Raw genomic sequence first — 72,089 nt, 5'->3', positions numbered from 1 at the left:
GAATCACACCCTCTCCCTAGACTCAGCCAGGAAGAAATAGAGCTCCTGCACAGACCAATTTCAAGCACTGAGATCAAAGAAACAATAAAAAATCTTCCAACCAAAAAATGCCTTGGTCCAGATGGCTTCACTCCAGAATTCTTTCAAACCTTCAAGAAAGAGCTTATTCCTGTACTGCAGAAATTATTCCAAAAAATTGAGGAAGGAGGAATCTTCCCCAACACACTCTATGAAGCAAACATCACCCTGATACCAAAACCAGGAAAAGACCCAAACAAAAAGGAGAATTTCAGACTAATCTCACTCATGAACATAGACACAAAAATTCTCAACAACATCCTAGCCAATAGATTACAGCTTACCATTAAAAAAGTCATTCATCATGATCAAGTAGGCTTCATCCCAGGGATGTAAGGCTGGTTTAACATACGCAAGTCTATAAACGTTATCCACCATATTAACAGAGGCAAAAATAAAGATCACATGATCCTCTCAATAGATGCAGAAAAAGCATTCGATAAAATCCAGCATCCTTTTTTAATTAGAACACTGAAGAGTATAGGCATAGGTGGCACATTTCTAAAACTGAATGAAGCTATCTATGACAAACCCACAGCCAATATTTTACTGAATGGAGTAAAACTCAAAGCTTTTCCTCTTATAACTGGAACCAGACAAGGTTGTCCTCTGTCACCTTTACTATTCAACGTAGTGCTGGAAGTTCTAGCCAATACAATTAGGCAAGACAAGAAAATAAAGGGAATCCAAACGGGAGCAGAGGAGGTCAAACTCTCCCTCTTTGCTGACGACATGATCTTATACTTAGAGAACACCAAAGACTCAACCACAAGACTCCTAGAAGTCATCAAAAAATACAGTAATGTTTCAGGATATAAAATCAATGTCCACCAGTCACTAGCCTTTGTGTACACCAATAACAGTCAAGATGAGAAGCTAATTAAGGACACAACTCCCTTCACCATAGTCTCAAAGAAAATGAAATACCTAGGAATATACCTAACGAAGGAGGTGAAGGACTTCTGTAAAGAAAACTATGAAATCCTCAGAAAGGAAACAGCAGAGGATATTAACAAATGGAAGAACATACCATGCTCATGGATGGGAAGAATCAACATTGTTAAAATGTCTATACTTCCCAAAGCAATCTACCTATTCGACGCCATTCCTATCAAAATACCAACATCGTACTTTCATGATTTGGAAAAAATGATTCTGCGTTTTGTATGGAACCGGAAAAAACCCTGTATAGCTAAGGCGGTTCTCTGTAACAAAAATAAAGCTGGGGGCATCAGCATACCAGATTTTAGTCTGTACTACAAAGCCATAGTGCTCAAGACAGCATGGTACTGGCACAAAAACAGAGACATAGACACTTGGAATCGAATTGAAAACCAAGAAATGAAACTAACATTTTACAACCACCTAATCTTTGATAAACCAAACAAGAACATACCTTGGGGGAAAGACTCCCTATTCAATAAATGGTGTTGGGAGAACTGGATGTCTACATGTAAAAGACTGAAACTGGACCACACCTTTCCCCACTCACAAAAATTGATTCAAGATGGATAAAGGACTTAAACTTAAGGCATGAAACAATAAAAGTCCTCCAAGAAAGCATAGTAAAAACACTGGAAGATATTGGCCTGGGGAAAGACTTCATGAAGAAGACTGCCATGGCAATTGCAACAACAATAAAAATAAACAAATGGGACTTCATTAAACTGAAAAGCTTCTGTACAGCTAAGGAGACAATAACCAAAGCAAAGAGACAACCTACACAATGGGAAAGGATATTTGCATATTTTCAATCAGACAAAAGCTTGATAACTAGGATCTATAGAGAACTCAAATTAATCCACATGAAAAAAGCCAACAATCCCTTATATCAATGGGCAAGAGACATAAATAGAACTTTCTCTAAAGATGACAGACGAATGGCTAACAAACACATGAAAAAATGTTCATCATCTCTCTATATTAGAGAAATGCAAATCAAAACAACCCTGAGATATCATCTAACCCCAGTGAGAATGGCCCACATCACAAAATCTCAAAACTGCAGATGCTGGCGTGGATGTGGAAAGAAGGGACCACTTTTACACTGCTGGTGGGACTGCAAACTAGTACAACCTTTCTGGAAGGAAGTATGGAGAAACCTCAAAGCACTCAAGCTAGACCTCCCATTGGATCCTGCAATCCCATTACTGGGCATCTACCCAGAAGGAAAGAAATCCTTTTATCATAAGGACACTTGTACTGGGCTGTTTATTGCAGCTCAATTTACAATCGCCAAAATGTGGAAACAGCCTAAATGCCCACCAACCCAGGAATGGATTAACAAGCTGTGGTATATGTATACCATGGAATACTATTCAGCCATTAAAAAAAAATGGAGACTTTACATCCTTCGTATTAACCTGGATGGACATGGAAGACATTATTCTTAGTAAAGCATCACAAGAATGGAGAAGCATGAATCCTATGTACTCAATTTTGATATGAGGACAATTAATGACAATTATGGTTATGGGGGGGGAAACAGAAAGAGGGAAGGAGGGAGGTGGGTGGGGCCTTGGTGTGTGTCACACTTTATGGGGGCAAGACATGATTGCAAGAGGGACTTTACCTAACAATTGCAATCAGTGTAACCTGGCTTATTGTACCCTCAATGAATCTCCAACAATAAAAAAAAAAAAAGGAAAGAAAAAAAAAAGAATTAAGGAAAGAACCAATTCAAGAGAGGAAACTCTCCTATCATTATAGAAATTCAAAAAAAAGTCTAAAATTTTTAAATTAAGATATGAGAATTATATATGCATTACTTAGAAATATGATTTTACTGAAGAAAGAGCTGAGAAAATTAAAGCAAGTTGCCGCTGGGATGAAGTCCAGAGTGAGAAATTTATTTTTCATTGCAAATATCAGAATACTTTTTTCTTTTTATTTATACAGCTATTATCTTGATAAAATGTTAGTACTCACATTTCTGAGAAGGCCTATTATCAAGGACTATGAGTCACATGAACTTTTAAAGGATATATTTATCCCATCTCGAGTCCTGTTAAAAATAGAATGTCTTAGTATATTGTTTCCGTCACAAAAATCCGAATTCTCAAGACTGCAAATATGGTGAAGAACTTGAGCAATTCTAGATGTATTTTCTCAGATGTTGGTTTAGTAGCAGACTGCGGGCTAGGAATTTTAAACCTGGAGCCATAATAACTTAATGCAAACCACACATTTCTGGCTAACTTCTTTGCCATAAGTTATTTTATAAATTGAAAAGGCTGAACTAAGTCTGCAGTTTAGCCCACATTTCTTTGTATATGACTCAAACCCTTATTAGGATTTCTTAAAACATTTTTTTGTAGCTAAATAGGTGTAAAGAATTGAGGTGCACTCTATAGAAGGAAAGATTGTAATCCTTTTACTGAGAACCTTCATGTTAAAAAAGAGAGAGAGGGGCTTATTATAGAAAAGTCCTCTACCCTAGGGAAAATTATGATTTTAAGGATTATGAACCTGTCAGTCTGTAAGTTATGAGCTAACAGCGGCATCTGAAGTTTTGATTAATATGCTCATTATTCAGTTGACCCCACTTGCTAGCCTTGACAAGTAGGAAGATCTGCAGTGCTAATGTTACTCCAAGTAGAAAAAATGTGAGAATTGCTTCTGTGAAGCTAAGTGATAGTGAAGTCTGTGCAGCAGTGATCTAATAAAACATGTCCTGGTACTTCACGGCTTAAATTCTGTGCCTCCAAAAAAGGCTTCATTCTTTCCCCACTGTTGGAAGAATTTCAAGCCAAGGAGACTGAGCTGTGCCATGTGACTCATATCTATACCAAAGAGGGCATACCGAAAGCCAGAGATTGCAGCAGAAGTGAGAGCTTTAGGTTTCTCTTCTGGTATCTTTTGCTCCATTGCGATGCCTTATCTAAGAAACTTAGAGGAAGATGAACCATTACAGGTGCTAAAAGGGTCCGCAAAGTGTAAATGAGGTTGATGCTATAGACTTGTCTTCAACCTCTGCACTACTGGACGAGGTATGTGCAGAACATTCACTCATTCATTTCCTATTGAGTACTGACTGTGCGCCAGGCACCCCACTGTATGCTGGGAAGACAAACATAACAAGATATGTTTCCTGTGGCACTAAGAGCCCGGAACCCACAAGGCACCCCTTTGATGAGCTCTCTGTCTACTTTCAACCTGCATAAGGCTTTCTGTACAGACACAAAGTAGCAGACCAGAGGAATACCTTCATGACCCTAGCCAACATTCATTGAGCTTGTTCCATATCGCAGGATTGTTCTAAGCACCTAATGTGTTTACTCATTTCTCTCAACAACTCTACGAGGTTGTTACTAACATCTTCCCCATGTTATAGGTAAGGAAATGAAGCACAAAAATAAAAGTACCTGGACCGAAGTTTATACATCCTGGCTCTAGGCCTGGTGGGTCTTGAGGATGCTAGTCGGTTACCTCTTTCACACAACAAAGGCAAACCAAATGGAAAGGTACAGGAGAATAAAGAGGCATTCCTACTGCATGGTCATGGAAGTGAGTCCTCCAAGATAAAGGGAGTAGGTGATGCCAGTGCAGCTACCTGGACAGGGTCTGGGCTAACAACACCATGTTCAGGGTGCACACCCTCCTCTGCCTACAGCAGAACCCTTACTCCAAGAAGTCTCATCCTGATGAATTCCAGACATCTACTAACAAAACTAGGCTGTGATCATGAAGCAGTAAGTATAAGACTTGTTAATATTAGGTTGAACAGAGAAGACATAATGAAAGAGGAAGGGGAAAATAACCAATGGCGTACACTCTTCTGATATCCATTGCGATGCCTTATCTAAGAAACTTACAGGAAGATGAACCATTACAGGTGCTAAAAGGGCCCACAAACTAGAAGAGGTTGATGCTATACACTTGCTGTTGACCTCTACACCACTGGACAACGAGGCATGTGCAGAACAGGAAGATACACTGAGACTGCTGGACGTGGGGAGGGAGGACGAGAAGACGGACATGATTCACAGAAAGGATGACAAGTGCGCATGGGAACCTCTTGGAAGTGAGCTCCTGTCTGTGGGATTTTCTGTCAATGCCACCTGTTCAGGTCTTCAGATAAGAAGGTAGATGAAGGATAAAGAAAATGCAGAAAGCAACCTCCCCACCAGCATATATGGTTATTTATATAAGAGGAAAGCCATTCCACCCAATGAAGAAAAAACAACTTACCATGAAATCAAGAAAAGGAAAGGACTTTTGACATTTCTTTTCCTCCCGCTTCTCATTGCTATGCTCAAGGAACAACCACAAGAAAGAGGAAGGAGGAAGAGGGCCAGAGGACAATGTGTCATTCCTCCCTTGAGTCTATGGAGAGCCTGCTCTGCCGCAAAGCAGGAGGGGTTTGAATTGAGCCTGAGAGTGACATGTTCAATAGGCCAGTTTGGGGGGGGGGGGAGATTAATATGAGGGTGCATATTATTAGGTCCCATTGTTTGCATTTTAATAACTAAACGTGACAGCAATGATAGAATGAAACTGAAATGTTATGAAGGTGTCCTCCAGCACAGTAGGTAAAAGGATTGACAGGTCCCAGGGAGAATTAAAAGTCAAATGTTTGCAGCACAGTTACCCTGAGTGAGGTCCCTCAGGTCCCTCAGTCAACCCAGTTACAAGCTGATTTGCTTTATGAGGTGAAAAAAATCATCATTGAGTACAGAAATAATCTTTTTTTTTTTTTTTATTGTTGGGGATTCATTGAGGGTATAATAAGCCAGGTTACACTGATTGCAATTGTTAGGTAAAGTCCCTCTTGCAATCATGTCTTGCCCCCATAAAGTGTGACACACACCAAGGCCCCACCCACCTCCCTCCTTCCCTCTTTCTGCTTCCCCCCCCATAACCTTAATTGTCATTAATTGTCCTCATATCAAAATTGAGGAGTACAGAAATAATCTTAGGATGTATCTTTAACTACCCCAGTATAAAATCCTTACTGAAATAATTCTAGTGTAAAGCTAACTCCATGGCTAATTATGAGTTCTTAATGAATACACGGTAAAAATATTTTTTTAAATGTCCAGTGTGTACTACACAGAGATGACCAATTAATTTTTCTGCATTCAGATTTCTATATGACAAATGAGATCAGTACTAAATATCATAATTTCAGTGAAAAAGTGATTTACATTTGGGTCTCTGCCTGAATCCTCCTGAACCAAACTTGCCATCCTTAGTATTTCTTTTGGTATATCCCAGTTCATAGTTTTCTCACACTGTGATTAAGAAATAACTTTGAAAGTATAAATTATTATATTACCCAAAGAAAATGTATCTTCGTGTTTCATTTTGCTTTGTAAAGTGATATTTTAAAAGCAATCTTAAGCCAAAAGCACCAAGCTGGAGGAGTCACATTACTTGATTTCAAATTATACTACAAGGCTATAATAACTAAACATCATGGGGCTGGTATAAATGCATGATATAGAATAAAGGAACAGAATCAAGAACCCAGAAATAAAACCACATAGCCACAATCAACTGATTTCTGACAAAGCCGACAAAAATATACACTGGGGATAGGACACCCTAGTTAATAAATGCTGCCGGGAAAATTGGATAGCCACATGAAGTAAAAAGAAGGTGGACTTTTGCCTCTCACCATATACAGAAATTAATCCTAGATGAATCAAAGACCTAAATGTAAGGCATGAAACTATAAAAATTCCAGAAGAAAACTTAGGAAAAACCCTTCTAGGCATAGACCTAGGCAGGAAAATTGTGACTGAGATCCCAAAGGCAAATAAAGCAGCAACAAAAATAAATAAATTTGACTTAATTAAATCAAAAAGCTTCTGCACAGCAAAGGAAATAAATAATCAACAGAGTAAACTGGCAACCTACATGATGGGAGAAAATATTCTCAAACTATGTATCCCACAAAAGACTAGTGTTCAGATTCTACAAAGAACTCAAAACAAAATACCAAGAAAATAAAACAAACAACCCCATCAAAAAGTAGGCAAAAGACATGAACAGCATTGTCTCAAAAGAAGATAGACAACCAACAAACACATGAAAAAATATTCAACATCTGTAATCATCAGGGAAATGCAAATTAAAACCACAGTGAGATACCACCTTTATTCGGTCAGAATGGCAAAAAAACAGGAGATGCTGGTGTGGTTGGGAGAAAAAAGTACATTTATACACTGTTGGTGGGACTGCAAACTAGCACAGCCTCTATAGAAAACAGTATGGAGATTCCTCAAAGAGCTAAAAGTAGACTATTTGATCCTGCAGTCCCACCACTAAGTATTTATACAAAGGAAAAGAGATCATTCTACAAAGGAAAAGAGATCATTCTATCAAAAAGACACCTGTACTCAAATGTTTATTGCAGCATAATTCACAGTCACAAAGATAACGAGATCAACCTAAATTCCCATCAATTCATGAGTGGATAAAGAAAATACAGTGTGTGTTTGTATAGTGTGTGTGTTTTACTATATTTAATATATTTTCTTTATCACACACACACGCACAATGTGGGCACTACTCAGTCATAGAAAGGAATGAAATAATGTCTCTTGCAGCAACTTGGATAGAACTGGAGATCATTATCCTAAGGAAGGGAATTATCTCATGAATGGAAGAACAAACACCACATTCTCACTAGTAAGTCAGAGGTAAACAATGAATACATATGGGCACAAAAAGATACAAAGGATATTGGAAACTAAGAAGGGGGAAGAGTGGAAGGGGTGAGGGATAAAAACGCACGTCTTGGGGATAATGAACACTGTCCTGGTGGCAAGCTTATTGAAAGCCCTGACCTCAGCATTACACAGTGTATCCACATAACAAAGATATTTGAATAGCTGAAGATGTTAACAAATGAAAAAACAAACCATGATCATGGCTGTGAAGAATCAACAGTGTCAAAATGTCTATACTACCCAAAACAATATACAATTTTAATGCACTCCCTATTAAAGCCCCATTATCATACTTTAAAAATCTTGAAAAAATAATACATTGTTTTATATGGAATCGGAAAAAAACTCAAATAGTCAAGACATTACTGAGAAATAAAAACAAAGCAGGAGGAATCGCGCTACCAGACATCAGACTAGACTATAAATTGATAGTGATCAAAACAGCATGGTACTGGCACAAAAACAGAGAAGTAGATGTCTGGAACAGAATAGAGAACCAAGAGATGGATCCAGCTACTTACCGTTATTTGATCTTTAACAAGCCAATTAAAAACATTCAGTGGGGAAAAGATTCCCTATTTAACAAATGGTGCTGGGTGAACTGGCTGGCAACCTGTAGAAGACTAAAGCTGGACCCACACCTTTCACCATTAACTAAGATAGACTCTCACTGGATTAAAGATTTAAACTTAAGACATGAAACTATAAAAATACTAGAAGAAAGTGAAGGGAAAATGCTTGAAGGAATCAGCCTGGGCAAATATTTTATGAGGAGGACCCCCCAGGCAATTGAAGCAGCATCAAAAATATACTACTGGGACCTGATCAAACTAAAAAGCTTCTGCACAGCCAAGAACACAGTAAGTAAAGCAAGCAAACAACCCTCAGAATGGGAAAAGATATTTGCAGGTATGTCTCCAACAAAAGTTGAATAACCAGAATCCACAGAGAACTCAAACGTATTAGCAAGAAAAGAAAAAGTGATCCCATCTCAGGCTGGGCAAGGGACTTGCAGGGAAACTTCTCTGAAAAAGACAGGCACACAGCCTACAGACACATGAAAAAATGCTCATCATCCTTAATCATCAGAGAAATGCAAATCAAAACTACTTTGACATATCATCTAACTCCAGTAAGATTAGCCCACATCACAAAATCCCAAAACCTGAAATATTGGCATGGATGTGGAGAAAAGGGAATACTTCTACACTGCTGGTGGGAATTCAAACTAATATGGTCCTTTTGGAAAGATGTTTAGAGAACACTTAGAGATCTAAAAATAGACTTGCCATTCGATCCTACAATTCCTCTACAGGTATATATCCAGAAGACCAAAAATCACATTATAACAAAGATATTTGTACCAGAATGTTTATTGCAGCCCAATTCATAATTGCTAAGCCATGGAAGAAACCCAAGTGCCCATCAACCCATGAATGGATCAATAAATTGTGATATATATACACCATGGAATATTATGCAGCCTTAAAGAAAGATGGAGACTTTACCTCTTTCATGTTTACATGGATGGAGCAAAGTATCTCAAGAATGGAAGAAAAAGTATCCAATGTACTTAGCCCTACTATGAAACTAATTTATAGCTTTCATATGAAAGCTATAACCCTATTAAAGCACAAGAATATGGGGAAAGGAGCAAGGGAGGGGAGGGAAAGGATGGATGGAGGGCGGGTAATTGGTGGGACCACACCTACTATGCATCTTAGAAGGGTACTGGTGTAACTTACTAAATGCAGAATACAAATGTCTGAACACATTAATTAAGAAAATGCCAGGAAGGCTATGTTAGCCAGTTTGATGAAAATATTTCAAATTATATATAAAACCAGCACATTGTACCCCATGATTGCATTAATGTACAGCTATGATTTAATAAAAAAAAATTGTACCCCCTTAATATTTTGAAATTTAAGGGAATGAATGAATAAAAGAGTGATATTTTGACCAGAAAGTGAAGGTTAACATCAAGCTCAGTATTGACAGGACAAGTCATGGAGATCCCTCCAACAATGGACCTAATTTTCCCTTCATGCTACCAAGGGTATTGGGCTCCTTAGTTCTATTGGAATTATTTTCTACTAAAACCAGGCATATGATGCCCATTTCACTGCCTCCTTTCAGTATATCATAAGTACACGAGAATATATAATTACACTTTTCTGTAGTCAGAAAGCCTAATGCTCATGACAGAGGACAACCAGCTAATCTTGTACATGCCCCATTTCCAGAAGTCTTTCAAGCTCCCACCCAGCCTTTACTTTGAGAGAGGTTTACACCAGGTACTGTGAGATTCCTTCTGACTTTGACAATTCATGAATTCTTCTAACAATGATACTGCATTTCCTGCCCCAGACTGGGCCCTCAGATCCCCTGTTTAAGAATGTAAGTCAGGCATTCTGCTCATCTTTACATAAACCCAAGCAAGGAAGCCTTGCAGCCTCTTCTTTGTCATAGGCTGGAGAATCAAACCAACTACTCATAAATTTCATATGTTCTGTATCAAGTACATTTAAGGTACATGGAAACACACCTTTTGGCTTTTGATAACCAAATTTTCTGTCTTCTGAAAATGGATATATGACATCCAGTTTTTGGCATGGGGCTTTAATAAAATGTCATTTTTAGCCAGGCATGCTTACATGAAAGTAATCCTCAGGAGGCTGAGGCAGGAGGATCACTTAAGCCCAGGACTTCAGGACTAGCCTGGGCAACATAGCAATACTCTATTTCAAAAGAATAAAACTTCATCTCAATAATCTTAACCCTAAACCCTAGACTCAATTAATATATTCTCTTTCCTTTAAATCTGAAAACCGATCCTGGTTGGATTATTTTTCCAGATTAACCTTATGAAAGTGATATTTCAACTTAAATTTCCTATATAAAACACATAGATTCTTTCACCAAGTGCTGGATAAATACAGCTCAATTTAACTTACTCAAATGTAATTACACGAATGTATATCGAATCTGTTTCTCTTGTCCCTCGCTTTCTCAGCATGGTAGAAATTCCTATCCTCCTCTCAAAGACTTTCTCACAGTTATTGGTTTTAACTGGCTGTCCCATTCCTGGCTAGATCCCCTTTAATTCTATTATAGGCACGTAAATAATAGTGACAGTTGTCATTTAGTAAAAGCTAAGCATCAAGCTAAATGTGTTTGACATACAAAGTTCTAACAATTAAGTTCACACACTTGCCACCGTGCACTTATGCTGGCAGCCCTGTATAAACAACTTGATAAGGTTTCATAACCTTGATATATCAGGGTCTCGTGGTTGTGTTCGTGTTGATGTGTGGTGGTGTCTTGCTGAGCCGTGTTCAGTATTGGCATTGAGTGTGCCATCGTGACAATGTCAGAGCTTGAATTAGAGCAATGAACAAACATTCATAAATTTCCTGCTAAACTTGGCATGAGAGGAAGTGAAATCTGGAACATGTTGGTCCAAGTACATTACAGGAAGAACAGCACAGAGAAAACAGCAGTGTATAAGTAGATTAAGCATTTTTCTAGGGGGAGAACAAATGTCACAGACGAAGAGAGGTCGGGGTAGTCAATAACAAGCAAAATTGATGAAAACATTGCAAAAATGTGTTGAATTGGGCATCAAAATCATTGGCTGACTATAAAAAGCCTAGAAGACCAAATAACCAATAATAGAGAAACAGTTAAAGAAAGGTTAACTGAAAATCCTGGCCAACAACTCATGGCTCTTGCACCAGCTCACACAGTACTGTCTGTGTGGGAGTTTTTAGCCAGAAAACAAATAACTGTGTGTGAACATGCTCCCTACTCACCTGATCTGGCCCCCACTGACTTTTCTTTACCTGAATATAAAGGAAATACTGAAAGGAAGACATTTTGATGACATTCAGGACATCAAGGGTCAGATGACAATAGCTCTGATGGTCAGTCCAAAAAAAAGAATTCCACAATGCTTTAAAAGTGGACTAGGTGCTGGCATCAGGGCATAGCTTCCCAAGGGAAGTATTTGGAGGTGACCATAATGATAGTCAGCAATGAGTATGTAGCACTTTTTCTAGGATGAGCTCATTAACTTAGTTGTCTGACCTCATATAATTGAATCATCATACAACTCTGTGTGTTAATTATTACTATATCCCTTGAGTAGATAAAGAAATTCAAGAGGGACTTTACCTAACAATTGTAATCAGTGTAACTGGCTTATTGTACCCTCAATGAATCCCCAACAATAAAAAGAAAAAAGAAAGAAATTGAGACTAAAAAAGATAAATATTTGCTCAAAGTCAGATAACCAGTAAATGAAAGAACCTAAATTCAAACCTGTATCTCTTTTATTCCAAAAATTTGAATACTTTATTTTTTCTTGGAATTTAAGCATTTAGCTCAGAAACTATAACATACAGTATTAATATGGTTATAGTTTCTAAACTAAATATTTACATATTTTATATATAGTATTACATATATTTTATATATTATATATTTGTTACATAATTTATATAATGTATAAAATATGATATAATTTATATATTATTAATATATTAATAATTAATATATATCATATACTAGTAAATATATTTCTATAAACGTATTTTATTTAATATATAATTTATATAATGTATAAAATATGATGTGGTTTATATATTAATACATCAATACATACATTAATACATATATTAATACATTATACATTAATATATAAATACATCATATTTTATATATTTATTAACATATATAAACATGTAAATACATATTTCTTAATATATATAACATACATTAATATGTATTTATATATTTTACTATTAATAAGTATATACTTTTAGAAACATCTTTTATTTAATATATAAATTTAGGCTGTTCCTGGATGGCACCTGTGTCTCAAAGGAGTAGGGCAGCAGCCCCATATGCTGGAGGTGGTGGGTTCAAATCCAGCTCCAGCCAAAAACTGCAAAAAAAAAAAAAAAAAGTATGCTGTTCCTAACTGAATTTATTACTTGTGAAACAACTCACCACTTTCATTCCATTCTCAATAAATACATCAATTCTATAAGTAACAGCTCATCTTCTCTTAAATAATCCTATAAATTGTACTAGTTTCGTCCTCCAAATATACCCTTGGTTCATTTTTTTCTTTCCATTCTTCCTGTCATGGATTTATTCAATATAACGTGAGGCAAAGAAGAGTCTCTTGGTTCTGGGGAGACTCAGAGTGCCGCCACTACCCAGAAGTACTGCAAGTGAGGGACCTCAGAGGGCCAGGCAGTGCCGCCCTAACTCCAGCTTCCAACCACATTTATTAAAAGCCAGAACAAAGAAGAGTAAGAGAAAAAGTTACAATAAATGTTATACTGTGTAGCAGGATGTGCAGGATGTGACTGTTTTTCTGTACTGATGTATCTAGTGGGGAAACTCCCGCTTTGACACCTGCTGTTTATTGGTCTGACTGGTATCTACCTCAGCTATTTCTGCCTAGCTAAGTGATTAATTTGTTGTGCATATTTTGCAACTGTTGCTGCTAACGCCAGGGCCTCTTTCTTACTGTGCATGTGACTACAACTTTGTTGCAGTTCCCCTGCCCAGCTAGTGTGACAGGTCAGCAACTTTTGCTGCTGCCAGGTCATCCTGCTCCCTTTGGATATCTTGAGATGTCTTTTTACCTGTTTCCCACACACATTATTGATGGCTCAAGGTCTCTTTTACTACTTTGTTTCAATCACAGACACAGAGTAAGCACATAAGTACACGGTTAGGCATAATGAGAATTTTCAGTGATTATACATTTGTCCATGATCATTGATAAACATTATTTCATAAAGGACAACTGGAATTTGTTCTCCTACAATAATTAGAATCAACTTACCAAGTGCCTATATGTGCTCAGCAGAATTCTAGAACCCAGGGAGAGCATCTCTGCCCTTAAGTAACTATAGTCTGCTAGAAGAGAAAGAAGTTCAAGAAAGTGCATTACCAACCGGTGTGAAAAGAGAATCAGTGAACTGTGCACAGCACACAGGCAGCTGAGTGGGGCGGTGGGGGTGGGAGGCTTCCCAGGGTAGGCTGTGTGGAGGCTGAATCTGAAAGGAGAAGGACAGGTGGGACAGGACAGGTGAGAAAGACTGAGTGGAAGCAGGGACAGTGAAGAGGATGTGCAAGCCAGGGAGGCCACGTGGGGATATGAAGCAAGTACCTGAAATCCCACCACTTCACTCCTAGATTACCCGAACAGCCCCCACTGGCCTCAGTGCTCCCCCATCCAAGTTCACCTGAACACTCTGGCAAATAGATCCCCCTAAGGCATAACCCTGATCACTCCCACTGCCCTTCTTAAGAATGTGCATTGTCATTAGTTATCAAAGTATGCCCCAACTGCTGCTGTGATTGAAGGATATATTGCAGCATAACTCTATTTTTGCTATGACTTATCAACATCCCTCAAAAACTGCTTGTCGACTGGGGGCACATCCCTACTTTACACATTTATTTATATCACTCCCCAACTAGATTCTATCCATGTTTAGAATGTCACCTGTTCTTAGCCCTTTCTTACCTTCACCAGCTGCCAAAACTGCTGGGCAGTCAGCACCACAGACTCAAAATGTTTTTATATTAAAAATTAATATGAGGGTACAAATTTTTAGGTTACATTGTTCCCACTTCCACAGTAAAATTCAAGTAGAAAACCCTTAGCCCTGTTTGGTCCAATTTCCTTATCTGTCTAGTTACTCAAGTGGTAATCCATTCCTTCCTTCATTCATTCAAGAGGCTATTTGTGGGTCATCTATTATATATAATTGTTCTTCAGCTAAATGTCCCATGTTAAAGTCATTTCCTCTTCCTTTTTTTTCTTATTCTTCCTCCTGTTCACCTCCATCCTTCAAATCCTTTTCCTCTCCCTCTATTCTAGCAACACATCCCAATTTGGAAAATTTATAAACATTCTCTACTTCTCCCTCTCTCTTAACTCCCATGGCCAATTGGTCACCCAGTTGTGTTCATTCTTTCTCAGAAAACATGTCTAAATTCACCCTGCTGTGGCCTCACCTAATCTTTGATAAACCAAACAATTGTTTGATAAACCAAACAATTCTCCCAGTACCATTTATTGAATAGGGAGTCTTTTTTTTTGCGCACCTAAGCTGATCATGTGAACGAACAAGTCTAACAGTTGGAAGAGCGCTGACGCTTTTGCAGATCACCTCCTGAAGGTGTGGCTTAAAGCAAAACAGTCCTGGAGACTTGCTCTGACCTCCCGGCCTATCCAACCACTACCAGAACAGGACTAGCTGGGGAGAAACTAGCTTCTACTGTTTCCTAAAAATCACTGCTTCACCCTGTCAATTTAACAAGGAATGTCTGTGCCAATAAAAGGTTTCAAACTTCAAAAAAAAAAAAAAAAATAGGGAGTCTTCCCTATTCAATAAATGGTACTGGGAGAATTGGATATCCATATGTAAAAGACAGTTGCAGCAGCTGTGTGATTGAACATATCACCTCCATTCTCTCCACTAGAATGGTCTCCTTAAAATAGAGTGTCAAACATTGACTGGGGGCCTAGTAAGCACCAGGTACTATGTGGGACATAGGAAATCTAAATTAAAGTAAAAATGATTTTGAATCCTGCCAAATTGAGAGGCTCTTCCAAGTGGGAGCATTAGCTAACTCCATACACGTTTCCCTGGCCTCTAGCCAATGTCCCAGAACATCATCATCAATTCATAGATACTGGTTTGAAACTATAAATGGGTGGAAAGTTCTTTCTGTAAGTGGTCTCTAAAGATAAATGACATAACATTTTCTGCCCTCAAAAAGAGAAATTTAAGCAACAAAGTAAAGACACACACAATAAGTATAATAGCAGAAGGTGGTTTGATAAATTGCATAAAATCAGTTTGTAGAGAATCCAATTTCTCATTTCTTTTTTGGAGGGGAAAAGACTGGGATCTGGTAGGTGCTTCCCTAAATTCATTCTTCAAAATTGGTCTATTTTCCAAAATGTTTAAAGAAATAAGTTGGCATGGTGGTTATAAAAATCATTAATAAAAGGATGATTATGTAAATCTTAACTTCCAGAGAGTATGGGGCAGGCACAGAGGAGAGACACATTCTACTTATGTAAAATAAAGAACCAGTCAAAACACTTTGTTAAGGACTTGGGGGGGGGAGTTAGCTTCTGGCTGATGGTCAGTCTCCTCATACATTTGTGAATACAACCCGTTTAGGAAATGATGAAAAAACATATTTCATAAAATTCTCTGCATGCAACATGTATCCACACATCCTGGATTTAGATGCTGGGACAGAAAAAAGGACATGAGTAGAAAAACTGGTGAAATATGAATCCACTCTGTAATGTAGTTAACTGTAATTTACTAATGTTATTGTCTGCACTTTGACAAATGTGTCATAGCCACCTAAGTTATTAGCATCAGAAAAAAATGGGTGAAGTTCTTTGCAACTTTTTTGTTACTCTAAAACTGATTCAAGTAAAAAGTTTATTAAAAATAAGTCAAGTTCTGGCTGGGTGTGGTGGCTCACACCTATAATCCTAACAGTGCTTGAGCTTAGGAATTCTAGACCAGCCTGAGCAAGAGCAAGACACCATCTCTACTGAAAATAGAAAAACAAGCCAGGCATGGTGCACCTGTAGTCCCAGCTGCTCAGGAGGCTGAGGCAGGAGGATCAATTGAACCCAGGAGTTTGAGTTAGGCTGTGAGCTAGGCTGAAGTGATGGCACTCTAGCCTGGGCAATGGAGTGAGAGTCTGTCTCAAAATTAAAAATTAAAAAAAAAAAATCCAGTTCTAACCTCTTATGTCCACAACGTAATGGACAAGCAAGAGTTAGTCTATGATTCAGTTATCAGTGGTCAGACTGAATAACTCAGAGGGAAGGTAGTTAAAGGAAGTTGTCTTTTCAATACTCTTACCGTCCACCAACTCATTCTGAAAGCCTGGCCCAGCCCCTGAGCCCTCTATCCCCAAAAATCTATTCTTAATTTCCTATGTTTTGCTACTTGGCAGCATAGTAAGGCTTGTCTTTGCCAGATTCTTTTCTGACCTGGGATCTTTGTCTCTATTTTGTCTCCACAAAACAATACCTCCCACTTTCAGTAGTAGACTTTCCTGTTCACCCCTATCCATCCATCTATCCATCACAAATATTATATTACATTGTCTTGTTGTAATATTTTCCCAGCTGGATGTAAATTTATCTTCTTCACCTATATCTATCTTACTTTATTTTTCATAAGCTCCTGAAAAAAGCGAGGACCTTGCCTGTCTCATTCACTACTGATCACTGGGGCCCAAAACAATACCTAGCACAGAACAAATGTTTTTTTTTTTTTCATTAATTAAATAAATAAACTTCTCAAGAGAAAGTTTGCTGTTTTATGCTTCTGTACCCTCTCCAGCTCCTAAGACCATTGTAATAATAATGACTTGTACTGAATTGCAATGATCCTCCTTAAAATGATCTCTTTCTCATACCCATCAATTCGCCAAAGACATGTCTTAAGAACCAGCCAACTGCTAACTATAGTGCAGAAATAACACAGAACAATAGTCTGGTCCAGGGAAGTCAGGCCATATGAAGAAAGCACGTTCCTGCTTATTTACAGAAATACAACATTTTTCTAAGTTCCTATACACTGCAGAGTGGTTAACCTTATCAAAAACAGCATTTGAAAGTTCCTAGAAATCACTTCGAGTGTCCTAACACAGTGATTGGAGAGGATGAGTCTGTTATTTCCAGCTCACAATTCTAAAGTGTTGGTGAAATAAGCTGGTTTGTTTTCCCAGTGAAGTGGGACATTTTTTTACTCAGATGAAAAGCAACTACACAAATCTTCTTTTTGTTTTATAAACACTTGTCTAAGTTTTAAGGATCTCAAGTGAAATTGAAAAACAGCATGGATAAGACATGGTCTATGTAGAATTTATTTGCACTTTAAGTCAAGAGGTATATCTCCCTTTTCTTCTTGCTACTAGCTCAGTAACTAGTGAGCTAGTGGAAAGCACTAGCAATGGGTATTAAATGGAAGGCTTTATCGTCAGCCCTATTCCAAGACTAGAATGTTGCTCCTGTCACCTGCTTCCCTTTCGTTGCATCCACCATAGTTTACTATAATTGTTTAATTTTCTGTCTCCTTCATGTAAGGTCTGCAAGTGCCACAAAGGTGCTCCAGGTGTACCCTGTCGATGATTTATCCCAGCATTTTTCATGCATCTGCCATACACTTTTAGCACAAATATGCTCACAAAACAATTGCTTAAAAAGTGAACAATTGGTGAATGACAATGACTATGTTCTAGGAAAGGGACCTCTGTGACAGGCAACCAAGCAATAAGTCTTAACGACTTATCTATTGAATAGATAAGATACTAGAACAGTCATTAGCAGGGAAGGACAATAGAATTTTTAGAGGTGTGTAACCGTCACCTCCTCAAACTCTCACAGTTATTTCCTCATTATCCAACCATATGATACATATTTGTTTGCGATAGTAATTGTTGACAATGTTGAGAGCTTGATGCAAGGTTATAAGTTCTCATTTTTAAAAAAAGCCCTGAAGAATTGGCATCAGTAGACTCATCTATAATTTTTAAAACGTTGTCAATCTATAAAGTTAAGTATTTTCATCCACCTGAAGAGATCAGCTTCTCTGATCTAAACGCTTTGAACACAACACAAATGTCTGTCTATGGTCGGACAAATCTGCTAACGCTTCCAAATCGCCCCAAAGCACACACAGCTCTAGCGCGATGTGAATCCGGTGCAGGACTTGTCCTCCACTCCCCCAGGGGGCGCAGCACAGAATTTGACAGCCAAGGGTACCACGGTGAGCGCGTCTGAAATCATTTTCCCCGGGAAGCATTTCCGCTCATCCGGGCTCCGGCGTTCCTGTGATGCGTTTCCGGTTTTGCTGAACTGCGCACGTGCGGCAGCAAAGGAAGTAACGTCAGCCCCGACAGCAGAGGATTCTTGCTGTGGCTCCGAGGTGCAGGCGATTCTACAAGATGTCTCACCTGCCTATGAAACTCCTGCGCAAGAAGATCGAGAAGCGGAACCTCAAGTTGCGGCAGCGAAACCTAAAGCTGCAGGGTAAGATGCGCCGAAATCTCGCGGTGGCTGAGGCCGTCCACGCGCGGGCCGCGGCGCGCTCGGGCGGTCGGCGGGGCCGGCGCTGCTGGCTGGGAGTCCCCGCCGCCCCGGCCTGGCTGAGGCTACTTTCCTCGGAGCACGTGTGATTGTGGAGCGTGAAAAGGCAGCCTGGGGCTGCGCACCTGCCGGGTAGCCCGGAACTGCCCCTCACGTTTCGGGGCATCAGTTTCTCATTACAGGGTGAGAGCAGCAGGCCTCCAGGTTATCTCCCGGGCTTCCCGCAGGGCTTCCAACTTTTGCTGCCTGTTGGGCTTTCGCCTTATACATTTTGTCTCCTTACCGCGTGCAGGTCCCACTTCGCACACTTCGCACCCACCCTTCTCTTGTGACCGATCAGGCATGTGGAGCTTTCTCGAATCTTCACGCACCTTTCACATCATCTACTTAATTTCTGTATTTCTTTACCCAAAAGCTCGTTTCACTTTTCACAGAGCTTTTGTGATACTCTGGTGGCACTATACTCATCACCATGCTCTCCCTTGTTAACACCTCATTTTCAGCTCAGAAGTATCTTCTGCGCAGGTAATTCCCTGATGGTTCCATCACTCTCAACTTTAGATTTTAAATTACTTGCAAGCTTCTACATATTTGTGACCTGCACAGTGACTTAAGTGAAATGTAAATGTTACCTTACTTAGCTACTTCATGTGCAGTCCCATTTTCTGACAGTCCGCCACAGATCTCAAAGTAATTGTGTTAACATTTTGAAGTTCCCTTATATTTTCATTCCCTATAGAATAAAACACCATTACTGTGATTTAATGTAGGCATTGACAGTTTGAATAAAAGATGATGTTACTTACATTTTCTCTTTTTCTATATATATGAGAATATCTTTGTAAAAATATTCTCAAGTACAGTTATGCCTCTCAAGAACATAGTTATGTTTTGAGAAAAACATAGTCAGGAGTTTTGTTGTTGTAGGATGATGGAGTGTGCACTTCCACAAACCGAGATGGTACGCTATACTCAGCCTATACAGCCTATACCTAGGCTGTGTGGTATGGCCTGTTGCTCCTGCCCTACAACTCTGCACATTAGGTTACCTTGGGGAAGACCCTAAACAATTGTAACACAATGAAATATTTGTATAAACATAGAAAAGGTGGTAGGGTAAAAATACTGCCTACAATGTAAAAGGTAAAAATGGTTCTCCCACATAGGGCACTTAACCATGAATGGAGCTTGTAGGACCCATAAGTGATGGAAAGTATGTAATATTATTGTAGATTTTTATAAACATTGTACACTTAGGGTACACTAAACTGATTAAAAGTATTTTCTTCAGTAGCAAATTAATCTTTGTTTGCTGTAACTTTTACTTTATAAACTTTGTAATTTTTTTTACTTTGACTCTTGTAATAACAGCTGAAGTTGCAGTTAAACAGAATTATTTTCTTTATATCTTTATTCTGTAAGTTTTCCTTCTATTTTAAGATTGGTTATCTTTTATACTTTTTAAAGTATTAAAAAGACTCAAAAACATACCTTAGCCTAGGCCTACACGGGGTCAGGATCATCAGTATCACTGTCTTCCACGTCCACATCTTATACCCCCGGAAGGTCTTCACGGGCAGTAACGTGCATGGAGCTGTCATCTCCCATGACAGCAATGCCTTCTGGAACACCTTCCGAAAGACCTGCCTGGAGCTCTTTTATCCTTAACTCTTTATATGTAAGTAAAAAGGGCACACTGTAAAATAACAATAAAAAATATTGTATAGTAAGTATATAACCAGTAACATAATTGTGTATTATCATTACCAAGTATCAGATACTGTGGTATGTGCTATGCGTTATGCTGTATATACTTTATACAGCTGGCATCACACTAGGTTTGTTTATATCAGCATCACCACAAATACATGACATTGCAGCCCCTGTGATGGCCCAACTTCGATATAAACCTGTGTGACTGCCATCATATGTGGCATATTGACCAAAATGTGGCATATTGACCAATATGTGGTCCATATTGACCAAAATGTAATTATACAGCACGTGACTGTATCTACGTGATGAATATTGGGATAAATAAGTGGCTTTATCAACTGAATTTTCAACTCACTACAATCTAGGGAAGTTGGAGTGGAATATTTGGAAGTTATCTAAGAAATAGTAGATTTGTGAGTAAGATGTAAATGCCTTTCATTGTATTAAGTGTGCGTTCATTAAATATTTAAAATTAAACTGTACTTTTTAACTGCTATCATCTGACCCCCATCTGTTCAAATATCTGACCTCATTAAAGTTTTTCTGTCCAGGCTCCTTAAAGACAGAGGTAATGTCTTTTAAAGTTAAATCAATATAAGTTTCTTTTTTCTAGCCTTTTCCCCTTAAAGGAAATTTTTCTCCTATAGTGGAATATCATAAATTGCAAGCAGTTTTAACAAGGTGCATGAACGAAAAGAAAAAACTAAATAGTTTTAGTCCTAGAAACCAGGGGATTTCTTGTGTGCTATTTCACTGTTTTTAAATAAATCTCCCCTCCTTTGTCACAGTGTATGTTCTGCTTTTAAACAGGGACCTCAAATGTGAACCTGTCAGAAACTCAAAATGGAGATGAGACCACTGAAGAAACAGTAGGAAGTAGAAAACTTAAAAAATCCTTAAAACAGTCTGTGATAATGGGCTTGTCAGAAACCCAAGATGGAGACATGTCTGAAGAAACAGTGGAAAATGTAAAAGTTAAAAAATCCCCCCAGAAAAGTACATCTATCATATTAACCAATGGACAAGCAGCGCTGCAGTCTCCCAATTCCAAATCAAAAAAGAAAAAGAAGAAAAAGAAGAAGAGAAAAATGGTGAATGATGCTGGGCCTGGTGGGTACTTTCTTTTAATTTCCACCCTTTAAGCAGTTTTTCACAGGCAGTTAGCATTCCACCTTCTTTCTTATTATTGTATGTACATGACATTCAAGAATACCGTATGGCATCAGTTTACCAGAGACTAGCCTGGTGCCTGACAGAAATGTTTTTTTTGCTGGAAACGGGGAGTCCATTTTAACTTTTCTCAAGCTAATGAGCAATATGTCATGTTTTTACATTTCTTAACCCTGGAAGAAAAAAAAAAACCCTCACACTTAGATAAGACTCTTTTTAGAAATCTGCTCTTTGGGACAGTTAGCCAGCTTTTTATGATAGATTGTACTATAGCATAGTGCAGTGGTTTTCAGCCTTCCTAATGCCGCAACCCTGTAATACAGTTCCTCATGTTGTGGTGACCCCCAACCATAAAATTATTTTCATTGCTACTTCATAACTGTAATTTTGCTACTATTAATTGTAATGTAAATATCTGATATGCAGGGATGTATTCAGGCGACCTCTGTGAAAGTGTCGTTCAACCCCCAAAGGCGTCACAACCCATAGTTTGAGAACCACTGGCATAGTGTTTTAGATTTACTGTTGGCTAACTAAATTGCAAAATGACTAACAATAAAGAAATCTGAGCTGGTAGTAGAGTCTATCTTCCTGGGCCTTTCTTTATCAAGGGATTTTGCATTAATGATTTTTTTCTTTTGAAGTCTTTTTTTTTGGGGGGGGGGGGCAGGGCTGGGTTTGAACCCACCACCTCTGGTATATGGGGCTGGCACCCTACTCTTTGAGCCACAGGAGCCACCCAATTTTTTTCATTTGCCTTTTTTTTTTTTTTTTCCGCCTTGTTCCTTTTCTTTTCCTACCATAAATTCCTCTTTTAAAAGGCATCTTAATTGCAATAGCATTTAGTTCTAACCTTCTGAGTAAGTGATACAATAATTTCCAAGTGAGTAAAATGGGCAAGAAGAAGGAAGGACTTTTTTGAAGATGATTGTATCTGAACAAGCTTAAGTGAAGGAATGGACATCTTAATTGATGTGAATAAGCAGAGATTTAAAGGTAGGATAGGACGAGGGTCAGCAAAATATCTGGCTGTTTTTGTTAATAAAACTTTATTGGGTCACAACAGCATCCATTTTATTGTCTTTTATGACAACAGAGCTTGTAAAACTTACAATATTTGTTATCTGGCCCTTGTAAAAACTTTGCAAGCCCCTGAGTTAAAATATCCTATTTATGTATCTTACCTGAAATAAGGGCTTCATTTAGAGAAGAGCTTTGAACTTTTCCAAGTACATGTGGCTCTCTCCATGCAGCCTACTGAAACATTGATAGGTTATGAGAAATTGCTTAAATAGAAAGTGAAACAAAATAGGGAAAAGCATGAGGATGAGGAGTTAGTTCTGATTTAAAGAGATTATAATCCTGTTCTGAAATTATCAGTACCTTTATGGTTCTTGATCTGAGTATGCCCAAGGAAGTGACATTATTTCTACTCACAAACATTGAATCATAGTGCTGGGAATTTTAACCTTATCTATTAACTGTAAGAACTGTTGTAGGGGAAACAAAAGTGATAAAACCTGGAGGGTAGCTGATGATATCCAGGGCTTTTGAACCTGTGGATCTATAGAATTCACAATTTGGAGTGTAATGTTGAAAAGAGAAGTGGGAGGTGGGATTGCAAAGGTAGTTTGGGACCACATTATGAAAGTTGAGAATGTAGCAGTGAGGAGCTAGGAAGCCCTGTCTTTCCTTCCTCACCACTGACAACCAAGGAGTAGCCCAGTTTATGTCACCACCTCAGTAGATCCGTTCCTTTGCTTTATAGTGTAGTACTCACAACATGAGGAGTTTGGGGATTTTCCATTTATTTTTAAAACAAATGAGCTTTTATAGAAAATTTGTGTAGTTGGTATGGTATGGGAAGAAAAATCAGTGCTTGTAATGAACTTTTAAGAATTATGTTACTCAAGACGGGGCAGAGTGGCTCATGCCTATAATCCTAGCATTCTGGGAGGCTGAGACAGGTGGCTAGCCTGAGCTCAGGAGTTCCAGACCAGCCTGAGAAAGAGCAAGACCCCGTCTCTTAAAAAGAAAAAAAAATTAGACAGACATTGTGGTGGGCACCTTTAGTCCCAGCTACTTGAGAGGCTGAGGCAAGAGAATCACTTGAGCCCAGAGTTTTAGGTTGTGAGCTATGACACCACAGCACTCTAACAAGAGTGACAAAGTAAGACTGTCTCAAAGGCAAAAAAATTATGTTACTCAGATATAGTTTTTAATGAAACGTATGGAACTTATAATTAGTATCTTTATTTTGTTTAGTTGAAATTTTTAAAACAATTGTTTTTTGTTAAATAAGGTGGTATAATACATTAAGAAACCTTAAAAAAAGATATTGCCAAATCTTTATGTACCTGGGTTTTTAAATATGACCAAATCTTTCTTTCGTGAAAAAGATTCTTAAATTAATACTGAGTATATTAAGCTTTTGAAAATATGCTTCTTTGCATCACAAATCTTTTATTGCGTTAATTTCATTAGGCATTTTTATTTAAAGAAAAAAAAATTTGTGTTTTGTTCTTACAAACCAAAGACGCAAAAAGACCAAAAACTGAAAACCAAGGGGAATCTGAAGAAGAAAGTGCTGAGGCGCATGAAGGGACAGAAGACAACGCCGGGGAGCCAGATACTGAGGAAGGTGGCAGTGAAGCCCCCAGCCTGCCCATGGGACTGACAGGTAACTCCCAGGAAGTTTTCCAGACATAGCTTATTAAATGTTGTACTTCTTTTAGAGGATTATAATAGTGAAAGTTAAGTTGTGGTTTTGAATTTACTTGGAAAAAGTAACTGTCAAGAAGAAATGTTTTGTATGTCTTTCTATTGCTTTTTGTCTTTATCATCTACTTTGTGGTGCCTTAGTTATTTTTGTTTCTATGTTTTTTTTCCTTTTCTCCATTCCTAACACAAAATACTTACGTATGTACAAAAGCAGCTTCTAGGATGCTTTGTATCTTTACTTTGTCCTTGTCTAAGGTCCATTCCATGTAACATAGGAAAGTTACGGGCCCCTAAGTCTAGAGAGCAGGAGTTTAATACAGACTCAGTCACTAATAAAGAAGGAAGGCTGAAGTGGATGTCTTCAGGGACTTGCGCCCGGTTAACCTCCTTTGGCCTTTGTTCATTTATAAAGTCAAGAGGTTAGAATGGAATTAGCTGCTCCCAATCAGAAATATCTATGAATTACTTAAGATATTAAAATACTGAGCAAACCCAGACTTGCTTAACCAAAACTGGAGAAATTTTGGCAGAGCAGGTTCTCAAGCAGGGCAGCTTTTTTGCCTTAGAGGTAGAATGGCTAACTCACCCCAGCTTTCACAGAATTTTCCCAGATTTAGCAGTGAATGTCCTGAATCTACCACCTGTGTCCCACGTATACTGAGAAGGTTGGTCACCCTCCCCCTAGGAGACATTCTTGGTTGCCAGAATTAGGGGCCATCTACTGAGTGGAAGTTAGGAATGCTGCATAAAATCTTATAACTCATAGGACATCTCCCCAAACTAAGAATTATCTAGCCCAAAATATCAGTTGTCAGTATTGCCAAGGCTGAGCATGTCAGGGTGCGGAGTTCCCCAGGGGATTTTGCTTCTGCTTCCTGCTGTAGCTATATCTGACTCGGTTGTCTTTTTGGAATAAGGTTAACTAGGTTTTTTAAACTGAGGTTTTGTTTTTTTTCCTGGTCTTGGCATTTTATCACATAGGAATGACTAGGCAAGTATAGCAGTATTTTTTTTTTTTTAATTGAGAGATAGTCTCACTTTGTTACCCTTGATAGAGTGCAGTAGCATCATAGCTCACAGCATCCTCAAGCTCTTGGGCTCAAATGATTCTCTTATCTCAGCCTCCCGAGGAACTAGGACTACAGGTGAACCATAATGCCCAGTTATTTTTAGAGATGGGGCCTCGCTCTTGCCTAAGCTGGTCTCGAATGCCTGAGCTCAAGTAATCCATCCACCTCTGGCTCCCCGAGCACTAGGATTTACAGGTGTGAGCCACCGTGCCCGGCTCCAAACAGATGACCTTGGTAGCAGTGGGTTTCAAACCTGCGTCCCTGAAGAGACTGGAGCCTTAACCCAGCCCCTTGGACCACTTGGCCACACTACCTAGGTGACACTCATAAAAAGATACATTTGCTAATGATAAGCTCTCTTCTGTTTAGGTGCTTTTGAGGACACTTCATTTGCTTCTTTAACTGATCTTGTCAATGAAAATACTCTGAAGGCAATAAAAGAAATGGGCTTTACAAACATGACTGAAATTCAACATAAAAGTATCAAGCCACTTCTGGAAGGCAGGTATGATTAACATTGATGTTTGGACATTGGTGTCTACATTTGGGCTAGTAGGTTCCGCAGAAAATACCAGTGTATTCTTTTGATTTTACACTTTGTACTGAGGCTAATATCCAACTTTGCATTAAAAGCTTTAAAGTAATTACTGAGGTTTAAAGAAAAGAGTTCACTTCTGTAGCACAATTCTGATTTCTGAGTTCGGTATATAACATAGGTGATTGATTTCAGTGATGTAAAAGATAGGAACTTTGTCTTTTTGTTCATGTGCTAGCTGTAGTGCCTAAAATGTGTACGTTCACAAATAGTACATGGTAAATATTTGCTGAATGAGTGGGCTAAATGTCTTTTCTTTTCCTTTTTTACTATTTAGGGATCTTCTAGCAGCTGCAAAAACAGGGAGTGGCAAAACTCTGGCTTTTCTCATCCCTGCAGTGGAACTCATTGTGAAGTTAAAGTTCATGCCCAGGAATGGTAAACTTGTAATGTGCTTGCTTCTGCCATTATTTCACTAGAAGTTTGTTCAGGGCGTATAGTGACAGCCACAGTTTGACTTTACAATATATTATTTTTTTCGTTTTAGGAACAGGAGTCCTTATTCTCTCACCAACTAGGGAACTGGCCATGCAGACTTTTGGTGTTCTTAAGGAGCTGATGACTCACCATGTGCATACATACGGGTTGGTAATGGGTGGCAGTAACAGATCTGCTGAAGCACAGAAACTCGCTAATGGGATCAACATCATTGTGGCCACCCCAGGTCGTCTCCTGGACCACATGCAGGTGAGAGAACAGTACAGTCAAACCTCTGTGATTTGACCACCCAAGGGACTGTAACAAGCTAGTCAACATACAGAATGGTCAATGTAAGGACTAGGCCTACTGCACTGATATATACATGTATTTACTTTCTTGGACAGCTGTTATTAGAGAATATCACACGAAATCATACATAATCAAAACATAGTAAAATCATACGTAGAGTATTATACAAAATTAATACATTCACCATTTTCTCGTGGTTTAATCATTCTTTCTGAAAAAAGAGTCAATGTTGTCTGTTTCTTATTCTCATTACAAATGTAAGTGGAAAAAGTACCCTCAGTGTTGGCCACACCACTGAGCACACTGATCATTTTTATGCAGCAAATGACTTCAGCTGCATTATCAGATGCCTCATATTCTCATCTTTTGGAATCTCTGCACTTTGTATGTCATCCTCACTAGCTTCTTTGACTGTCTCAGTTGCTTCGTGCACTTTTCACCCTGATCTGTACTTTGGTTAGTAGCACTTAGAAAATTGTTTTTGGGTCAGATTCATTACGGGTTGGCCATCTCAATTCTGCCATGGGAAGTAGACTGGTTGGGACCAAAACATACTCTTGGGTCCTAACAAATTAAATTTTCTTGAAACACTTCTGTATCATTTCTGGCTGAACTTTATTCCAAGCAGAATTGATTCAGAGGACAGCATCCAGAGTATTAACTGATACCACAGATGAAGCTGCTTCCACAGCTAGACCACAGGCTTGTGGTTTAATAATGACTCACTGCAGGAGCTGGGCTCAGGAGTGCATTTTAAGTGTTTTGATGATGCCTTGGTCAGGAGGTTGGATATTTTTTGAGGTTGTGTTAGAGGGAGACATTTCAGTGTCAATATTTGTGAGGTGATTCACTTACAGATGGCCAGGATTTACAGATGGCCATTCGCTTACAGTTGTCTAATGTCGGCAGCATAGACCATTTCTTCTTTTTCATTTCTCAGTACCCTTTACCCATTCCTCAACTAGGGCACCAGTCATCTCTGTACATTTGTTCAATCTCCAAGTGACGGGGGTGGTCTTCGGCTTCAATTTCTTGAATCATGTGGCTTGGCCAATTTACTAGTCACCAAGGGCTTTAGTTTCTGTCCAGTTGAGCTAGTGCAAAGCAAAACTGTGAAACATTCTTTGGAAAGTTTTCTGCTCTTAATATTTGTGATCTTCCCTGGGAAGGATCCTGTCAGGGATTGCCTTGAAGAGTCTGCGCTCATCATTGTTAAAGATGTGAGTTATCTGTGAAGCCTCTGGCAAAGTCTGAGAACTTTTTGATGAACTCTTCCAGAACTTCTACTGGAACTTCATTGGATTCACCACATAAGACTTTCTGGGAGATCTTATGTTGCAGTTTAAGTTTCTTGAGTCAAACACTTGATTCTTAGATATCTACCACCCCAAATTCCTGTGTGAATTTTTTAGCAACTTCTTTGGATTATCAGCCTGGAGATTGGGGCATTAACAACCCTCATTTGTTTGAACCCACTTCATGTGGCTTCATTGACTTCTTCAAGTGAAGCTTTCCTCCTTTACCTCTGTAGGTGTCTGCTTCCTTACTCTATCTCTCCAAGAACACGTTTATGTTTTTGGATGTTGCTAACTGTGGTCTTGCTAACTCCAAATGTTCTGTCATCTTTTCTTTGGCTGCTGCTTTCCAGAAATTTCAGCTATTTCATTCGATGTCACCTCTTCTCTTTGGGCCATAATATCTCTATTTAAAATTTTTCAGTAATTGTAAGATGGACCTACAATTGAGACCAGTCCTTCACGTTGGAAAAATGTACAATATGTGATAAGTAATAGGACAGTAGGCCTAGTCCAGCATGTGGAAATAAAACTGGAGAAAAGAACTTATACTAAATAAAAAAATAATACAACTAAGGGGCAAAGCCCACTCGTTCCACCCCTTGGTGTGGAGTGGACTCAACTGGTCAAGTTATAGAGGGTAAATTAATATGTGTCACAGTTTTTTGATCAGGACACAACTTACAGAGGTGTTCAATATATAGAGGTCAATTTTCCATTGAGTGCATGAGATACATGTCTGGTCTATGAAAATTAGGTCGACCTAAAGAGGTGGTCACTGTAGGGAGGTGGTCAACCATGGAGGTTCTACTGTTATATAGTACTTACCTTATATGAAACACAAACTTGACAACTAACAAGTTTTCTTTTTCTTTGTTTTGTTAGAATACCCCTGGGTTTATGTATAAAAATCTACAGTGTCTGGTTATTGATGAGGCTGATCGTATCTTGGATGTTGGGTTTGAAGAAGAATTAAAGCAGATTATTAAACTTCTGCCAAGTAAGTAGGTAGTATCTGCATGCAGTCTGAAAAGTACCTATTGGAGGCAGTTAAGAGTTTTTCTTATCAAAAACTGTATTAATACCAGACTTTGATCATAGCCAAGTGAAGTAATCGTGCCAGTCAACCTTAGAAGTAGCTTGGAATACAAACATTAAAGTTTGTAGTATATACTATAAGTTAAACAGTCCTAACATAGGTGTCCTTCCTTCTCCCACCACCTGTTCTTATCTAACATCTCCTCATTGCCTTATGTGTTATATTTGGCTTATGTGCATCTTGGCCTTGATTATAGTACTGCAACGTTATAAACTGCTTATCAGTGTAGTAAAACCATAATCCTATTCATTATTTGATTTATCCTTTAATGCTTTATCAAGATACAATTGGTGTAAAATATATCTACACATTTAAAGTGTACAGTTTGGTGCTCTCTGACGTGAAACTATCGCTGCAAACAAGATGGTGAACACCTCCATCACCTGCAAGTTTGCTCTTGCCCCTTTACAGTCCCTCCACCCATCCCTACTCACACACATCCCTCTCTCCCAGGTGATTGTTGTGTTTTCTATCACTGGAGATCAGTTCGCATTTTTTAGAGGTTTGTATCAGTGGGATCATACAGTATATATTCCTTTATTTCCTAGTTTCTTTCCTCCATTTAATCTTTGGAGATTTATCCATGCATCAGTTCTTTTTATCTTCAGTAGCATTTAATTATGAGTGTACCAGTTTATCCATTCATCTAATGATGGATCTTTCTTACAATTTGGGGCTATTACAGCTAAAGTTGCTATGAACATTCGTCCACCACTCTCTGTAGGGTCATAGATCTCCTTTTCTCATAAACCTTTTCTCTTGAGCGAAATGGCTGGTGTATGTTTAACTTTCAGAAACCTCCAGGTATTTTCCAAAGCATTTGTACCATTTTGCATTACTGTCAGGATCATATGAAAGTTGTAGTTTTTCCTGTTGTGTCTTAAAAAAACAGATAGAGTTAGCCCCCAAGTTTGTTCTCTCTCAAAGTTGTTTTGGCTGTTCTTGTTGTTGGCATTCCCTTACAAATTTTAGAATCAATTTGTCAATTTCTGTCTACCCCACAAAAAATCTGGAATCATAATCAAGATTGTATTTTTTAGGTTGTTAATTTCTCTATATAATTTTTTGGGTATTTTCAATATACAGATTTTTTTCACATCTTTTGTCAGATTTATCACTGAGTATTGTGTTAATATTTCAGTTTCCAGTGGTTTATTGCTTCATTGCTCATATATAGAGAGAGAGCTGGTTTTTGTGTACTGATCTAGCATCTCGCAAGATAGTTATTCCTGTACTCTGTGATTGTCTGGTACAACTTTCCAGATGACCCTAGCCTTTTGGATTTTCTAAATAGTCATTTGCAAATACATTTTCACTTCTTTATTTAACATGTTTTCTTGCCTGATTGCCCTGGCTAGAGCCTGTTGTACAATACTGAAGAGAAACAGTGAGAGCTGACATCCTTGTCTTGTTCCTGATCTTAGGGGAAAGACTTCAGTTTTCCACCCCTGAGTGTGTATGAAGTTAGTTGTAGACTTTGTCTTTGTGTAGTGTCCTTCATGAGACTGAGGAAGAGCCCTCTGTTCCTGATTTGCTGAGGGTTTTAATCAGAAATAGATGGCCAAATGTATTTTCTGTCTGTTGAGATAATCAGATACTTTTTCTTGAGTTTGTTAATATGCTAAATTATATCGAGGGTTTTTTTGATTTGGGTTTTTTGTTTTTTTTCCCAAATGTTAGATCAACCCTGAATTTCTAGTATAAGTCCTACTTGGACATGATCCATTATCCTTTCTATGTATTACTGGATTCACTTTTCAAAAACTCCATTTGGAAATTTTGCTTCTGTGCTCATGAATTACATTGCTCTATAGTTTTATTTCATACAATGTCATTATCAGGTTTTTATAAGCAGGGTTAATAGTTGGTTTCAAAGAATGAGTTGACAAGTAAAGGCTCCTCTTTGATTTCCTGGAGAGTTTGTGAAGAACTGATAATTTTAAATATCTGATACAGTTCACCAGTGGAATCCCTTTCGGCCTGGAATTTTCTTTACATGAAGGTTTTGACTGAAATTTCTTTAGTATATTTGTGGTTATGCTCATTTTTTCTTTCTTGAATAGTATCTTTTAAGGAATTTGTCCATTTCAATTGATTCTCAAATGTGTAGACCAGTGTTTCGTGATAGGCCCATTTTATTCTTTATAATACCTGTAAAATCTGTAGTAATACCACAGCTCCCATTTCTAATCATTCTACCTAGAGAATTTGTAGTTGTGAAATAATTATGAAGAGTCCGTAGAAGATTGAAGTGATTTTTACATGTATTTTTTTCAGCACGCAGACAGACTATGCTCTTTTCTGCCACACAAACTCGAAAAGTTGAAGATCTAGCAAGGATTTCTCTGAAAAAGGAGCCATTGTATGTGGGTGTTGATGATGATAAAACTAATGCGACAGTGGATGGTCTTGAGCAGGTACTTTTTTATCAACAGCTTAAAACCTTAAGTGTGTTTTCATGTAATTACTTGGAGGATCATCCAGAAAGCAAATAGGTCAGTGAACTTTTCATTCAAATACAGTCTCCAACTTAACAAATGATTTCAATTTATGATGGTGCAAAGATGTTATATGTTCAGTAAAACCATACTTCAGTACATTTTTCAGTAAGTTATGTGATATATTCAATACTTTGTTGTAAAATAGGCTTTATGTTAGATTATTGTAAGTGTCGTGTGCACATATGAGGTAGGCTAGGCTATAAGCTATGATGTTTGATAGGTTAGATGCATTAAATGCATTTTTAACTTAAAATATTTTCAGTTCACAGTGGATTTATCAGCATGGCCTCATTGTAAGTAGAGGACCATCTATGTAGTGAACTTGAGTATTAAATCTAGACACTCTAAGCCATGAAATCTGAAAATAATTTGGTCATCTCTCTGTACTCTGTTGCTGCCACTTGTCACATGGGAGGCGTTATTAATAATTGATGCCAGTTGGGTGGCGCCTGTGGCTCAAAGGAGTAGGGTGCTGGCCCGGTATGCCAGAGGTGGTGTGTTCAAACCCAGCCCCGGCCAAAAAATAAAAAAAATAATAATAATAATTGATGCCAGTTGTAAATGTTTTTAATAATCTCAGTACTATGCAAGACGAATTAGGTGATGAAGAGACTGGTTCAGATTGCATAGCTATGAATAGGTAGAAGTTGAGGTAACAGAGATCTAAACTAAGTTGGTTAAAATGAGAATTTCAAGATTGAGTCTTCTGATAAATAAAATGTTCTTTGTAACTGGATGTAGTTTTAAAAGCCTTGGGTTATTTAGTTTTTTAGAATGCCATAGGCATGATAGTTTATATGCTGTATTTACCTGTGCTCTTGAAATACATTGGTTTATGAAGCTGAAAATCTGTTTGATTCATTAGTATCTTTTTGCTTGAACTATTTCTAGGGATATGTTGTTTGTCCCTCTGAAAAGAGATTTCTACTGCTCTTTACATTCCTTAAGAAGAACCGAAAGAAGAAACTAATGGTCTTTTTTTCATCTTGTAAGTCCGTGAAATACCACTACGAGTTGCTGAACTACATTGATTTGCCTGTCTTGGCCATTCATGTAAGTAATGACGATGAGCTTATTGAAAACAAGTCTTATAGATCATCAAGTCCTGTAAATGATGGGATTGGAGGAACTGCACTCTCCTCTAAAATGTGTTCTGAGTAATTTAATCACCACTGGGTGGTGGATCTTTTGTGGAGAGATGAGGACTTCAAAGCGGGGAAGAGACCGTCCTCCTCAAGGAGCCAGTTGGGGAAATAGGACATAAGCCATGAGGTGAGCTTGAAACAAAATAGGGGAATGACTCCAAGTTTGGAGGTTGTACAGCTAGATTTCTTAGAATCAGCCTAAAGGTTCCAGCTCTAATGGGGTTTTGTATTTATTTGATTCTAGGGGAAGCAGAAGCAAAATAAACGTACAACCACATTCTTCCAGTTCTGCAATGCAGATTCAGGGATTTTGTTATGTACAGATGTGGCAGCAAGAGGGCTGGATATTCCTGAAGTCGACTGGATCGTTCAGTACGACCCTCCAGATGACCCTAAGGTAACTGGCGTGTGCAGGGTGTCTTCAGAATGGCTCTACATTAAGGCGTCCACTAACTCTTCAGGCTTCCTGGGAAGTACCACATTTCTCATTCCTAAGGTTTATCCCTATTACATAGTGACTATAGTGTCTTCTGGTGTTAGTATTTCAGGCTTTGCAGAGCACAAATGGGGTATATACATAGGTTTCAGAGGCATCAGTAGGATTTAAATTAGGAATATTAGATTCCAGAAATGATCAGTTAAGAACAGTAAAAAAATTTGCTTAAAAATGTGAATAAGATTGTGTAATGTGTGTAGTAAACCTTGTGGGGGTGTTTTAAGCCATTCTGAAGATGAAGCATATGCATTGTGCTTATTCTGTTAGAGCAGGGTGTGGATGTGAACATTGTGTCCAGCCTTTCTAGGCCTTGGTCATTAGCCTATTGCCTTCTGGGGATGGTGTATTCAAAGGGATTGCTGGCCTAGCTTTGTGGGGGGCCCGGTCCCGTGGGAGGTACACAGTCTCAGTACAGATGTACTGACGTGTCTCTGCTACCACCGTGCACAGATTGGAAGTGCAGACATGTTGCCAATAGGCTCATGTGGAAGTCAGTGAATTAACTCGAGTTTTCTTTTTTCTACCAAAGGAATATATTCATCGTGTAGGTAGAACAGCCAGAGGCCTAAATGGGAGAGGGCATGCTCTACTCATTTTACGCCCAGAAGAATTGGGTTTCCTTCGTTACTTGAAGCAATCCAAGGTAAAAATCTTTGCTTGGAGCATTTTAAATTGGAAACAAATTGTTCTTGATGTGCAGAGATGTTAACAAGAACTTTTTCTGCATCTGTCACTGTGCCAGTGGAGTCTTGAATCAGGACAGTTTTATTAAAATAGGTATGGCAGTGAAGCAAGTAGGAGTTCTGCACTCCTGACCCAGGAGGTATGGACAGAAGGAACTACCCATGGCTTGGCCCTGTAGCCAAGGGTTGCTCAGCAGCACCACTGTCCCAGTCTCTCCTCTCCTGTTCCTTACATCTCTTTTTGAAACTTTGTTCACTCCTTTTATGCTCCCTCCAGTCAATGCCTGGCCATCTCTCCTCTCCCACTCCTCCCCTTCCTGCAGTCTTTCTTGCATCCCTTCATCCTCATGTCTTTCCTTCTTTCTTTGTGGAAAGCAGTGGGAACCCCCATTCATTCTGCCTCCCCGCCTCCTTCTGTCCCCATTCTCCATGCTTGGCCTTTGTTCTTTTTCCTGCAATCAGTGCTTTACCGTCACAAATCCCTTGCGGTGAAAAAGTAATTTCCACCCTAAACCCATTCTGCTGCCACTGTCTCTTCCTCAGTCTGCCTCCTATTCAGTCCCCGTCCACCCTAATCTGGCTTTGTCCTCTTTTCATCCTTTCATCCCCCCAGAACTGACTCCATCAGAACCATAGAGGGCTCCTTGTTGCTAGGCCTCAGGAGCGCATGTCAGGCCCTCTCTTCTGACACTTGCCTCCCCGCTGGCCTCCCAGGCACAGCCTGGCCAGGTGGGTTTTCTCCACCCTGCAGCTATGTGCAGTTCCCCGAATTGTTCTGCAGCCTTTGCATACTTGCTCTAGAATGTTCTGGTTTCAGCTAGCTGCTGTCGGTTCTGGGAAGCATCTCTGCTTTTCTGCCCTCCTCCATGTTCCCACAGCACAGGTACTTATCAAATTGTTATTTCATCACTTTGTCTCCCCCACACAAGACTACACACACTCTGAGGGCAGTGTCCAGAACTTGGATGCTCCCTCCTCCCCCCAAGTCTTTAGCACAACTCTGGTACCATCTAGTAAGTGATGAGTGACAACAGAGCCACCCTGTAGGGGCTGTGTGTTAATAGTGCCCTTCTTCTGACATGGAGAAAAAGGCTGATGTCCTAACTAGGAGCCTCAGTCAGGCTGCTTCATCACTCCAAGTAACCTGGATTGTAGAGCTTCCTAGAGAAAAGTGCTTCATTAATTCCTTGCCCCTGTTTAGTTCCTCACCTTATCTTTCAGAAAGAAAGTACAAGTTTCCTAAGTCAGCAAATCAAGGATAAAACTTTTCCATTGACATCGGGCGCCTAGAGAAAGCAGATTTTGCCATCTCTCCTGGGGGAATTCCACATCCTGGGCATCCTTCCCTAATAAGTATCATCCTGGTTTACTAATCTTCATACTTTTGTTTTTTAGGTTCCATTAAGTGAATTTGACTTTTCGTGGTCTAAAATTTCTAACATTCAGTCTCAGGTATATTTGTTTAAACATTTGTAACAGGGAACCTTGTCCCAACTGCTGGCTTTGCAGTTTTCCGTGGGGAGTCACTGTCCTCTGTGTCTGCTTGTCATAAAATGGGGGGTTGAACTGTGTGGTCCTGCCAGGTTCTTCCTGTGCTGATTACCACAGTCCTGGGCCCCAGGTCCAAGCCTGGAGGAAGTATATAAGAATAAATATTTTTAAGGGAATGGCTTTGCTCTAGATAACAATATTTGAAATCTGCTTTTTTGTTTTATTAGAACCGGTTTCTTTCTTTTTCAGCTTGAACAATTGATTGAAAAGAACTACTTTCTTCATAAGTCAGCCCAGGAAGCATACAAGTCATACATTCGAGCCTATGACTCCCATTCTCTGAAACAGATCTTCAATGTTCATAACTTAAATTTGCCTCAAGTTGCTCTGTCCTTTGGTTTCAAGGTGCCTCCTTTTGTTGATCTGAGTATCCTTTTCTTTGTTATGAAGTCATCCTGGAACTAAGGAACAAAAGCTTGGCAGGGGCATCAGGGGCCCTGCAGTGGGTTGGGGTGCGCACTTGCTGCAGGCTGGAGGCCCTGGCACTCATCCTGCTGTTCAGTGTTTACTTGTCTGTGCTGGCACAAGACTTGAAGAAGGAGGGGGTGAACAGGCATTCATAGTCAAGGTGAGGGTTCAGGAATAGGGGAGCTTGTGACATAAGCTTTTAAAGAAGTTTGTGAGGCAGTGAGAACCGGAGGTAGCTGTGTGTTTCAGCAGAAGCGCGGGGAGGCACAGTTGCAGAGCTGAGTGCTGAGGCTGTGCTGCAGGGGTGCTTGGAGGAGCGCGATGCTATGCAGCAGGGGAGAAGGGGGGCTTTCCAAAGAGTTTAACTCCTGGAGCCCTTCAAGAGTTTAGTCGAGAAAGTGGCAAGTTCAGCAAAAGAAAATTAAAGCAAGTGTTGCTCAAGATAAAAAAGGTAAAGGGAATACCTCTAATTGCTTCTGAGGGGACTAGAAAGAACAAAATTTTGAGTTGCCATCCCCGTTGAAGGCACTGAGTGAAAGTCTGCTGTGATGTGTACACACTGGACTATGACAGGAAGAATGGCTCCTCCTCTTGGTTAAGCATACTCAAATCAGCCCCAGAGAGAAGTGGAAGTCATTTGTTTTGACACAGTTTTTTTTTTTTTAGATGTGTTCCTATAAATTTCCTTGTTGACCTATAACCCCTTGTCACTCATTCTCATGAATTTCATTGTGTGGAGGAAATTACATGAGTATTACACTGAACTTTAAAATGCCTCCTCTTTTTTTTTTTTTTTTTATTAAATCATAGCTGTGTACATTAATGCAGTCATGGGGTACAATGTGCTGGTTTTATATGCAATTTGAAATATTTTCGTCAAACTGGTTAACATAGCCTTCATGGCATTTTCTTGGCTATTGTGTTAAGACATTTATATTCTGCATTTAGTAAGTTTCACATGTACCCTTGTAAGATGCACCGTAGGTGTGGTCCCACCAACCACCTTCGCTCCAGTCATCCTCCCTCCTCCCCTCCTGCTTTTTGCTCATTTTAGACCGTGATCATGCAGCCAATCCTGCTTTTTGGTAAATACATTGCAGAGGCTGATGCTGTTGAGAGAGGGCTTGAGGTGGAGGGGTAGTGGTGTACCTCTGGGTGGCTTTTCTCTGGGTAGTGTAAGACTGGAGTTTGTTACCTTCGTTGCTTGATTTCCTTAGCATTTGCGCGTAGATGTGAACAGCAATGAAGGCAAGCAAAGAAAGAGAGGAGGTGGCGGCGGATTTGGCTACCAGAAGACCAAGAAGGTTGAGAAGTCAAAAATCTTTAAACACATTAGCAAGAAATCATCTGACAGCAGACAGTTCTCACACTGAAGACACAACTTTCATCTGGAATAGCTTTGTCCTGAAATGAATTTTTTTTCTTGCTCTGACAAAGGAATTTTTGTAGCCGTAGATTTTGGACCTATGTAACAAGAATATGACCCAGGTTGGAAGCACTGAGCACTGTGATTTTTTTTTTTTCATCAGCTGTCTTTTATTTTGGAGATACAAAACAAACTTTAATTTTTCTTGGTTGCCTAAGGGCAAGGCAAGGAATTTCTCTAGTGTTTTTGTGGTGATAATATGCTATTTTAATTTTAAATACACACAAACTTATGTCATTGTTTTAATATAATTTTTTTGTTCCTTCTCAGTTTTTGAAGGTTTCTGAGGTGTGGATTTCTGTACTGACTTCTTGTAGAAGGTAACTTAGTGTACTAGACAGATGATGGTAATGCAAAAATAGTCTCAGGGCTTTTTTTAGTTTTAGTTGTTTCTAGGACCTTCACGGTATTAAGGACCCCTTAAATGCTGGGACCCGTCTAGGACCCCTCCTAAAAATGCTGCAGTAGATAACAGCAGAGAGCTTTGAGAAATACCTATGACGCACCTTTGGATAAAGGTACCATCATTTTTATATAGTCTTGATTTTTTAAAAATGAGCCTTTCCCAGTTTCTTTTTTCTTTTAGAGTAAGAAATATGGGTTGTCATTGTTGTTTGAATAGTGTCCCTAGCAGTCATAACGGGTGGGGGAGAAGAAGATTGAGATTTATGAGCTTCATTTACGCCAATATTGGTGTAATACACTGCTGATCTTCATCTGGTAACTTAGCAAATACTTTAAAGAAAAAAAAAAAGAATAGTGACATTCCCCCTCCAGATTTGTTGATTTGAAGGTGGTCTGGGTTTTGGAAAGCCCTTCCAATGCAGCAGAGCTCTTAGAAGCCAGGGCCAACTATCAGTAGACGTAAAGCCAAGCCATCACAGTGCTCAGCATCTATCAGTGTTAGTTACTTGGTGAGAAAAATTACCTCTTTCAGATCCATGAAACAAAAAATAAGATCTGTAGTGAAAACTGAAAATGAACAGTGGTCAAAAAAAAATAGCTAAGTCAGTCAGATGGGTATTTTGTTATAGGCGCACTTCATTTCTATTGTGTTAGGGTAGTGCGTTAAGTACAAAACAGTTAACAGTTCAAAACTCAAAGCCAAAATTGCCAGCATCATTTTGCTATTGTGCAAGTTAATATTTGTAGAATCTCAGTAAATGTAGGTATACCGAGAACATCAAATGCAGGAAGCAGTCTGATAGTTAACATTCCAGCACAAGAAGAACAGTGCCCCCCTCTGGGCTTGACTGCTGCCATTGGCCGCAGGCGTCCTGGGTTCAAGCCTTGACTCCTGGGCTCCTGGCTTGTTTTCTTAGATTCCTAACTCATAACTCTCTCCAGTATCATGCTTTCCTTTTTTGTTTAGAAATAATTATGTTTTTAAAAATATACAAAGGGAAGAATATTTAATCAATGAACAGAAGTAAATACTGTTGGTATTTTGGTATGTAACCTTCCAGTTTTTTCTGGGCATGTTAATATGCGTTTTTAATTTTTTTATCAAGAGAAATTATCTTCTGCCTACTACTTGTAACCAGATTGTTTTATAACATGTCATTTTCCTGTGTCATTAAATAACATTAATCGTACATTTCATTTATGGCTGTGATTCATTAGCTCTTGATTAGTGTGCCCGGATGTGTGTTCAGGACACTTGCTTGTCCCAGGCCTGCTCTCCTGTGTCAGCATGCTCAGGGTTCCTTTTTGTCTTGCCATTGTTGGTGCAGGATGAATCAGTCTGCAGAGGTTTTGAGAGAGGTATACAAAAGGAACCAGAAAGGTTGGTCTGAGTTTAATACCTTAGCTTATTGCTGGTGGGGTATAATAAGATATTTTGAGAGAGGCCCACTCAACTTTTTGTTATAGTATATTCTTTTACTATTTTTAATTTCTTACTATACCTAATTTAGTAAACTTTATCATAGGTATGTTTGTATAGGAAAGAACATAGTATATATAGGATTTGATACTATCCACAGTTTCAGGTATCTACTGGGGCTCATACTCCCTGTAGAAAGGGGAGACTATACCACATGCTGGGTGTGATTCTGGAGCAGGGTGGTCCAGGCCAGGGACATAAAGACAGCTAGATTTGACCAACCTAACCAGGATTCAGATATAAAGGAGCTAGTTACTAGCATCACACGCAAGGTCATGACAGCAGCATCTATCAGTAAGGCTCATTTACACAAGAAGGGCTCCACAAGAGCACAGTTGCTGGTGGTGATTGTGAGCAGTTGACCAGTGGGGCGGCTTCAGCTGTGATGGTTAGAAGGCAGAATGGGTAGGGAGCAAAGCATCTTATTAAGTTACATAGAGGTTAAAAATGAGTGTTCTGGAGACAGAATGCCTGGATTCAAATTCCAGCTGTGGTATTTGGTGCCTTCTGAGCCTGCTTTATGAATAAAATGGAAGTAATAACACCTACTTTATAAGGTGGTAAGAATTGAATGAGCTAGCACATAAAGACTTGGGCTGGTGCCCTGACGCAGGGGGCTCTGTCCATTTTAGCTGTGCACATCCTGTGTGAAAAGCCTGTGCCAGATAGCAGCAGGTACAGAGACTCATCCACAGTCCTGCACCAGTTGGGGCCTTCTACAGTATGGGCAGGATTTCGACAGCCTGGGGAAGTGGTCCACTCCTACAGCACCTTCCTAAGGTACCTGTCAAGTTAATCAATGGCATCCTCAACACTGCATTACTGAGTGTTAGGTGCAGCAACAGCAGTGTAACTTTGGATAATTATTAGGAATTAGTAGCCTGTAAGGTTCCAAAAATTGCACAGGATGCAGAATGATCCCGGGTCCCTCCTAGGAAGGCTGGTTAAGGTCTAGAGAAGGTAGTCACTCAGCCGCAACACTGCTCTCCAAATGATGTGCTACATGCAAGTATTCCAGCTATTTCTAAACCCAAATTCCTTCATCCCAGCTTCTAGTAGACTAGGGATTTTCTTCTCCATCCTCAATCATTATTGTTGATTCTGAATCAGTAGGCCTGTATGGAAACAGGACTCTGGGGAGTTTCTCATACATAGCTAGGTTTGGGAACAGCCAAACAAGAATCCATATACATACAAGCCTAGTACCAAGCTTTTTTCTGCTCTCCTCTTGCAAAGTGATGATGCTCAACACAGCAAGTGGTGTGAGTATGTGGTTCACAAACTAAGATGGCCCAGAGAAGGCTTTCCAGCAGGATACAGCTATGTTTTGTGAGAAGCGGCATGCTATAGGACAGCCTAGCAGCCATGGCCCTACACCTCCCAAAGCCAGACAGAGAGAGCCTTAAGATGCCTCAGCAGGGCTTCATTCAGTCACTCTCAAGTGGTGTTGGCACAGGAGATGAAACAGATTTACCTTGGTGACATGTCCTTGGGAATGAAGCCATTCTTCCCTCTGGGACTCAGCATCTGCACCTATAATTTAAAGAAGGTTGGGGAAAATTGTAACTGAATGATCACTTTTCTATGGGGCAAAAGTGGTTCTTTTCGCTATGGTGGCCAGTCAAGCTTCTAACCTGTGTTTGGAGACCATGCCGTTTTCAGTCCAGGAGGGTTGCAAGATCACCTTTTCTACAACCAGGGCAGGGCTGTGACCAGGAGTGACCAATCACACTGACTTCTCCAGACTCTGGATCAGATACTAATTAATAAGACAAGAACAGAAACAGACATGGCAGCTTCCCTACCTAAGTCCGGAGGCAACTGTTTTGGGAACAAAGTTGGTTCTGGTGGCAGCAGTGCATCACATCAGATAAAAGTGACAGTGAGTGGCATGCCTGGCTGGTACTGCACTTCACTCACCCTTGTTCCTGCCCATTTTGTAGCCATTTTATATCCTTTCAATTTTTTTTTTTTTTGGTATAGTAATTTGATTATTGGGTCTTTTTAAAAACTTAGATATCTTCATTTTGCAACCATGGAACAGTGGCTTAAAGCAGCAATACTTTTGTTTTGCCATCTGCGCAGAGTCCTGCTGTGGTTGTGATTTCATCCCATCCTTGTCTCAGTCCTCATCAATTTTCCAGGGCACTTGCCCAATGCTCCTTGAGTTCTCTGGGAAGAACAGAGCTCCCCCTCCTGTTATGAGAATGAGCTCCTCCCTCCTGGTTATGAATGAAACCTCCTCTAGGTTACAGAGGTCCAAGGCCACCAGTTGGTCCTTCCCTACCACCACAGTTGTTAATGTGTTATTGCGAGCACAGTATCTAATGTCTATTTACCCTGCTGTGCATTCTGTTATTTTCATCTCTATATTTCCAAAGCCTTGACAGAGTCTGATCAAGAGGTGGCACTCAATACATGTGCTGAATGACTGAAAAGGGACAGTGTCCCTTCTAGGCCCTATAAAGTGGAAACTGATTACTAAGTACCATGTAGGTGTTCCCCTACCCAGTGAGCCAGGACAGATAACAGTGAGTTACTACTACATTCAAGGTTTGGTGGGTCCCCAGGTAAACGCATCTCTTGCTCAGTTCCTGAGTGAGAATTGGGCCAGGGCTCAGCTATTTAACCGGAGCATCATAGGTCATCTTGAGCTGAAGGCCTTCTACTGTCATCCTTGGTTCCCTGTCTCCACTCATGGGGGCCTAACGTTCAGCCCCTAACTTCAACTTGAAGCTTTGCCAAACTGTCTGGCCTATTTCTTTTTTTTTTTTTTTATTGTTGGGGATTCATTGAGGGTACAATAAGCCAGGTTACACTGATTGCAATTGTTAGGTAAAGTCCCTCTTGCAATCATGTCTTGCCCCCAGAAGGTGTGGAACACACCAAGGCCCCACCACTCTCCCGCCTTCCCTCTCTCTGCTTTTCCTTCCCCGCCCCACCCCCTGACCTTAATTGTCATTAATTGTCCTCATATCAAAATTGAGTACTTAGGATTCATGCTTCTCCATTCTTGTGATGCTTTACTAAGAATAATGTCTTCCACTTCCATCAGGTTAATACGAAGGATGTAAAGTCTCCATTTCTTTTAATAGCTGAATAGTATTCCATGGTACACATATACCACAGCTTGTTAATCCATTCCTGGGTTGGTGGGCATTTAGGCTGTTTCCACATTTTGGCGATTGTAAATTGAGCTGCAGTAAACAATCTAGTACAAGTGTCCTTATGATAAAAGGATTTTTTTTCCTTCTGGGTAGATGCTCAGTAATGGGATTGCAGGATCAAATGGGAGGTCTAGCTTGAGTGCTTTGAGGTTTCTCCATACTTCCTTCCAGAAAGGTTGTACTAGTTGGCAGTCCCACCAGCAGTGTAAAAGTGTTCCCTTCTCTCCACATCCACGCCAGCATCAGCAGTTTTGAGATTTTGTGATGTGGGCCATTCTCACTGCGGTTAGATGGTATCTAAGGGTGGTTTTGATTTGCATTTCTCTAATATATAGGGATGATGAACATTTTTTCATGTGTTTGTTAGCCATTCGTCTGTCTTCTTTAGAGAAGGTTCTATTCATGTCTCTTGCCCATTGATATATGGGATTGTTGGCTTTTTTCATATAGATTAATTTGAGTTCTCTATAGATCCTAGTTATCAAGCTTTTGTCTGATTCAAAATATGCAAATATCCTTTCCCATTGTACGTTGTCGCTTTGCTTTGGTTGTTGTCTCCTTGGCTGTACAGAAGCTTTTCAGTTTAATGAAGTCCCATTTGTTTATTTTTGTTGTGGTTGCAATTGCCATGGCAGTCTTCTTCATGAAGTCTTTCCCCAGGCCAATATCTTCCAATGTTTCTCCTGTGCTTTCTTTGAGGATTTTTATTGTTTCATGCCTTAAATTTAAGTCTTTTATCCATCTTGAATCAATTTTTGTGAGTGGGGAAAGGTGTGGGTCCAGTTTCAGTCTTTTACATGTGGATATCCAGTTCTCCCAACACCATTTATTGAATAGGGAGTCTTTCCCCCAAGGTATGTTCTTGTTTGGTTTATCGAAGATCAGGTGGTTATAAGATGTTAGTTTAATTTCTTGGTTTTCAATTAGATTCCAAGTGTCTATGTCTCTATTTTTGTGCAGTACCATGCTGTCTTGACCACTATGGCTTTGTAGTACAGACTAAAATCTGGTATGCTGATGCCCCCAGCTTTATTTTTATTACTAAGAACTGCCTTAGCTATACGGGTTTTTTTCTGGTTCCATACAAAACACAGAATCATTTTTTCCAAATCTTGAAAGTATGATGTTGGTATTTTGATAGGAATGGCATCGAATAGGTAGATTGCTTTGAGAAGTATAGAAATTTTAACAATGTTGATTCCGCCCATCCATGAGCATGGTGTGTTCTTCCATTTGTTAATATCCTCTGCTATTTCCTTTCTGAGGATTTCATAATTTTCTTTATAGAGATCCTTTACCTCCTTCGTTAGGTATATTCCTAGGTATTTCATTTTCTTTGAAACTGGTGAAGGGAGTTGTGTCCTTAATTAGCTTCTCATCTTGACTGTTATTGGCGTATACAAAGGCTACTGACTTGTGGACATTGATTTTATATCCTGAAACATTACTGTATTTTTTGATGACTTCTAGGAGTCTTTTTTTTTTTTTTTTTAGAGTTTCTGGCCGGGGCTGTGTTTAGAGCCCACCACCTCTGGCATATGGGGCTGGCACCCTACTCCTTTGAGCCACAGGTGCTGCCCAGTCTTCTAGGAGTCTTGTGGTTGAGTCTTTGGGATTCTCTAAGTATAAGATCATGTCATCAGCAAAGAGGTAGGAGTCTTGTGGTGGAGTCTTTGGGATTCTCTAAGTATAAGATCATGTCATCAGCAAAGAGGGAGAGTTTGACCTCCTCTGCTCCCATTTGGATTCCCTTTATTTCCTTGTCTTGCCTAATTGTATTGGCTAGAACTTCCAGCACTATGTTGAATAGTAAAGGTGACAGAGGACAACCTTGTCTGGTTCCAGTTTTAAGAGAAAAAGCTTTCATTTTTACTCCATTCAGTAAAACTTTCAATTTTTAGTATAAATCATTCAGAGTGGTTTTCTTTTGCTCATAATTAAGACTTGGTGTCTCGCTTTCCCTCTCTGTTTGTAAGATGTCCAGATTGTTTGACACCTTTCAGGCCCTTTTGTGCCCAGAACCTCCCTTCTCCTGAGCATAGGGAAAGGGGTGGGGTATTGAGAATGGCCAGGACCTGAAATACGCAGGGCAAGGATGCATCAAAGCAAGAACAAGGGGGCGAGTCACCACTTCTAGGGATGGGTCATGGCAAGAGCTGCTCTGGCTCTAGCACAGCAGTTCTCAACCTGTGGGTCATGACCCACAGGAACTGTATTAAAGGGTCGCAGCATTAGGAAGGTTGAGAACCACTGCTCTAGAGGTTTAGCAAGCAGAAAGAAGAAGGACCTTCAGCTAGCTCTTCTCAGAGCCTTGCAGGGAGTGTCCACAGCTGGGAAAAGCAAAGCTGAGCATCCTCAGTTTTCTGGAGTCTGGTGGAATTTACAGAGCTTCCCTCTCTGTGTCATCTCCCATCTAGAAAGGCAGGAAGAATGGAAGGTAAGGTGCAGAGTTGGGAGGTCAGCTCTTACAAATGAGAGTTATTGGTATTACCAAAAACAGTGAAAGGAAGGTCTGAACCAAGAAAAACAACACTTTCCAGGGTTAACCTGCGTTTTCATACTCTCTGCCCACCAAAAGAAAGTCATAGTTTCTGATGCTTTAGGCCAATAAACTGCTAAATGTGCCCTCTTTCTGGAGAAGTCTCTCAGCTCCCCATGCCTCCTAATCTGCCCAGCAAAGGGCCTCTCAGACATGCTGCCCTAATAGGCCAGCGCAGCTGTCAAAGATCCTTCAGCACCAAAGCCACTGGTGATTTTTGACTTGTCTATGCTGTTGTAGGAGAGCTACAGGGGGTTCATCTTTTCCATCACAGGGGAAAGAAAGAACAAAGGAGGGAAGACCAGGAACAAACACTTGCCAGGCTCAATCATGCTCAAAAGATGCCCTTAGGGGGACATCTGGGAACCCATGTGGAAATCAGAAAAACAAGGCTAGAAAGCCCAGCTGTGAGCTTGACCTCGAACTTGTTGTGCAATGGGGAGAAAGCTGTGCATTAGGGCTCATTCTGGCTAATGTTAACGGGGAGAGGCCCCAGGTGAAACTAAAGGAAAGGCACACAGGGACCTGAAGAGGGAAGAAGGAACAGATGAGATGGACACCATGGCATTGTGTCCTCCAGGCATGACCAGAAATGCTGGGATGGCTCAAAAATGACAAGAGAGTGTGAAGACCACAGAGTCAGGTGACAGAAAGGAACCACCCATGTGTTGCTTTGAGCATACTTTTTGTGATATTTGGCACTACAGGTAAGCAAAAAAAGTCCTCAAGGGGGCGGAGCATGATGGCGGACTGGACGGACATGTGGCCCACCTCTCCCAAGCCATCAGGTGAGAGGAAAGGCGGTCTAGACCTTCCCTGTGTGTGGATTACTGGAGTGGACAGACAGCTGGCGCCCAGCAAACTGGCGGATTGCTATATATGAGGGGTAATTTAAAACCACAGACTCTGTTGTAGAGATTCTTCCCTGCTCGGCCGTGCCGGCCAGCAGACCCCTCCCTTATGGAGGTCAGCAGCTTGTAAATGCTGACAAAACCCAATTGACAAATAATTATTCCTGAACTGAGGGAGGCATCCGAAAGGAGAGCCACTCAAAACCACAGGGAGCTGGGCAAACTGTTGGACAATTGAAGGGAAGGGATCCTGCCCGGGAAACAGACATTTTGAACTACCCAAAAGGGCGGACACCTTTCCCCCAGGTGTTGGAGGGGGCTGGCGGTTCAGGCTACGCGGTTAACTGGTGGGCACCGATCCAAAAGGGAAACTCTGAACCATAAAACTCAGAATAAGTCCCCCGAATGCTCCAACCATGGGAACCGGCGATAGCTACTGAAGCCGTGGACCCGGCTTTAGCAGCTAAAGCCATGAACTTGGCTTCAGCCCTGGGAGCCTGCTACAACAGATAAAACTGCAAACCCGCCAACGACCACGCCAACTCAGCACCACCCTCCCTACAGCAGATTGCAATCACCAGTTTGCAGGAGAACTTGGGAACAGAGTGGAAAGACTTAAGAAGCGTGGACACCCGCACTGAGTGGGAAGGTCGGTCGCAAGTGCTGTCTGGAAAAGAACAGCCCAGGTTACAACAATTCTTAGGCAACAAACTTTTACAGAAATTCCAAAATGGGGATCGGCCATGGAAGGTGGTTACCATGGTAACAGTATAAACTGTAAATCAGGTATAAGCCTCGGAACCACTCACAGTGCCACCTGGTGTCCAGAAAGTATATTGCAGTATGAATATATTCCTACGAAAGTTGATCCCTACAGCAGACATATAGATATATATAGGTATATTTCTACACGCAAGAATATTTTTGTAGTTGGTGCCTTTTTTGTTTTGTTTTGTTTTTTTGGTTTTTTTTGGTTTTCGTGGGGTTTTTTGTTTGTTTGTTTTGTTTTTGTCTGTTTTTTCCTCACCATTTTCTTAGAGGAGATTTTGATAATTTTTTATTATTACTTTTTATATAGATATATTTTTTATTTCTATGTCTTCTAATTTTAATTTCTTCTTCTCTTTTAACATTCTTACTAATACCACTTTTTTCTCTCTTTTTTCCTTTCTTTCAATTATTTTACAATTATCACTATTTTTATTGCAGTTGTTCTTATATTGCTGTTGTCATGGCTGTTACCTGTATGTCTATGTGTTTCCGTCTGTCTCTGTATCTATGGGCCTGTGTGCTTGGTAACCTTTGTATCTGTTTATCTGTTCATTTGGTCTCAATGAGCTTGGTGTTACAACCTGCAACTCTGAGTGCCTAGCACTCCCCTCCACTCTCACACGTGATCTGGAGACCTGCCCCCCCAGGAGTCCAGATTCTTGGATGAACTCTCGAGAGGTGTAGACGGGACCTGGACTGCAGCTGGCCAGTGCTGACTCTGTAGCAAAGGAGTGAGAAGACGACAGTCGGCTAAGAGGGAATTACACTGGAGTGGTGGTGCCCCGAGGTGCAGAGCAACAGCCGTCTTCAGCAATAACAAGGCCCACCCCCAGATATCCCATAGCCTCTCCTCTTGTCTTCCTGGGCAACCAGATGAGGCCGAGCATCTTCTCAGATGGCAACCACCATGGAACAGACCTGGGACTGAAACACAGGCCCCATGAGTAAAGGGTTTGCCTGAGGCGGCACTGACCTGGGTGGAACACGGGGACTGGAAAACACACCCACAGAGCCGGGAAACTACCAGGGTGGGGCTGATCCAGAGGACCACTCTACTGAGTCTAAGACACACCTGGCCCTCAGGGTATCACCAGCCTATAGACAAAGGAGGCCAAGAGGCTACAGCCGACAACTGATCGTGCTGCGAATACAAACCCGCAGGACTAAAGACAGGGCCTGAGGCACAGGTTCTGGGAACTCAAATCAGCCTTTCCTCTGCAGAGGAATCTAGCAGGGTCAGAAACAAACTCCCACAGGGTTGTTCCATTCACCCAGTAACATAAACTAAGGGTGGGGCTGGAACTGAGTGAACACCTCCAGCCTCCATCAAGTGCCCAAGGTTGACAGGCCACACCACCCCCTGCTGGATAAAGACAGAGAGTAGCGGCCTAGACGAGCAGACACAGACTACTCTGTGACTTAGGCAGGTGCAAATCCCTGGAGTATCTGCTTACTGCAGACAAATGACTGGGTCACAGCCCTGTGGGGCTAGAGTGACTGGGTGTGACAGAGCTGCAAGGTGGGGAAGGACGCATCAATCTTCCCAGACTGCTCTATTTACTGAGTGGCTCTTCCTGACTCCACGCAGCACTGGAGCAAGCCATATTAGAGCAGTCACCAGACCCCTGTGATCCAGTTCCCAGGGACCTCTTGAACTCTCCCACCCGAGGCAGCTGCTGACTGAGACAATTGATTTGGACCTTTTGAACTGAGCCACTCACCTGGGGACTATCCAGGTGGTGCCCTGGGTGTGTGGTTGTAGGAAGGTTTGATTTTCCTTTTCCATTTGTAGCCTGTGTTGCGTGGGGTGACTTAATTGCTGGTATTTCTCCACAGCTGAGACTTCAACCCAGAGTAACTGTTTCACTAGGGTGAAATACAAACCAGCGGAAAACAAGACAGAACCACTTAGCCCCTCTACACCAAACAAGACCCCAGTTTCTCAGGACACAGCACTGTACGGGTCCTCGACAAAACACCAGGGGAGAAATCAAAGGGAGTTAAACAATCATGGGACAGAATCAGCAGAAAAACTCTGGTAACATGAATAACCAGAATAGATCAACCCCCCCAAGGAAAGATACGGCAGATGTAATTGAAGATCCCATTCACAAACAACTGGCCGAGATGTCAGAAATCGAATTCAGAATTTGGATGGCAAACAAGATTAACAAAATGGAACTAGGAATTCATGGAGAAATCCAAAAGCTGTCTCAAGAGTTTAACGAATTTAAAGACAAAACCACCAAAGACTTAGACACACTGAAGCAAGAATTTGCAGCCCTCAAACATATGAAAAATACAGTAGAATCCCTTAGCAACAGAATGGACCAAGCAGAAGAAAGGATCTCCGACATTGAAGATAAAGCCTTTGAACGCTCCTAAACTCTCAGAGAGGAAGAGAAATGGAGAGCAAAAATGGATCATTCTCTCAGAGAGCTCTGGGATAACTTGAAGAAGGCAAATATCCGACTCACAGGAATTCATGACACAGATGAAGTGGCCTCACTGGGCACAGAGGCCCTTCTGCATGAAATTATGAAAGAGAATTTTCCAGACATGCCTAGAGAACCTGAAATTCAGATAGCAGATAGCTTCAGAACCCCAGCACGACTCAACCCCAATAAGACATCCCCCAGGCATATCATAATTAACTTCACTAAAGTTAATATGAAGGAGAAAATTCTCAAAGTGGCCAGGCAAAAGAAAACTATTACCTTCAAAGGGAAGAACATTAGAATGACTGCAGATCTCTCTGCTGAAACTTTTCAAGCCAGAAGAGGGTAGTCATCAACGTTTAATCTCCTCAAGCAAAATAACTTTCAACCCCAGATCTTGTACCCAGCTAAACTGAGTTTCATTTATGATGGAGAAATTAAATACTTTAATGATATTCATATGCTAAAGAAATTTGCCATAACCAAACCAGCTCTTCAGGATATTCTCAGACCTATCCTCCATAATAACCAACCCAATCCTATACCACAAAAGTAAACTCACTCAGAAACTTCTGATCAAACTCCAACTTCCACAATGGCAAAAGGATTAAAAATGCCCACTGGACTTTTGAAAAACTCAATACCCAAAATTTCACCAAACTTATCAATACTCTCCATTAATGTGAATGGCTTAAACTGCCCTCTAAAAAGACATAGGTTAGCTGACTGGATACAAAAACTCAGGCCAGATATTTGTTGCATACAAGAATCACATCTTAACTTAAAAGACAAATACAGACTCAGGGTGAAAGGATGGTCATCCATATTTCAGGCAAATGGTAACCAGAAAAAAGCAGGTGTTGCAATTTTATTTGCAGATATAATAGGCTTTAAACCAACAAAAGTAAGGAAGGACAAAAATGGTCACTTCATATTTGTTAAGGGTAAGACTCAATATGATGAGATTTCAATTATTAATATCTATGCACCCAACCAGAATGCACCTCAATTTATAACAGAAACTCTAACAGACATGAGCAACTCGATTTCCTCCAACTACATAATAGTCAGAGATTTTAACAGTCCTTTGGCAGTGATGGAACAATCCTCCAACAAAAAGCTGAGTAAAGAAATTCTAGATTTAAATCTAACCATCCAGAATTTAGATTTAGCAGACATCTACAGAACATTTTATCCAAACAAAACTGAATACACATACTTCTCATCAGCCCACAGAACTTACTCCAAAATCGATCACATCTTAGGTCACAAGTCTAACCTCAGTAAATTTAAAGGAATAGAAATAATTCCATGCATCTTCTTGGACCATCATGGAATAAAACTTGAGATGAGTAACAACAGGAATCTGCATACTCATACAAAAACATGGAAGTTAAATAACCTTATGCTGAATGATAGCTGGGTCAGAGATGAGATCAAGAAGGAAATTGCCAAAAATTTGGAACAAAATGACAATGAAGACAAGAACTATCAGAACCTCTGGGCCACCGAAAAGGCAGTTCTAAGAGGGAACTTTATAGCACTGTAAGCCTTCCTCAGGAGAACGGAAAGAGAGGAAGTAAGCAACTTAATGGGACATCTCAAGAGACTGGAAATGCAAGAACACTCCAACCCCAAATCCAGTAGAAGAAAAGAAATAACCAAAATCAGAGCAGAACTAAATGAAATTGAAAACAAAAGAATAATACAACAGATCAATAAATTAAAAAGCTGGTTTTTTGAAAAGGTCAACAAAATAGATAAAACTTTGGCCAACCTAATCAGGAAAAAAAGAGTAAAATCTCTAATCTCATCAATCAGAAACAACAGACTCCTCAGAAATCCAAAAAATTCTTAATGAATATTACAAGAAACTTTACTCTCAGAAATATGAAAATCTGAAGGAAATTGACCGATACTTGGAAGCACGTCACCTTCCAAGACTTAACCAAAATCAAGTGGAAATGTTAAACAGGCCCTTATCAAGTTCAGAAATAACATCAACCATACAAAATCTCCCCAAAAAGAAAAGCCCGGGACCAGATGGTTTTACGTCAGAATTCTACCAAACCTTTAAAGAGGAATTAGTACCTATATTACTCAACCTATTCCAAAAGGTAGAAAAAGAAAGAAGACTACCCAACACGTTCTATGAAGCAAACATCACCCTGATCCCCAAACCAGGAAAAGACCCAACAAGAAAAGAAAATTATAGACCAATATCACTAATGAATATAGATGCAAAAATATTCAACAAGATTCTAACAAACAGAATCCAGCAACATATCAAACAAATCATACATCATGACCAAGTTGGTTTTATCCCAGGGTCTCAAGGCTGGTTCAATATACGTAAATCTATAAATGTAATTCAGCACATAAACAAATTAAAAAACAAAGACCATATGATTCTCTCAATTGATGCAGAAAAAGCTTTTGATAATATCCAGCATCCCTTCATGATCAGAACACTCAAGAAAATTGGTCTAGAAGGGACTTTTCTTAAACTGATAGAGGCCATCTACAGCAAACCCACAGCCAATATCATATTGAATGGAGTTAAATTGGAATCATTTCCACTCAGATCAGGAACCAGACAAGGCTGCCCATTGTCTCCATTGCTTTTTAACATTGTAATGGAAGTTTTAGCCACTGCAATTAGGGAAGAAAAGGTGATCAAGGGTATCCACATAGGGTCAGAAGAGATCAAACTTTCGCTCAAGATAGACTCTCACTGGATTAAAGATTTAAACCTAAGACATGAAACTATAAAAATACTAGAAGAGAGTGCAGGGAAAACCCTTGAAGGAATTGGGTTGGGCGAGTTTTTTATGAGAAGGACCCCCCGGGCAATTGAAGCTGCTTCAAAAATACACTATTGGGACTTGATCAAACTAAAAACTTCTGCACAGCCAAGAACACAGTAAATAAAGCAAGCAAACAGCCCTCAGAAAGGGAAAAGATATTTGCAGGTTATATCTCCGACAAAGGTTTAATAACCAGAATCCACTGAGAACTCATAAGCATTAGCAAGAAAAGAACAAGGGATCCCATTCGCAGGCTGGGCAAGGGACTTCAAGAGAAACTTCTCTGAAGAAGACTGGCGCATGGCCTTCAGACATATGAAAAAATGCTTATCATCTTTAATCATCAGAGAAATGCAAATCAAAACTATTTTGAGATATCATCTAACTCCAGTGAGACTAGCCTATATCACAAAATCCCAAGACCAGAGATGTTGGAGCGGATGTGGAGAAAAGGGAACACTTTTGCACTGCTGGTGGGAATGCAAATTAATACATTCCTTTTGGAAAGAGATATGAATAACACTTAGAGATCTAAAAATAGATCTGCCATTCAATCCTGTAATTCCTCTACTGGGCATATACCCAGAAGACCAAAAATCACATCATAAGAAAGATATTTGTATCAGAATATTTATTGCAGCCCTATTCATAATTGCTAAGTCATGGAAAAAGCCCAAATGCCCATCGATCCATGAATGGATTAATAAATTGTGGTATATGTACACCATGGAATATTATGCAGCTTTAAAGAAAGATGGAGACTTTACTTCTTTCATGTTTACATGGATGGAGCTGGAGCATATTCTTCTTAGTAAAGTGTCTCAAGAATGGAAGAAAAAGTACGCAATGTACTCACCCTTATTATGAAACTAATGTAGGACCTTCTCATGAAAGCTATAACCCAGTTACAACCTAAGAATGGGGAGAAGGGGGAAGGGGAGCGGAGGGAGGGGGGAGGTAAGTGGCGGGAGGGGGATTGATGGGATTACACCTGCGGTGCATCTTGCAAGGATATATGTGAATCTTAGTGAATGTGGAATGTAAAGTTCTTAGCAAAATAACTAAGAAAATGCCAGGAAAGCTATGTTAACTAGTGTGATGAAAATATGTCAAATGGTGTATGAACCAAGTGTATGGTGCCCCATGATCATACTAATGTACACAGCTATGATTTAATAAAAATAAATAATAAAAAAAAGTCCTCAAAAAATCAGTCATATGTCCCACCTCAGGTTGAACACCCCTGAAAGGGAAATAATTCCTGCCTTGGAGGATTACTGTGCGAATGAAATAAATCGACAAATGCAAACAAGTTTTTACACAAGGACTATTGTTTGTCTCTCCTGCCCCTTAAGTTGTCCTTTAATTACTTCATGAGGCTAAGCTTTAGGTTGTTGACTGACCTGGTTCATCAGTGCAAATAATATTTTTGGAACCTCCAATTTAATGTCCTCATAGACCATTTCTGTACTTTGTGCTTACATCTACTTCATACTAAAATTTTCTCTTTCTATAACTTTATGTCTCTGCATCTAGACCAGTGGGTCTTAACTGAGGTTGATTTTGCTCTACAAGTCACATGTGGCAATGTCTACAGATAGTATTTATTTTCCTGGCGTAGAGGAGGATGCTGCTGGCATCTCGTGGGTAGAGGCCAGGAGTGCTTCTTAGTGTCCTACAGGACAGAGGACAGCCGCAGATTAGCCCTGAATGTCAATAGGATCAAGTCTGGGAAACCCTGATGGAGACCATCCTTGGGAACATGGCCCAAATCTTATCTAACTTTGTTCTGCCATATCTAATAAGCAGAATGCAAATTCAATAAATGAAGTTTGAGCAAGAAAGAAATCAGGAGGAGATGCTGATTCATGGGGAAGATGTCAATGTTGAGAATTCAGCAAGACAGCCAAAAGTAGCTCTGGCATGGGGACTGGAAGTCAGAAGAAAATTTGGAGTAAGACATTAAGAGCCACTCGTTCTGCCATAATAATCTTATCAAGTAGCTATTTTGCATAAGGCACAGTGCTAGGTGCTGTGCAGCAGAGATGAGCCACACAACCTCACATGAGGTGCTCATGGTCTTCAGGGAGCAGAAGGTGCACAGAAGTGAATCTGTCCTGAGCAGAACCCAGAGGATAGATAGCCAGTGTGACCCAAGGAACTCATGGACAATGTGAGCACTGGCCAGAAACAGGCACCAGTAGATCTCTAGGGTAAAGAAGGGCAAGGGCTGACATAGGGAACAGCATATGCAAGGTGAGGATGGAGGAAATGCCTGAGGGGTGCAGTGAGAAGCTACAGAGGCAAAGGAGTGAGGTATGTGTCAGAGAAAAGTAGGCAGGACCAGAGCAGTAAAAATAACCATCACTCTACGGGGTGTCCCAAAGGTCACCATAAATAGGAAAAATTAACAAACTTGTATTTTATTATACAGGGTGGCCATAAAGTTAGTGTTCAATTTAAAATAGACTATTCTGTACATTTATATATCAATACATAGAGAAATAAGTAGGACCTTCATAGTTGACCACCTCCCTACATTGACTACCTGTTGACTACTTCCTTAAGTTGATGTAATTTTCACAGACTGGATAGGCACCATATGTACAAGCCAGTACAGTGGGTCTAATTTCTTATGTTGATCTCCTCTGTACATTGACCAGTTTGTTACAATCCCTTGGGAGTCAACTTACAGATGTTCTAGTGTACTTAATAAAAATTTTTAAAGAATATTTTATAAATAGAGGCTACAATTTCCCATTTTCCCTATGTATGTATGGTGACCTTTAGGACACCCTGTTTGGAGAGTCATAGGCTGCTTGTTGAAATGGCCAAGCCCAGTAATTCCATAAAACTTAAAACTTTGTAAATCAGAGGTTCAATGTTCTTTGGCTACCCAGCACTCATTTCTCCTTTTGGTTTTGGTATCAATTTTTTTAATAGAATTCTCTGTCCCTCCATCTCCCATTGGAGGTACAGGCATGAGAAAAAGCTAAACCAATGAGACTTTCTTAGACATAACTAAAAATTTCGGAATCATGATATAATTATTGGGAAAAAATAGTTTAAGCCCATTAACCTTAGCAGCTGCATGCCAGTGAGAATGTCAGATAACCTCTGCTTCTTAAAGCCCCAGAGATGCCTGGTTTCTGACCTCTCTGATGCAGGTTCTCAAGCCTTCCCTGGTGGTTCTGTGAGCCCTATTTTTATTCTTTTTCTTTTACTTGCAAAAGGGGCCAGGCATGGTGGTTCACACCTGTAGTCCCAGTGCTGTGGGAGGCCAAGGTGGGTGGATTGCCTGAGCTCAGAAGTTCAAGACCAGTATGAACAGCAATAAGCCAGAGTAAGACCCTGTCTCTACTAATATCAAAAACAGCCAGACGTTGTGGTGGGCATCTGTAATCCCAGCTACTGGGGAGGCAATGGGACAGAGCATCGCCAGAGGAAAAAGAAAATGAACAAAAAAAAAGAGTACTTCAAACTTCGAAGAAGAATGAACAAGCAAGCTGAAATTAAAAATTAGAAAGAAATAATAAAAAAGCAAAAAGCAAAAGGGGTACCTTAATTGATAAAGTCACTGAGGAAGAAGTAGAATAAAACAAATGCTCTAAAAGTAGGAGGCAAACGAGCTATCGTTTCTCGTTTCTCTGTTTCTCGTTTCTAGACAAACGAGCTATCATTGAAACCATAGTAGACTTTTATTGATTTCTTAGGACAGGTTAAAAAATAGCAGGAATTCAATTCCTCTTTTATTTGGGGTATTAAAAAAATGTGAATCCTCCCCAATCTTCCTTCTTCCTCAATTAACCAAACCCCTGATTTATCTAAGCACATGAAAAAGACAAACTTGTCCAGCCCCCCGTGCACCTCAGTGTAGCCAATAAGATGTTAGAAGAAGTATCTTAATGCAACTTCTAAAAAGTAGCCCAGGAAGATGGTGTCACATCCCCTCGTGTTGTTTCCAGGTTTTTGTCATTTGATCTTTCTGGCAGAAGTGATGTCCAGAGAGTGAGCAACCATTTTTCACTATGAGGCTAAGTGCTAAAAATGGCAACACACCAGGTAAAAGAAACTTGAGCACTGTACAACACAAATATTCCAAAATCTGAAAAATGTGAAATCTGAAACACTCGTGGTCCCAAGCATTTCAAATAAGGGGTACTCAACCTGTATGACACTTTTCTGTTAACCTGTTCTACCCCCTAAATTATACTTAAACATGTTTGTTTTGTAAAAGCCACTTTGAGCATCTTTGGATTTAAATGTCAGGTTAGCATTCTAGCACCCATGGCACCAGCTCCACAGGATTCCCTGTGAGAAGACCGGATTCTGTTCAGGATGGTCAGACCTGGTAGCTGTTGGGTTCTGTGATAGAGGTAGCAAAAGTGGGCATCCTAGTTCAGTCTGTAACTATTGAGTATGATGTTAGCTGTGGGTTTTTCTTACATGTCCTTTGTCATGTTAAAGAAGTTGCCTTTTCATGCTAGTGTAGTGAATGTTTTGTCTTGAAGTGATATTGAATTTGTCAAATGCTTGCTCTACATAAAAACATAGTTTTTTACAAGATTTGTGGGGGAGGAGGTAAGATGCCAACTGGAGCTAGCTTTCAACAGAGGCTTCTGTCTAGAGGGAGAGATCATGGTCAGAATGAATCAAATAAAGCTGAAGATTGGGAGCTGAGCTGAGAGAGATTGATGAGTATACTTTATCCCTGCTGAGGCAAGCTGCAATTCCATGGAAAGAAATTTCAGGTAAAAAACACATTCCAAAGAGGACGCAAGTCTGTCTTCTCCCCCAAGAGAGTGGCCGGCTGTGTGCTCTCTACAAGTGAGCAGTGAACAGAAGACCTCTTGTTTCGCCCCATAGGAGAGAGCCATTGAAGGCCAAGACTCCTTCTCCAGAGAGATTCTGCTGTGAGCCTGGGCATTTTATTGCCCAGCATAAAAGTTCAACAAATATTTTCCTGGCCATTCTGAACTCCCAGTCCATCCTTCCGGCCTTGCCTGGCAGTCTGGAGGCCTACCCTGCAGAGCCCAGAGTGTCTGGTGGTTCCTTGCAAGAGCTGGGCATCACATGGTCTGTGGCACAGCTAGGCTGAAACTGTGAATTGAGTGGAAGTAAGAAGACATGGGAGAGGACTGGCCTAGTTCCGCAAAAGCACGTGGCAGCAGCAGGGAGTTGGCAGCAGCAGGGCAGTGGCAGCAGCAGCGCAGGCAGAGGCACAGCGGCACAAGGACTGCGAGGTGGCACCTACAGCACAGCGGCAGTGGCAGCGGCAGCAGCATGCTTCTGCAGGGGTCAAATTTTGGAGCGACATCTCCCTAACTCTGTGGACCACTGGAGGGAACCAGACCTCCCCCCGTGGGGGAACCAGAAGAGGAGTGTGGCTGGGGCAGAGGCACGGAATCTAAGGAAGAGAAATACATGCTGCAGTGGTAACCTCCAGCTGGGGAAAGACTCAGGTAAAACACTCCCCAGTTTCCAATGAGCACCAGAGGGAGCCTGGCTCCTGCCTGCTGGTGGCAGAGTACAATGGCACCAAGGAAGCACTGACTCCTCTTTGACTCTGACAGGCACATAACACTGCCGCATTTGCTCATTGGAGGGAACTGGCCCACAACCCTGCAGGGTTACCAGTGACCGGACATGGCTATGGTGTAGGTGGGGAGGGCAGGACCAACTCCTCTGGATTAACTCTTGTGTGGATCAGGCTGTTCTGATTCCATTGACCACTGGAGGGAGTCACACTTAAGCTGCCAGTGGACCCCTGCTGTCTGGTTGCTGGAGACCTTTTGAACTCTCCCAATTGAGCAGTGATTGGGCTGCCTGGGACAATTGGTTTGGAACTCTAGACCTGGACCAGCCCCCTGGGGATCCTCCAAGGTTGAGCTCTGGTTGCATTGTAGTGGGAGGGACTGATTTCTCCTCCTCCAGTTGTCACCAGTGGGTGGTGGAGTCTTAGTTGCTTGTATCTCTTCCCAGCTGAGATTTCAGCCCAAATCCACTGACTCACTAGGATTGGATAGAGGCTGGCTGAATATAAGACAGAGACACATAGCCCCCATCACACCAATCAGGTCCTCAGAATCTCTGGCTCTAGGACTGAAAAGGACCTTTGTAAAGCTGTATAAAACTACAGTCACCAGTCCCAGCTCTTTGGTAAAGGGCTAGTTAACTGTAACTCCTGGAGCCCTCAATCCAATTTCATCCTACCAGCTTCAATAGCCAAACTTGAAAAATAATCATGGGACAGAACCAGTAGAAAAACTCTGGAAACATGAATAATCAGAGTAGATCAATTACCCCATGAAATGACAAAAAAGATACAACAGAAGATGCCATTCATCAAAAAATGGCTGAAATGTCAGAAATAGAATTCAGAATATGGATGGCAAATTAAATGAATAGAATGCAGGAAAAGATGGAAATAGAAATCCAAAGAGTTGTGCAAAAGTTGTCTCAAGAAATCAATGAATTGGCTTGCTGCCCATGCTCAGGGTTAGGGCGCCGGCCACATACATCTGGTCTGGTGGGTTCAAACCTGGTTTGGGCCTGCTAAACAACAGTGACAACAACAACAACAACAAAATAGCCAGGCATTATGGCATGTGCCTACAGTCCTGGCTACTTGGGAGGCTGAAGCAAGAGAATCACTTAAGCCCAAGAGTTGGAGGCTGCTGTGAGCTGTGATACCATGGCACCCTACCAAGGGTGATATAGTGAGTCTCTGTTTCAAAAAAGAAAGAAAGAAAGAAAGAAAGAAAGAAAGAAAGAAAGAAAGAAAGAAAGAAAGAAAGAAAGAAAGAAAGAAAGAAAGAAAGAAAGAAAGAAAGAGAAAGAAAGAAAGGAATTCAAACACAAAAATCTCCAAAGATATAGACACAATGAAAAAAGAGATAGCAGAGCTCAAGGAATTGAAAAAGCTATTTGAGAAGCTCCAAAATACAGTAGGATCCCTCAGTAATAGAGTTGAACAGGCAGAAGAAAGGATTTCTGAAATAGAAGACAAAGCTTTTGATCATTCTCAAATGCTCAAAGAGGCAGAGAGATAGAGAGCAGAAATGGATCATTGCCTGACAGAGTTGTGTAACCACTCCAAAAGATCAAACATTCATCTTATAGGAATTCCTGAAGGAGAAGAGGATGGTCCTAAAGGTACAGATGCTCTACTTCAACATATTATGGAGGAGAATTTCCCAAGCATGGCAAGAGATACAGAAATGCATATAGTAGACAGTTTCAGAACCCCAACACAACTCAATTCAAATAAAGCATCTCCTAGACACATTTAATTAACTTTGCCTAAGTTAATATGAAGTAGAAAATTCTGCAAGCAGCCAGATGTAAGAAAAGTATAACCTACAAGGGGAAAAATCTGACAACAGATCTCTCAGCTGAAACTTTTCAAAAAAGAAGAGGATGGTCATCGACCTTTAATCTCCTAAAACAAAACAACTTTCAGCCCAGAATCCTTTATCAAGCTAAACTGACTTTTTTGTTAGTGATGGAGAAATCAAGTACTTTACTGACTTACACATTTTGAAGAAATTTGCCATAACTAAACCAGCTCTCCAGGATAGTCTCAGATCCATCCTCCATAATGATTAGCTCAATGGTCTATCACTAAAGTAAACTCACCCAGAAAGCCTTGAACAAAACTTAACATCCACAATGGGGAAAGGATTAAAAATATCCACTGGAGGGCGGTGCCTGTGGCTCAAAGGAGTAGGGCACAGGCCCCATATGCCGGAGGTGGTGGGTTCAAACCCAGCCCTGGCCAAAACATACACACACACACACACACACACACACACACTGGACGTTTGAATAACATGACAACCAAAACACTACCATCTTTATCAACTCTATCAATTAACGTGAATAGTTTAATTGTCCTGTAAAGAGGCACCGGTTGGCTGACTAGATACAAAAACTCGTGCCAGATATCTGTTGAATACAAGAGTCTCATCTTACCTTAAAAGATAAAAAAAGACAGGGTAAAGGGATGGACATCTATAATACCGGCAAATAGAAATCAGAAAAAAAAAAAAGGGTTGTAATTTTATTTGCAGATAAAATTGATTTGAAACCAACAAGGATAAGAAAAAATAATGATGGACACTACATATTTGCCAAAGGAAACACTGAACATGAAGAGATTTTGATAATTAATATTTATGTGCCCTACCAGAATGCTCCTCGATTTATAAGGCAAACTCTAGAACTTATGAACAATTTGGTATCTTCCTGCACTATAATAGTTGGAGAGTTTAACACCTCTTTTTCAGTTTTAGATAGATCCTCCAAGAAGAAACTAAACAAAGAAATAATAGACTGAAACTTGACCCTAGAACAAATAGACTTAACAGACATCTACAGAACATTTCATCCTAATAAAACTGAATACATATACTTCTCATAAGCCCATGTATCATCCTCCAAAATTGGTCACATCTTAGGTCACAGGTCTAAACTAAGCAAATTTAAAAGAATAGAAATTATTCCTTGTATTTTATCAGACCATCACAAAATAAAAGTTGAACTCACAGCAACAGGAATCTTCATACTCAAACAAAGTCATGGAAACTAAATAACTTTATTAAAAGAAAATCACCAAATTTTTGGAACAAAATGCTAATGAAGACAGGAATTATCAAAACCTGTAGGACATGGCAAAGGCACTCCTAAGAGGGAAAATTATAGTGTTGGAAGCCTTCATCAAGAGAACACAAAGAAACAAAGCCAACAACTTAATGGATCATCTCAAGCAACTAAAAAAGGAAGAACATTCCAACCACAAACCCAGCAGAAGAGAAGAAATAACCAAAATTAGAGCAGAATTAAATGAAATTGAAAACAAAAGAATCATTCAGAACATCAATGAATCATAAAGTTGGTTTTTTGAAAGATTAACAAAATTAATAAACCTTTGGCTAACCTACCAGAAACAGAAAAGTAAAATTCCTAATATCATCAATCAGAAATCATAATGGAGAAATAACTACAGACACTTCAGAAATTCAAAAAAATCCTTAATGATTACTATAAAATCTCTATTCTTAGAAATATGAAAATCTGGAGAAAATAGACCAATGCCTGGAAGCACACCACCTTCCTAGACACAGCCAGAAAGAATTGGAAATTTTGAATAGACCTATATCAAACACTGTAATAGTATCAAATATACTAAATCTCCCAAAAAAGAAAAGTCCAGGACCAGATGGCTTTACATTATAATTCTACCAAACCTTTAAAGAGGAACTGGTACCTATATTACTTAACCTTTTTCAAAACATATAAAAAGAAAGAATACTTCCCAACACATTCTACAAGGGAAATATCACCCTGATACCCAAACCAGGAAAGGACCCAACAAAGAAAGAAAATCATAGGCCAATATCATTAATGAATATTGATGCAAAAATATTCAATAAGATTCTAGCAAAAAGAATTCAACAACACATCAAACAAATTATACACCTTGACCAGGTTAGTTTTATCCCAGGGATACAAGGTTGGTTCAATATACATAAATATATAAATATAATACATCACATCAATAAAATAAAAAACAAACACCATATGATTCTCTCAATTGATGCATAAAAAACTTTTGATAGTATTCAGCATCCTTTCATGATCATAATACTTAAGAAAATAGGCTGACATTGGTCATTTCTTAAACTGATAGAGGCCACCTACAGTAAACCCATAGCCAATATATTGAATGGAATAAAATTGAAAACATTTCCATGCAGATCTGGAAACAGACAAGGAAGCCCCTTGTGTCTACTGCTATTCAACATAGCAATGGGAGTCTTAGCCATCACAATCAGGCAAGAGAAGGCAATCAAAGGTATCCAAATAGTGTCAGAGGAGATCAAACTCTCATTCTTTGCAGGTGATATGATCTTATACCTGGAAAACCCTAGGAACTCAACTACAAGACTCTTAGAATTGATCAAGGAATACAGTAGCAACTCAGATACAAAGTCAATACTTACAAATCAGTAGCTTTTCCATATGCCAACAATAATCAAGCTGAAAAAGTAGTCAAGGACTCTATTCCTTTTACAGTAATGCCAAAGAAGATAAAATATCTGGGAATTTACCTAACAAAGGATGTGAACGATCTCTATAAAGTGAATTATGAAACTCTGAGAAAAGAAATAGCTGAAGATGTTAACAAATGAAAAAACATACTATGCTCATGGCTGGGAAGAAGCAACATTGTTAAAATGTCCATTCTACCCAAAGCAATATACAAATTTAATGCAATCCCTATTAAAGCATCACTGTCATACTTTAAATATCTGGAAAAAATAGTACTTTGTTTTATATGGAATCAGAAAAAACCTCGAGTATCCAAGACATTACTCAGAAATAAAAACAAATCAGGAAGAATCACACTACCAGACTTCAGGCTATACTGTAAATCTATAGTGATCAAAACAGTATGGCACTGGCACAAAAATAGAGAGCTAGACATATGGAACAGAATAGAGAACCAAGAGATGAACCCAGCCACTTATCATCATTTGATCTTTGATAAGCCTATCAAAAGCATAAATTGGGGGAAAGATTACCTATTTAACAAATGGGGCTAGGTGAACTGTCTGGCAACCTGTAAGAAGACTGAAACCAGACCCTCACTTTTTTTTTTAATGTTATTTTTTTTAATTGTTAACTCATAGCTGTGTACATTAGTGCAATCAAGGGGTACAATGTGCTGGTTTCATATACAATCTGAAATATTCTCATTAAACTGTTCAACATAGCCTTCATGGCATTTTCTTAGTTATTGTATGTAAACATTTGTGTTCTGCCTTTAGTAAGTTCCACCTGTACCCATTCTAAGATGCGCTATAGGTGTGGCCCCACCCATTAACCCCCCTCCACCCTAACCTCCCCCCTCCCTTCCCCTTCCTTGGCCCTTTCCTCATAGTCATGTGCTTTACTTGGGTTATACCCTTCATGTGAAAGCTATAATTTAGCTTCATAGTAGGGCTGAGTGCATTGGATGCTTTTTCTTCCATTCCTGAGATACTTTGCTAAGAAGAATATGTTCCAGCTCCATCCATGTAAACATGAAAGAGGTAAAGTCAACATCTTTCTTTAAGGCTGCATAATATTCCATGGTGTATATGTACCACAATTTGCTAGTCCATTCGTGGGTCAATGGGCACTTGGGCTTCTTCCATGACTTACCAATTATGAATTGGGCTGCAATAAATATTCTGGTACAGAGGTCTTTGTTACATTGTGATTTTTGGTCTTCTGTGTATAAACCTAGTAAAGAAATTATAGGATCGAATGGCAGGTCTATTTTTAGGTCTCTAAGTATTTTCCAAACATCCTTCCAGAAGGAACGTATCAGTGTGCATTCCTGATAGCACTGTAGAAGTGTGCCCTTTTCTCCTGGCATGCCAACATCTCTGATTTGGGGGACTTTGTTATGTGGACTACTCTTACTGGGGTTAAGTGATACCTCACAGTAGTTTTGATTTGCATTTCTCTGATGATTAAGGATGATGAGCTTTTTTCAAGTGTTTGTAGATCGTGTATCTGTCTTCCTTATAGAAGTTTCTCTTCAAGTCCCTTGCCCACCCTGAGATGGAATCACATGTTCTTTTCTTGCTAATATGTTTGAGTTCTCTGTGAATTCTGGTTATTAGACCTTTATCAGAGGTATAACCTGCAAATATTTTCTCCCATTCTAAGGGCTTTTGCTTGCTTTACTTACTATGTTCTTGGCTGTGCAGAAGCTTTTTAGTTTGATCAGGTCCCAGTAGTGTATTTTTGATACTGCTTCGATTGCCTGGGGAATTCTTCTCATAAAATATTCACCCAGGCCGATTCCTTCAAGAGTTTTCCCTGCACTTTCTTCAAGTATTTTTATAGTTTTATGTCTTAAGTTTAAATCTTTTATCCAGTGAGAGTCTATCTTAGTTAATCGTGAAAGGTGTGGGTCCAGTTTCAGTCTTCTACAGGTTGCCAGCCAGTTCACCCAGCACCATTTGTTAAGTAGGGAATGTTTTCCCCACTGAATATTTTTAATTGGCTTGTCAAAGATCAAATAACAGTAAGTAGCTGGATTCATCTGTTGGTTCTCTATTCTGTTCCAGACATCTACTTCTCTATTTTTGTGCCAATACCAAGCTGTTTTGATCACTATCAATTTATAGTACAGTATCGGGTCTGTTAGCGTGATTCCTCCTGCTGGGTTTTTATTGCTGAGTAATGTTTTGGCTATTCGAGGTTTTTTCTGATTGCATATAAAACGAAGTACTATTTTTTCAAGATATTTAAAATATGACAATAGAGCTTTAATAGGAATTGCATTAAAATTATATATTGCTTTGGGTAGTCTAGACATTTTCAGAATGTTGATTCTTCCCAGCCATGAGCATGGTATGTTTTACCATTTGTTAACATCTTCTGCTATTTCTTTTCTTAAAGTTTCATACTTCTCTTTATATAGATCTTTCATGTCCTTTGTTAGGTATACTCTGAAATATTTCATCGTCTTTGGCACTACTGTGAAAGGAATAGAGTCCTTGACTGTTTTTTTGGCTTGGTTATTGTTGGTATATATAAAGGCTACAGTTTTATGGGTGTTGATTTTGTAGGCTGAGACATTGCTGTATTCCTTGATCACTTCTAAAAGTTTTGTAGTAGAATCCCTAATGTTTTCCAGATATACGATCATATCATCTTTGAAGAATGAAAGTTTGATCTCTTCTGACCCTATGTGGATACCCTTGATCGCCTTTTCTTCCCTAATTGCAATGGCTAAAACTTCCATTACAATGTTAAAGAGCAATGGACACAATGGGCAACCTTGCTTGGTTCCTGATCTAAGTGGAAATGATTTCAATTTAACTCCATTCAATATGATATTGGCTATGGGTTTGCTGTAGATGGCCTCTATTAGTTTAAGAAATGTCCCTTCTATATCCATTTTCTTAAGTGTTCTGATCATGAAGGGGTGCTGGATATTATCAAAAGCTTTTTCTGCATCAATTGAAAGAATCACATGGTCCTTATTTTTTAGTTTGTTTATGTGCTGAATTACATTTATAGATTTACATATATTGAACCAGCCTTGAGACCCTGGGATAAATCCCACTTGGTTGTGGTGTATAATTTTTTTGATGTGTTGTTAGATTCTCTTTGTTAGGATTTTATTGAGTATTTTAGCATCAATATTCATTAGTGATATTGGTCTATAATTTTTTTTTCTTGTTGGGTCTTTCCCTGGTTTGGGGATCATGGTGATGTTTGCTTCGTAGAATGGTGTTGGGTAATATTCCTTCTTTTTCTATATTTTGGAAGAGGTTTAGTAATATACATACTAGTTCTTCTTTAAAGGTTTGGTAGAATTCTGACATAAAGCCATCTGGTCCTGGGCTTTTCTTTTTAGGGAGATTTTGTATAACTGATGCTATTTCAGAACTAGATATTAGGGCTGTTCAACATTTCCGCTTCATTCTGGCTAAGTTTTGGTAGGTGGCGTACTTCCAGGTATTTGTTGATTTCATTCAGATTTTCATATTTCTGAGAGTAGAGTTTCTTGTAGTATTCGTTAAGGATTTTTTGAATTTCTGAGGGGTCTATTGTTATTTCATCGTTGCCATTTCTGATTGATGAAATTAGAGATTTTACTCTTTTTTTCCTGGTTAGGTAGGCCAAAGGTTTTTTTTTTTTTTTTTTTTTTCCTTGCTCTGTCACTCAGGCTGCAGTGCAGTGGTGTGATCATAGCTCACAGCAACCTCAAATTCCTAGGTAGGCCAAAGGTTTATCTATTTTATTGATCTTTTCAAAAAAACAACTTTTGGATTTATTGATCTGTTGTATAATTCTTTTGTTTTCAATATCAGTTAATTCTGCTCTGATTTTGGTTATTTCTTTTCCTCTGCTGGGTTTGGGGTTAGAGTGTTCTTCCTTCTCCAGTTGCTTGAGATGTCCCATTAAGTTATTAACTTCCTCTCTTTCCATTTTCTTGAGGAAGGCTTGCAGTGCTATAAATTTCCCTCTTAGGACTGCCATTGCAGTATTCCAGAAGGTCTGGTAATTTGTGTCTTGTTATTTTGTTCCAAATTTTTTTTTATTTCCTTCTTAATCTCGTCTGTAACCCATGTATCCTTCAGCATAAGGTTGTTTAGCTTCCATGTTTTTGTATGGGTATTCAGGTTCCTGTTGTTATTGAGTTCAACTTTTATTCCATGATGGTCTGAGAAGATGTGAGGAATAATATCTATTTTTTTAAATTTGCTGAGGTTAGATTTGTGGCCTAGGATGTGGTCAGTTTTGGAGTATGTTCCGTGGGCTGATGAGAAGAATGTGTATTAAGTTTTGTTGGGATGAAATGTTCTGTAGATGTCTGTTAAGTCCAAATGTTGAATGGTTAAGTTTAAATCTAAAATTTCTTTGCATAACTCTTTTTGGAGGATCTATCCAGCATTCTTAAAGGGGTGTTAAAATCTCCAACTACTATGGAACTGGAGGAAATTAAGTTGCTCACGTCTGTTAGAGTTTCTCTTATAAATTGAGGTACGTTCTTGTTGTGTGCATAAATATTAATAATTGAAATCTCATCATATTGAGTATTACCTTTAACAAATATGAAATGTCCATCATTATCCTTCCTTATTTCAGTTGGTTTAAAGCCTATTTCATCTGTGAATAGGATTACAATGCCTGCTTTTTTCTGCTTTCCATTTGCCTGGAGTATAGATGACTATCCCTTCACCTTGAGTCTATTTTTGTCTTTTAATGTAAGATGCAATTCTTGTAGGCAGCAGATATCTGGCTTGAGTTTTTGTATCCAGTCAGCCAACTGTGCCTCTTTAGAGGACAATTTAAACCATTCACATTAATTGAGAATACTGATAAGCCTTTCGAGAGTCCCATGGACATTTTTAATCCTTTCGCAACTGTGGAAGTTGGAATTTGATCAACATTTTCTGGGTGGGTTTACTTTTGTGGTGGAGGATTATGCTGGTCTTTATGGAAGATAGTTCTGATAATATCCTGGAGAGCTGGTTTAGTTATGGCAAATTTCTTCAACATGTGAATATCATTGAAGTATTTAATTTCTCCATCATAGATGAAACTCAGTTTAGCTGGATACAGGATCCTGGGTTGAATGTTATTTTGTTTTAGGAGATTAAAAGTTGATGACCATCCTCTTCTAGCTTGAAAGGTTTCATCAGAGAGATCTGCAGTTATTCTAATATTCTTGCCCTTGTAGGTAATGGTTTTCTTTCATCTGGCTGCTTTCAGAATTTTCTCCTTCATATTAACTTTAGTGAAATTGATTATAATGTGTCTGGGGGATGTCTTATTTGGGTTGAGTCATGCTGGAGTTCTGAAACTGTCTACTATCTGAATTTCAGAATCTCTTGGCATTTCTTGAAAGTTCTCCTTTATAATCTCATGGAGAAGAGACTCTGTGCCTTGTGAAGCCACTTTGTTGCTTTTGGGGATCCCTATAAGATGAATATTGGTTTTCTTCTAATTATCCCAGAGCTCTCTGAGAGAGTGATCTGTTTTTGCCCTCCATTTCTCTTCTTCTTTGAGAGTTTGGGAGCATTCAAAAGCTTTGTCTTCAATGTCAGAAATTTTTTCTTCTGCTTGCTCCATTCTTTTACTGAGGTTTCTACTGTGTTTCTCAGATCTTTGAGGGCTGCAACTTCTTGTCTCAATGTGTCAAAATCTTTGGTCATTTGGTCTTTGAATTCGTTGAATTGTTGAGACATCTTTTGGGTTACTGCTTGGAATTCTAATTGGATCTTATTTCCTATTCAGATTCTGAATTCGATTTCTGACATCTCAGCTATTTGTTTGTGCATGGGGTCTTGTGCTGTGTCTGCCCCATTGATCCTTGGGGGAGTTGATCTACTCTGATTATTCATATTGCCAGAATTTTTCTGTTGATTTCACCTCACGATTGTTTTTCACCGTTGCCTCTGGCCATCCTCAGAGTTGGGAGGTGTGTCTCCAAGATTAGACCCCAGCGGGATCACTCTATTGTAGCTGGATCTTTGTAGGGAGTGACCCTGTGTAGTTCATCTGGGGCTGCCCTAGCCAGGGAGTTCTGGATGTGGAAGCAGCTCCGCAGTGTGACACACCCAGATCCAGCAACAGGGCAGTAGGTGGTGCGCACGGTTCTGTGGGTGCCTGGCACCCAGGGACTTTGGCACAGAGAGCCCTGGGCTCCAGCAGTATCTGGCCAGGAGAAGGGCTCTGCACAGAGGCAGGGAGGGCTCCAGAGGGCACGTGGCTATCAGATTCCCTGGCCAGATGTGTGGGCTGGTGTGGAGGTAGGCAGGGTACAGGAGAGAGGATTCAGGGTTGTGTGGCTCCCACAGTTCCTGGTCAGGGCATGTTAGAGGCCCGGTGGGTGTGGGTCACATGTCAGGGTTTGCAGCGCAGCTCTTATAAAGTTCCGGGCGGCGCCAAGCCTAGGAGTTTGTGGTTGCTATGAGCTGTGACACCACAGCACTCTACCCAGGGCCACAGCCTGAGGCTCCAGTGTGCCAAAACCAGTCTCACTATGCCCCTGAGGGTTAAGGCTGTAAGGCAGCTCAGTCCCCGCCTTTACGCTGCTCTGTTACTAGGTTATTAGCTCCTGCCCAATCCTTGCTCTGAGACCCTGAAGGCAGAGCTTGCTGGGCAGTTCTCTCACATTGGCTCCCTCCTGTTCACAGCCAAACACTATTAGCTCCATCCAGCTCAGCGGCTCAGTCTGGGGCCCTAGACAATGCCCCAAGTTCTCCACACTCCTGCTCAAGCTCTCACCAAGGCAGTTGAACTGAGTTCCAAGTCCAAAAACACCAGAACAGTTTACAGGTAAGGCCTTTCTAGTTTGCAGTCTTACTGCTGCTTGTACTTACAGCTGCCAGTGGGATTAGGTTGATCGAACACATGCAACCACTAGCCAGTTTTCCACTGTTTTTGTCCTCCTCTTGGGGTCCAGAAGTCCCTTGCTGACTCCCTGTATCCTCAAAGGGATAATTATAGGCAGATCCCACCAGCCAGAGATTCCTGGAGTCTTATCTCCCCAGAGTAACCATGCCCGGTTGCCTGGAGCTATTACTCGGCCGCCATCTTGCTCCACCTCTCCCAGACCCTCACTTTTTACCATTAATAAAAATTGACTCTCAGTGGATAAAATATTTAAACTAAGGCATGAAACTATAAAGATACTTGGACAGAGTGCAGGGAAAACACTACAAGAAATTGGCCTGGGAGAATATTTTATGAGGAGGACCCTCCGCACCCCTGGGCAATTGAAGCAATACCAAAAACGTATTACTGGGATCTGAACAAACTAAAAAGCTTCTGCACAGCCAAGAACACAGTAAGTAAAGCAAGCAGACAGCCCTTAGAATGGGAGAAGGTATTTCAGATTATGTCTCTGACAAAAGTTTGATAACCAGAATCCACTGAGAATTCAAACTAATAAGAAAAGAACAAAACCACTTTCAGATCTAACTCCAGCAAGATTAGCCCACATAACAAAATCCCAAAACTACAGATGTTGGCATAGATGTGGAGAGAAGGGAACACTTCTGCACTGCTGGTGGGAATGCAAGCTAATATGTCCCTTTTGGAAAGAAGTTTGGCAAACACTTAGGGAACTAAAAGTAGACCTGCCATTCGATCCTGCATTTCCTCTATTAGATATCTACCCAGATGACCAAAAATCATATTACAACAAAGATATTTGGACCAGAATGTTTATTGCAGCCCAGTTCATAATAGCCAAGTCATGGAAGCAGCCCAAGTGCCCATTGACCCATGAATGGATTAACAAATTGTGGTATATGTATACCATGAAATATTATGGAGACTTTACATCCTTTATGTTTACCTGGCTGGAGCTGAAACATATTCTTCTTAGTAAAGTATCTCAAGAATTTAAGAAAAATTATCCAATGTACTCAGTACTATTATGAAACCAATGTATAATCACCCACACTTTCATATGAATGATAAAATACAACTATAGTTCAGAATGAAGGAGGGAAGAGAAGGGAGAGGGGAGAACAGGGCAGAGGCCAGGAGGAGGGACAGTAATTGGTGGGACCTCACCTATTGTGCACAATGCAAGGGTACATGTCGAAGCTCTTAAGAGTAGAGTATAAATGTCTTAACAAATAAGTAAGTGAGGTAAAGGCTGTATTAACCAGTTTGATGTAAGCATTACAAATTATATATAAAATTAGCACATTGTACCCCATAAATGCATTAATGTACACAGTTATGATTTAATAAAATAAATAAATAAAATATCCCATTGAACCCCATAATTACATACATTTTATTTTTTAAATCTTAATAAAGGTGAAAAATTGAAAAAAAATAAAGATTTGGAAATTACAGTAAAAGAGTATCTTGTCCCTTCTTGTAATTCATTCTCTAGCTATTCAGGAAAGCGAATCGAGTGTTATTTTCCACTGAGATTGACTGCTATAGTCCTGAAATCATTAATGAAAATAATGGTTGATCTTTCACTGGGCAAACTTTTTAAAAAGACCAAGAATTTCCAAAATTTGTCTTGGAGTTGATTATGACAGGTGAGAGGTGGGGCTGGTTATGGGACTTCCACAGCCTGTATCAGTAACAAACACAAGGATGCTGGGAGTTTCGTATCATGCCAACATAATATAAATGTTATTCAGGAGACACCAGCATCTCTTTTGACTGGATGAGTTCAACTGTCAAACAGAGAAATCTCCACTGGACCGTACAGGCAAATACAAGCAACTCCAAAAAGAAAAACAGTGAAAGCAAGAAAAACCTCCATGACAAAATCATCTGGAAAGTGAAAAACAATTTGGATGTAGAGCTTCATAACATAAGATATAAGTTCCTTTAAAGCAGATTACTTCCACTTAAGTCTTTTGCTATTTTTTCTTTATTTCTTCATACATAATTTAAAATCCACCTATTTCCAAAAAGATTTACAATGAAAGACAAATAATAAAAATAGAGATAGTTTTTAAAATTATACCAAAAGAAAGAGAAACAGAAATGCAAAAATAATTTTTGCTGTTATGAATTAAACATGAGCCACAATAACATACCACTTCATACCTACTAGAAGTGCTATAATTAAAAAATAAAAAGGAAAAGGAAAAATAGAAAATAAGCAGAGTTGGCGAAGATGTGAAGAAAAGAGGTGAAGTATGAATCCTCATACTTGGCTGGTGGAATGTAAAATGGTGCAGCCACTGTGGAAAGGTTTGGTAGCTCCTCAATAAGTTAAACATAGAATTACCATATGATCCAGCAATTTCACCCCAAAGGAAATAAAAACAGGAATTCAATCAGTGTAGTTGTATGCCTATGTTCATTGTAGCATTATTCACAATAGCCCCAAGGTGTAAACCCAATTGTCCATCAACAGATGAAGGGATAAAAGGTGTCATATTTTTCAATTGAAAACTATTCAACCATAATATGGAATGGAATTCTGACCCATGCTACAAGGTGGATGAACCTTGAAAACACTGGGCTAAGTGTAAATGGCCAGACACAAAAGGTAAAATGCTGTACAATTCCATTTATACATACCTATGAAATATGTAGGCTGTGTGTGGTGGTTCACCTCATAAGTAATCCTAGCACTTTTAGAAGGACAAGGCAGGAATGTGAGGCCAGCCTGGGAAACATAGAGAGGCCCCATCTCTAAAAAAATGAAAAAAAGTTTAGCCAGGCATGGTGGCACACAACTGTAGTTCCCTTTTGAGGCAGGAGGATCTCTTGAGGCTAGGAGTTTGAGGCTGTTGTGAGCTATGATCATATTACTGCACTCCAGCTTTCATAGCCTGGGTGACAGAGTGAGAACCTTTATTAAAAAAAAATTATATATGGGCAGCACCTGTGGCTCAGTCGGTAGGGCACCAGTCCCATATGCCGAGGGTGACGGGTTCAAACCCGGCCCCGGCCAAACTGCAACCAAAAAATAGCCGGGTGTTGTGGCGGGCGCTTGTAGTCCCAGCTACTCGGGAGGCTGAGGCAAGAGAATTGCTTAAGCCCAGGAGTTGGAGGTTGCTGTGAGCTGTGTGAGGCCACGGCACTCTACCAAGGGCCATAAAGTG

The 72,089-nt window shown here is 39.8% G+C and overlaps 1 protein-coding gene across 3 annotated transcripts; it reads left to right on the top strand.

The window, feature by feature from the left end:
- The first annotated feature begins 18,687 nt into the window (after nt 1-18,687).
- On the top strand, nt 18,688-38,277 carry DDX18 (DEAD-box helicase 18). 3 transcript variants are annotated; one of them, XM_053597924.1, is made up of 14 exons: nt 18,688-18,858; nt 21,442-21,741; nt 24,338-24,481; nt 25,962-26,097; nt 26,465-26,565; nt 26,675-26,874; nt 29,097-29,211; nt 31,588-31,727; nt 32,703-32,864; nt 33,201-33,353; nt 33,982-34,095; nt 35,531-35,587; nt 35,876-36,053; nt 37,325-38,277. In XM_053597924.1, exons 1-14 carry the CDS (start codon nt 18,774-18,776, stop codon nt 37,465-37,467), a joined length of 2,028 nt encoding a protein of 675 aa, XP_053453899.1. In that variant the 5' UTR covers nt 18,688-18,773; the 3' UTR covers nt 37,468-38,277. The 3 variants fall into 3 exon arrangements, 2 of the variants coding, with proteins under 2 accessions (XP_053453899.1, XP_053453900.1); XM_053597925.1 differs by lacking the exon at nt 35,531-35,587; XR_008381297.1 differs by lacking the exon at nt 37,325-38,277 and having other exon boundaries at nt 18,689-18,858; nt 35,357-35,587; nt 35,876-35,959.
- The last annotated feature ends 33,812 nt before the right edge of the window (nt 38,278-72,089 follow it).

Source organism: Nycticebus coucang, chromosome 7 (assembly GCF_027406575.1).
Source record: "Nycticebus coucang isolate mNycCou1 chromosome 7, mNycCou1.pri, whole genome shotgun sequence".
Taxonomy (NCBI): Eukaryota; Metazoa; Chordata; class Mammalia; order Primates; family Lorisidae; genus Nycticebus; species Nycticebus coucang.
This window is presented reverse-complemented; position numbering and strand designations above follow the sequence as displayed.

Excerpts from the sequence above, each read along its gene's own strand:
- DDX18 (XM_053597924.1), top strand. The coding sequence starts at position 18,774 with ATGTCTCACCTGCCTATGAAACTCCTGCGCAAGAAGATCGAGAAGCGG. Across the intron at positions 24,482-25,961 it reads CCTGCCCATGGGACTGACAG|GTGCTTTTGAGGACACTTCA; the intron begins GTAACTCCCAGG and ends TCTTCTGTTTAG. Across the intron at positions 31,728-32,702 it reads CAGTGGATGGTCTTGAGCAG|GGATATGTTGTTTGTCCCTC; the intron begins GTACTTTTTTAT and ends AACTATTTCTAG.